The 72,089-nt window shown below is 48.4% G+C and overlaps 1 protein-coding gene and 1 pseudogene across 1 annotated transcript; one reads left to right on the top strand and one right to left on the bottom strand.

The window, feature by feature from the left end:
• Positions 1–55,268: 55,268 nt before the first annotated feature.
• Positions 55,269–68,268, top strand: LOC136546950 (putative 3'(2'),5'-bisphosphate nucleotidase, mitochondrial; annotated as a pseudogene).
• LOC136546952 (uncharacterized) lies at positions 58,112–59,284 on the bottom strand. Its single transcript, XM_066538905.1, has 4 exons — positions 59,158–59,284; positions 58,721–59,059; positions 58,370–58,562; positions 58,112–58,279 (listed from the first exon to the last, which is right to left on the bottom strand). The coding sequence occupies exons 2-4, from the start codon at positions 59,043–59,045 to the stop codon at positions 58,225–58,227; spliced, it is 573 nt and encodes a 190-aa protein (XP_066395002.1). The 5' UTR covers positions 59,046–59,059; positions 59,158–59,284; the 3' UTR covers positions 58,112–58,224.
• Positions 68,269–72,089: the final 3,821 nt, after the last annotated feature.

Raw genomic sequence — 72,089 nt, 5'->3', positions numbered from 1 at the left:
TCTAGTGGCTCTAGATATTGGTGTACTTAGAGCCGCCTCACAAGGCTTCCCAAAACCTCGGGATGCTACCAACCTACAAGGTGATGAGGTGAACTATGAGAAGTGGAATGCAAAGGCTTGAAATACTATCTTTAGAGGCCTTTGCAAAGATGTGTTCAATCGTGTGAGGAACCACAAAGATGCCCATGCACTATGGTTGGACGTTTGTGCACTCCATGAGGGAACTAAGAGTGAGCGTGAGAAATGCTATCATCTTATCATGAAAAAGCTCAACTCTTTTGAAATGCTTCCTAAAGAATGTGCTAATAAAATGTATTCACGCTTGAATGTTCTTGTAGAGGAAGTCAATGGGCTTGGACTCACTCAAATGCAACCATCCGATGTTGTAAGAAAGATCTTGAGTGTCCTCTCCATTGACAAATATGGGCATATTGTGACTGTGCTACATCAAGGTGATCTTTCCACTGCTACACCGACACAAATCTTGGGGAAGATCAATACTCATGAGACGTACATGCACATCACTCCACAAGATGGCTCATCCTCTACCAAGAAGAAAGACAAGGACTTAGCATTCAAAGCTAGCCAAGAGAAGGGCAAGGCAAGACTTGAGTATGAGAGCTTAAGTGATGATGAAGTTGATGATGAAAGTCTTGCTCTCATGGTGAAGAAGACTGCCAAGATGCTAAAGAAGCTCAACAAGAGTGGCATCAAGTTTGATGGCAAGAAGAAGAAGCTCTTCACAAGCTCTAGAAGGAAGCCAATCTCTGAGATGGATTGCTACAATTGTGGAGAACTTGGTCATCTAGCTCATCAATGCACAAAGCCCAAGAAAGACAAGTTCAAGAACAAGAACAAGGGCAAGAAAGATGACTCAAGCAATGAAGATGAAGATGAGAAGAAAAAGAACAAGCCATACAAGAAGAGAGATGGCAAGAAGAATGATTTCCACAAGAAGAAGAAGAGTGGAAAGGCTTACATCGTCGGTGATTAGCTCACGGACATTGATTCATCTAGTGGATCATCCGATGATGAAAGTGACAATGAGAAGGTGGCCGCCATTGCTATTGACTTATCATCTTCACCGCCACTACCGCCATCATCCTCTACACACCTATGCCTTATGGCCAAGGGTGAACGCAAGGTATCACATGATGATGATAGTAGTGGTGATGATCATGCTCATAATGATGATAGTGATAGTGATAGCGATGATGAATATGAGTCACCTACTTATGATGATCTTGCTAAATTACTAAAGAAATACACTAAGATCATTATAAAGACTAGAGCTAAAAATGAAAAGCTTGAGATTAAGAATGATTCGCTTTTAGCTAAATGCGAGATAGACGAAAAGGCTAATGTTGAGCTTAGAGAAGCAAATGATGCTATGTCATCCAAACTCAAGGAGCTCAAATCTTCTAAGAAAGAGCTTAAAGATAAACATGATAAACTTGAGTGGGTGCACAAAGAGCTCATCACTAGCCATAACAAGCTAAAAGATGAATACACTACTCTCAAGATTAATCATAACAATCTTGTTATTGCTCAAGAATTTTTACCCAATGAGCCACATGATGCTACTAACGATGTTGTTAAGATTGATATAGCTACATCATGTGATGATTTAATTGATGAGAGCATTGAGCAAGGATCTAGTGGCAAAGGCAAGCAAGTGGTTGAGTGCAATGACTATGATGAGTATGTCAAGCTCAAGTATGACAATGAAAAGCTAAAGAAAGAGTTTGAAGAGTTCAAAATCCACAACACCATTGTGCTAGAAAATCTTGATCATGATGGTGACTTGATTCTTGAGAATGAGAAGCTAAAAGAAGAAAACAAGAAACTCAAGGAAGAAAGAAACAAGGTTGCACTCAAGGAAGATAAAAGTAGTGATGCACTCAAGGAAGAGAATAAGAAGCTCAAGTTGGAAAAAGAGCATCTCAAGATTGGATTGAGCAAGTTCACTAGAGGCAAATATCTTCAAAGTAAGCTTTTAATGAACACCATCATGAAGATGGATAGAAGTGGCATTGGGTACATGGCAAACAAAGAGAAGAAGGCTCAAGCTCAACAACAACAATCAAAGCCAAAGCCAAAGCCAAAGAGATGCTTTGAGTGTGGACAAAAAGGCCATTTTTCTCATGAGTGCCAAACTCCACCACCACAACCCTTGCCCAAGCATGCTAGACCCTTTGCCTTTAATGCTCACTATATGCTTAGGAAGGATTCTAGTGGAAAGATGAAAGTGATGTTCTTAGGTCCTCCCAACAAGAATAGGCCTAAGAAAATATGGGTTGCAAAGTTACTTGTTGAGAAGGTGAAGGGCCCTCAATAAGTTTGGGTTCCTAAAGCTTGATCTCTTGTGTGTAGGTGAACTACAAGACCGGTGGAAGTCATTGGGTTATTGATAGTGGTTGCACACAACATATGACCGGTGATCCTCGTATGTTCACCTCACTAGATGAAGAAGTAGATGGACAAGAAAGAATCACATTTGGAGATAACTCAAAGGGCAAGGTCAAAGGATTGGGCAAAGTGGCAATATCAAATGATCATTCCATCTCCAATGTGCTATATGTTGCTTCATTGAGTTTCAACTTGCTATCCGTTGGATAATTGTGTGATCTTGGCTTCCAATGCTTGTTTACTGAGAAGGAGGTTGTTGTATCCAAGAAGGATGATGATCATGTGATATTCAAAGGATTTAGATACAACAACCTATATCTAGTGCACTTCACCTCTGAGGATGCAAACTTGAAGACATGCCTATTCATCAAAACAACACTTGGGTGGCTATGGCATAGAAGACTTGCTCATGTTGGGATGAGCTCACTCAAGAAGCTTATGAAGAATGATTTAGTGAGAGGATTGAAGGATGTGAAGTTTGAGAAGGACAAGCTTTGTAGTGCATGTTAAGCTGGCAAGCAAGTTACAAATACCCATCCAACAAAAGCTTTCATGTCAACCGCAAGAGTGCTAGAACTCCTTCACATGGATTTATTTGGACCAACAATATACAAGAGTTTGGGAGGAAATCTTTATTGTCTTGTGATTGTTGATGATTATTCAAGATATACATGGGTATTCTTCCTTCATGACAAATCCAAAGTTGCATCTTGCTTCAAGAAGTTTGCCAAGAGAGCACAAAATGAATTTGAAGTGAAGCTCAAGAAGATAAGAAGTGACAATAGGAAAGAGTTTGACAACACAAACATAGAAGCTTAGTGTGATGAAGCTAGAATCAAACATGAAGTCTCCGCAACATATACTCCTCAACAAAATGGTATAGTTGAGAGGAAGAACCGGACATTGATCACTCTTGCTAGAACAATGCTTGATGAGTACAACACCCCTAAAGTTCTATGGGCGGAAGCAATCAACACCGCATGCTATGCATCCAACCGCCTATTCCTTCAAAAGTTCCTTGGCAAGACACCTTATGAGTTGCTCAATGGGAAGAAGCCGGACGTCTCCTTCTTTAGGGTGTTTGGTTGCAAATGCTACATCTACAAGAAGCGGCAACACCTAGGGAAGTTTCAAAGACGTTGTGATATTGGTTTTCTTGTTGGTTACTCATCAAAGTCCAAAGCATATACAGTATTTAATCATGCCACCGGCTTGGTTGAAGAAACATATGATGTGGAATTTGATGAATCTAACGGCTCCCAAGGAGCACATGAGAATCTTGATGATGTAGGTGATGAACCATTGAGGGAGGCTATGAAGAACATTTTGGTTGGAGACATCAAGCCTAAAGATGATGAAGATGATGTACAAGTGATTGATCCACCTTCTTCATCAAGTGTGCCACAAGATGATGAAAAAGATGGGAGAGTAGAAAATGAAGATACTCATGTATCCTATGAACAAATGGTGGTACAAGCATAAGATGTTGATGCTCCACAACCTCCCCCTCAAGTGGTCAATACAAGAAATATGCCCCTACTTCAAGATCATCCACAAGATCTCATCATAGGGAGTCCATCAAAGGGTGTAATGACTCGATCTCAAAAACTTGCTTCATTTATTGCTCATCACTCTTTTGTCTCTTGCTTTGAGCCTACTAAGATAGAGGAAGCTCTTCAACATCTGGATTGGATCAATGCCATGCATGAAGAGTTGAACAACTTCACTTGCAATGAAGTTTGGACTCTTGAAGAGCGACCAAGAGGTGCAAGAGTCTTTGGAACAAAGTGGGTGTTCCAAAACAAGCAAGATGATCAAGGTGTTGTTGTGAGGAACAAGGCAAGACTAGTTGCAAAGGGGTTCTCTCAAGTTGAAGGTTTGGATTTTGGAGAGACCTTTGCACCGGTTGCAAGATTAGAAGTCATCCGTATCCTCCTTGCATAAGCATCACATCATGAAATAAAACTTTATCAAATGGATGTGAAAAGTGCATTCTTAAATGGCTTTATTAATGAACTAGTCTATGTTGATCAACCTCCCGGGTTTGAAGACCCTAGATATCCTAATCATGTTTATAGGTTGTCCAAGGCACTATATGGGCTTAAGCAAGCCCCAAGAGCTTGGTATGAGCGCCTTTGGGACTTCCTCATTCAGAAGGGCTTCACCATTAGGAAGGTCGACACCACACTATTCACTAAGAAGCTTGATGGACATATCTTCATTTGTCAAGTATATGTTGATGATATCATCTTTGGATCATCAAATGAAGATTCATGCAAAGAATTTGGTAAATTGATGTCGAAGGAGTTCGAGATGTCAATGATTGGAGAGCTTACATTTTTTCTTGGTTTTCAAGTCAAGCAAATAAGAGAAGGGATTTCCATCTCTCAAGAGAAATATACTAATGATCTTCTCAAGAGATTCAAGATGATGAATGTAAGCCAATCAAGACTCCAATGCCAACCAATGGACATCTCAACGTAGATGAGGGAGGTAACCCGGTTGATCAAACTCTCTACCACTCTATGATTGGTAGCTTGTTATATTTGACCGCATCTAGGCCCAACATCATGTTTAGTGTGTGTATGTGTGCTAGGTTTCAAGCTAATCCTAAGGAAACTCATTTAATTGCCATAAAAAGAATCCTTAAAAACAAGAAGCTAGATTTGAATTAATTGGCTATTCTGATTCAGATTATGCCGGATGCAAAGTTGATAGAAAAAGCACATCCAGAGGGTGCCATTTGCTTGGTAGATCACTTGTGTCTTGGTCCTCCAAGAAGCAAAATAGTGTGGCTTTGTCCACCGCTGAAGCGGAATACATTGCCGTGGGTGCTTGTTGTGCACAAATACTTTACATGAAACAAACTTTGTTTGACTATGGTGTAGTTCTAGATAAAGTACATCTTTTGTGTGACAATGAAAGTGCGGTAAAAGTTGCAAATAATCCGGTTCAACACTCTTGCACCAAGCACATAGATATCCGCCATCACTTTCTTAGAGATTATGTGGCTAAAAATGATATATCACTAGAAGGTGTAAGGACCGAGGATCAATTGGCGGATATCTTCACTAAACTGCTAGATGAGGCAACATTTTATAGATTGCGGAATGAACTAAATGTGCTTGATTTTAGTAACTTCACTAAAAATTGAGCTTGTGTTGTCCCTTGCATTGCATTGTAATATACAACATGTTTAATGTTTTATAATGCATATAGGGCTTGTCTAACATGGTTAAGATAACCGCCTAAAAGCGTGTGAAGAAGCTTAACCTTGGATCAAACTTGACAAGCAACTAGATTTACATTCAAGTATTGCATATGCATGAATGTTGTTTTGTCGTTTATCTTCAAATTGCCCTCTTATTGCCTATTTTCTTAAAAAGAATTATAGCCTAAGGCAAAATATTTTGAAAAATTTGAGGGTTTGAGATAGGTCGCTCACAACAGTCCCAATTGGTGTTTATTTGGATCTTATTGGAGTTGGGACTTGATTGGGAACAGGTAGAGCGAAGAACTTTGAAGATTTGCTGAAGGAGTGACCGAATGCTGCTGTTGGGTATCTTAGAATGGGGTACCCCAAGCAAAACATCAAAATGGGTTGCTAAATCCCCATTCAAAAAAGAAAAAGCTAGAAGGTAAGTCGTGGGCCCCTCACCCGCCACGGCCAAGCCCACCGGGTCCTCCCCCTCCTCGCCTCGAGCCTCGAGCAGGAGGTCTCGGCATCCTGACGCCAACTCTGCTTCGCATGAGGCTCCCCAGGGAAGGCCTCGGCAAAGGAACGCCGTCTCCACCCCGCCCGAGGCTCTCCATGGAAGGCCTCGGCAGGAAGCGCGTTCTCCGTATCGCGCAAGGCCTCTCACATGAGGCCTCAGCAAGGAGCCTGATCTCCGTCTCGCGCGAGGCCTCATTCTCCGTATCGCGCGAGGCCTCGGCAAGGAGCCTGATCTCCGTCTCGCGTGAGGCCTCAATCTCCGTGTCGCACAAGGCTGACTCGTCCATGGTCCGTCGCCCCCCGCCTCGGCCGACCCTCCCGACAGCGCGTCACGTCACATTAATACTTTCAACCACTCCCGCAATCTTAGCCGAACAGCGGCTCAACGTCACAGAATGGCCGATGCGACCCAAAGTCGCATCAGCGCCGTATCGGCTGGGACAGGGCACGGCGGGGGTTACCGGCCACTGTGTCCCAGCACTGTGTCCACGATCAGCGCCTGGGACAGGGTATGACGACTGGGACAAGGCATGGTGGGGGTTACCGGCAACTGTGTCCTAGCACTGTGTCCACGATCGGCGCCTGGGATAGGGTATGACGGCTGGGACAAGGCACGGCGGGGGTTACCGGCCACTGTGTCCTAGCACTATGTCCACGATCAGCGCCTGGGACAGGGTATGACGGGGGTTACCAGCCACTGTGTCCCAAGACTGTGTCCACAACCCGCCGCCCGCCCAAGGCCTTGGCACTGTACACTGGGGCCTCGGCAATCTCAGGGTTCGTGCCTGCCGAGACCCCCCCCACCGTAGTACAAGCCTCGGCACCGACCAGGCCTTAGCCTCACGCACAATCTGTCCACCGAGGCTTGCACATTCGCCGCCACGTCTGCTCTAAGACATTCCTGGGGTTCCCACGACGCACAGGACCTGATGGGACAACCACACCGCTCTAGTATTCCAAGGATGGATCGCTCCTACGACCACGCCGCCACCGGAACGGGCCACAGGGTTTGGATGTGCCACTCCTATTGGCACGACGTCGCATAGTGATACATGTACTGCCCTCGTCCTCCCTTCAACTATAAAAGGAGGGGACTTGGGCCTCTTAGAGGAGGAAGAAGAAAGACCGGATAACACAGACACACACGCACACATTCCAGCCGCTTGAGAGCAACGTCTCAGATGGCCCACTCATGCCCTGCCAAGACCTGGGACTAGTTCCCTCTCTCCCTTAGCTTGTAACCCCCTACTACGAGCACTTCGATGCAAGGAATACAAGTTCTATCCCTCAGACTGGACGTAGGGCTCCGATTGCCCGAACTAGTATAAACCTTGTGTCTCTTTGCATCACCATCCGAAATCGGGAGCACGCAGAACAAATTCACTAGTCGGTCGAGGACCCCCCGGTCTGAAACATCGACAGTTGGTGCGCCAGGTAGGGGCATCTGCATGTCAGTTTTGTCATCCCAGCAGGTTCCGGATGGCAGACCCGGTACGGCCATTGCGTCTCGGCACCGTAGTTTGGTTTGGGAGCCTAGAGTTCATGTCCCTAGGGCATGAGTATGACATGGTACTCCTCACTCCTCGAGCCCCACCGTCCGACGATGAAGTTATGCACCAGCAGCCCAGGCGCAGGCGGCGCCCGAGAGGCCGCTCTCGCCGCGCCCGCCAGGCACGACGTGAGCAGGGCCACCCCGACGCTACGCGAACCCGGGGCGGCATGCCACTCCCCGCCGATATCCTACGACCAGCTGTTGGTATGGGGTCCCTGGCCGGGGACCTGTCTGGCCTGAGCTTGGACAAAGGGAAATCGCCAGTGGCTTGCGATGGTGCCCAATCGTCAAGCTCCGCTCCACCACTCCCTGACGAACCGACCCCGGTGGAGCAGAATCTGGCAACGGCACCATCCTCATACCCCTTTGGGTTGAGAAATGCTGCTGCTTCTTACGCCTACGCATACACTGCCACTCACGAGGATCCCTCAGAGCGCTGCCAGCGCTTCGGTCTTGACCTAAGCACCCATGCCGACTCCCCGGATGAGGACGAGGCATGGCCCAGAGTGGATTTCTCCGGGTTCCACGACCCTCGGGTCTTCAGCAGGGCCATCTGTGCTGCTCCTTTCCCTGCCCGGTTCTGACAGCCGGCCAATCTCTCGAAGTACAGCGGTGAGACCAACCCAGAACTCTGGCTCGCCGATTACCGCCTGGCCTGCCAGCTAGGTGGCACGGATGATGACCTACTCATCATCTGCAATCTCCCTTTGCTCTTGTCGGACTCGGCATGAGCCTAGCTCGAGCATCTCCCCCCTCGCAAATCCACGACTGGCATGACTTGGTTAGGATCTTCGTCGGGAACTTCTAGGGCACATACGTGTGCCCTGGGAATTCCTGGGATCTTAAGAGCTATCGCCAGAAGCCAGACGAGTCTCTCTGAGACTTAATCGGTGCTTCTCCAAACAGTGCACCGAGCTACCCAGTGTCGGCGACCCAGAGATCGTCCAGGCTTTCCTCTCCGGCACCACTTGTCGGGACTTGGTCCAAGAGCTAGGTCGCAATGTCCCGCGCTCTACTGCCGCACTCCTCGACATCGCCACCAGCTTCACCTCAGGTGAAGAGGCTATCAGAGCCATCTTCCCCGACGCCGACACCAAGGGTAAGCGGAGGGAAGAGGCCCCCGAGGCCTTAGCCTCCCACCTCCCTAAGAAAAAGAAAAAGGGGTGCCTAGGGAAGCAGGAGGTCCTAGAGGCTGATCTGGTCACGGCCGCAGATCACAAGAATCCCCGGGGCTCCAAAGGCCCGAGACCCTTCGACGACATGCTCAAGAAACCCTGCCCTTACTACCAGAGCCCGGTCAGGCATGCTCTCGAGGATTGCACCATGCTACGGTGCTACTATGCTAGACTCGGGCTCCCCGACGACGACACCAAGCAGAAGGGTGCCGGCGGTCGGGACGAAGACAAGGACGACGGGTTCCCCGAGGTATGCAACGCTTTCATGATCTTCGGTGGGCCCTCGGCATGCCTTACGGCGCGGCAGCGCAAGAAGGAACGCCGAGAGGTCTTCTCGGTCAAGGTGGCCACCCCCCAGTACCTCGACTGGTCTCGAGAGGTGATCACCTTCGATCGAGATGACCACCCCGACCGTATTCCGAATCCCGGGCAGTACCCACTGGTCGTCGACCCGATCATCGGCAACACTCGACTCTCCAAGGTGTTGATGGACGGAGGCAGCAGCCTCAACACCCTTTACGCCAACACCCTGGAGCTCTTGGAGATCGACCGGTCGAGACTCCGAGGCGACGTCACACCCTTCCACGGCATCGTGCCCAGGAAGCGCACACGACCCCTCGGGCGTATCGACCTTCCTGTCTGCTTCGGCACCCCTTCCAACTACCGCAAGGAAGTCCTCACCTTCGAGGTAGTCAGGTTCGGGGGAGCCTACCACGCCATTCTGGGATGGCCGTGCTACGCCAAGTTCATGGCAGTGCCCAACTATACCAACCTCAAGCTCAAAATGCCAGGCCCTAATGGCGTCATCATGATCGAGTCCACGTACGAGCATGCATACGACTGCGACGTCGAGTGCATCGAGTACGCTGAGGCTCTTGCGGAGGCCGAGACCCTCATCGCCCACCTCGACCAACTCAGTGGCGAGGTGCCTGACTCCAAGCATCGCACGGGGGCGTTCGAGCCTGCTGAAACCATCAAACTCATCCCGGTCGACCCCGCCTGCCCCGACGACCGAGCGCTGAGGATTAGCGCCACCCTCGACATCAAATAGGAAGCCGTGCTCGTCGACTTTCTCCGTGCGAACGCCGACATATTCGCATGGAGTCCCTTGGACATGCCGGGCATACCAAGGGAGGTCGCTGAGCATGCCCTGGACATCCGGGCTAGATCTAGACCGGCGAGGCAACGCCTGCGCTGCTTCGATGAAGAAAAGCGTAGGGCCATCGGAGAGGAGGTGCAGAAACTCTTGGCGGCCGGGTTCATCAAGGAAGTGTCCCACCCAGAGTGGTTGGCTAACCCCATTTTAGTCAAGAAGAAAAATGGGAAATGGAGGATGTGTGTAGACTACACTGGTCTGAACAAAGCCTGTCCAAAGGTCCCCTTCCCATTACCTCGAATCGATCAAATCGTTGATTCCACCGTAGGGTGCGAGACCCTGTCTTTCCTTGACGTGTACTCTGGTTACCATTAGATCAAGATGAAAGAGTCCAACCAGCTCGTGACTTCTTTCATCACACTGTTCGGTATGTACTGCTACGTGACGATGCCCTTTGGCCTCAGAAACACGGGTGCCACATACCAGCGATGCATGACCCAGGTTTTTGGCGACAACATCGGGCAGACCGTCGAGGCCTACATAGACGACATCGTGGTCAAAACCAGAAAGGCTGAGAATCTCGTGAATGACTTGAGGGTAACCTTCAAATGCCTTAGAGAGAAGGGCATAAAGCTCAATCCTGAGAAGTGTGTGTTCGGGGTCCCTCGAGGCATGCTCTTGGGATTCATAGTCTCGGAACGCGGCATTAAGGCCAACCCAGAGAAGGTCTCGGCTATAACCAACATGGGACCAATCAGAGACCTCAAGGGAGTGTAGAGGGTCATGGGATGCCTTGCGGCCCTGAGCCGCTTCATCTCGCGCCTCGGCGAAAAAGGTTTGCCTCTGTACCGACTCTTGAGAAAATCCGAGCGTTTTTCTTGGACCCCCGAGGCCGAGGAAGCCCTTGACAGGCTCAAGAGGCTGCTCACCAATCCTCCCGTTCTGATACCCCCGGCCATGGATGAGGTCCTCTTACTCTACGTCGCCGCAACAACCCAAGTGGTCAGCGCCGCCGTAGTAGTAGAGAGGCAGGAAGAAGGACATACTCTGCCTACCCAGCGACCCATCTATTTCATCAGCGAGGTGCTCTCTGAGACCAAAGCGCGCTACCCCCACATCTAAAAGCTAGTCTACGCTGTGGTCCTATCCTGGCACAAACTGCGCCACTACTTCGAGTCGCACCCAGTGACTGTGGTATCATCCTTCCCCCTGGACGAGATAGTTCATAACCAGGAGGCCTCGGGCAGGATAGCCAAGTGGGCTGTTGAGCTCATGGGGGAAACCTTGACCTTTGCGCCTCGAAAAGCGATCAAGTCTCAGGTCTTGGCTTATTTCGTGGCTGAATGGACAGATACCCAACTGCCACCTGCTCAAATTCAGATGGAGTGCTGGACCCTATACTTCGACGAATCCCTGATGAAGACCGGGGTAGGCGCGGGTCTACTCTTCATTTCGCCCCTCGGAGTACACATGCGCTACATGGTGCGGCTCCACTTTGCCGCCTCCAATAACATGGCCAAATACGAGGCCCTCGTCAATGGCTTACAAGTCGCCATCGAGCTTGGGGCACGGCGCCTCGATGTCCGAGGAGACTCACGGCTCGTCATAGATCAGGTGATGAAGGAGTCAAACTGCCTCGACCCTAAAATGGAGGCTTACTGCAAAATGGTACGACGCCTAGAAGACAAGTTCGACGGTCTCGAACTAAATCACGTCGTGCGAAAGTATAACGAGGCCGCCGACGAGCTGGCAAAGATGGCCTCGGCATGGGCCCCGGTCCCCCCAAATGTCTTCGCCAGAGACCTTCACAAACCTTCCATCGGTTGCACCTCGACAGCAGAGGAAGGCCCACCTAGGGAACCCATGGCAAAGCCCAACGCCCCCTCCGCTGCCGAGACCCCCTCGGCCGAGCTCGAGGTCATGGAAGTCAACGCCGAGCCTCCACAGACTGATCAGGACGCGGATTGGCGAGTCCCGTTCCTCGATTGGCTTGATCGGGGGGAGCTTCTCGATGACCGAACTAAAGCACGACGGCTCGCGCACCGAGCCAAGACCTACGCCCTCTACAATGGCAAATTATACAGGCGAAGTCCCTCAGGTGTCCTTCAACGATGCATCAGTTCCGAGGAGGGCCAAGCTCTGCTTTGGGACTTACACGCAGGCGCCTGCGGGCACCATGCGGCGCCTCGGACGCTCGTAGGGAACGCTTTCCGCCAAGGGTTCTACTGGCCGACGGCGGTCGCCGATGCCACCCAACTAGTACGCTCCTATGAAGGATGCCAGTACTATGCTCGGCAGACACATCTCCCGGCCCTGGCCTTGCAAACCATCCCCATCACATGGCCGTTCACCGTGTGGGGGCTCGACATGGTCGGGCCTCTGCAAAAGGCCCCCGGGGGCTACACCCATCTACTGGTATCAATCGACAAGTTCTCCAAATGGATCGAGGCCCGCCCAATCAATCAAATCAAATCTGAGCAGGCAGTGCTGTTCTTCATTGACATTATCCACCGGTTTGGGGTCCCCAACACCATCATCACCAACAACGGGATGTAGTTCACCGGCAAAAAGTTCCTGACATTTTGCGACGACCACCACATCCGTGTGGCCTGGTCGGCCGTAGGACACCCAAGGACCAACGACCAAGTAGAGCGTGCCAACGGCATGATCCTACAAGGCCTCAAGCCAAGAATTCACAACCGGTTGAAAAAGTTTGACAAGAAATGGCTCGCCGAACTCCCGTCGGTCATCTGGAGCCTGAGAAACACTCCAAGCCGAGCCATGGGGTTCACGCCTTTCTTCCTAGTCTATGGGGCCAAAGCCATCCTCCCCACCGACCTAGAATATGGTTCCCCGAGGCTGCAAGCCTATAATGAACAAAGCAACCGCACAACCTGAGAGGACGCCCTCGATCAGCTGGAGGAAGCCCGAGACATCACGCTACTACACTCGGCCAAGTATCAGCAGAGCCTGTGGCGCTATCAGGCCCGACGCGTCCGAGGCCGAGACCTGAAGGTAGGCGACCTGGTGTTGAGGCTAGCACAGAGCAACAAGGGTCACCACAAGCTGACCCCGCCATGGGAAGGACCGTACATCATCGCCCAAGTCCTGAAGCCCGGGACCTACAAGCTGGCCAACGAAAAGGGCGAAATCTTCACCAACGCTTAGAACATAGAACAGCTATGTCGCTTTTATCCCTAAATTTCAAAGCATTGTATATGTCGTTTCTCGAAATACAATTAAAAAGCGCTCTTTAATTGGTCTTTACTTTTCGAGAAACCCCCCGAGGCCACCGTAGGTCTCGGCAGTACAATAAACACAACAAGGGAGACTCGGCTCTGCCTCAGCAGAACCAAGCCTCCCTCGGGGGCTAGATGGGGGACTCCCCCTAGGTCCCACGCACCATTTTTTAGTTGCTTTGATGGGGGACTCCCCCTAGGTCCCACGCACCATTTTTTAGTTGCTTTTCGAAAAAATTCCTACGCCAAGTCTCTAGCAGGTTCTGACGAATCATTTGTAAAGACTCGCCGGACCAAGGTCCGTTTCCTAAGCAAGAGGCCGGTAGAGTCACGAGACAGCCTACGCCCCCGGGCTACGGCACTCCCTCACTACCTCTCGCTCAAGGGATGGCTTAGGCCCCACAGGGGTGTTTTGCAAACAAAATCTGATCAGAAGCAACAGAGGGCAAAGGCTCGGAAACATGAGAAAAACAACTAAGAAACACAAATACGTCAGAAATAAAGGCCTCGATGGCCACAAACATTGTGATACAAAAATAACCCCTATTCTATCTTTACATAGCCCCCGGGGCCCAGATTAAGGCTCAGGGCCTCCAGCACCGGCAGATGGCAGGGGAGGAACCACCTCATCTTCAAAGAGCGTCGCCAGCGCCGTGCTAGGGCCTTCCGTCGCCTCCAGCAGCTTCGCGACCGCCGCGTGGGCCTCCTCGTCATCATCAGGCAGAACGTAGCCATCACTGATGGCCGGGAGGTCGACGCTAAGGTAGTGAGAGGAGATGACGGCCATCGCCCGCTTGACACCCGTGTGCAGTGCCCCTCGAAGCCGCTCGCGCATCTGGCTGCTCAGTGCAATCAAGCGGCTCCCAAGGGAGCTGCCCGACTGAACCCCCTCGACCTCTAGGGCCTTGCAGGTGGAAAGGGCAGCACGCTTTAGTGCCTCGTGCTCCCTGATCTCGGTCTCCAGCACCGTCTGCACCGCGCTCGAAGCCTCGGCAGCCCGAATGATCTCCGCCTCGGACTCTGCACCACGGAAAATGGAATAAGGTCGAGCCAGAGAAGAAACAACCTAAGTTAGGGACGGAAGCCCACGGAGCTCACCCTTGGCCTTCAGCTCCTAGCATCGGGTCTCGGCCTGATAGGCCTTGACTTTCTCCTTCAACCGCTGGGCCTCGACCCGAGAGGCCTCGGCCGCCCTGGAAGCTTCACTCCCCAGCTCTGTGTCATACAAGGAAGTTAGGGAGCGAACATAAGAGGAAGAAAACAAAACAAGGGGACTCAAACTCACCCTCGACCATCCCCCTCAAAACCACAGCCTCGATTTGCGAGGCCTCAACCGCAGCAAGGGCCTCGTTTAGAGCACCTTTGGTCAGCCGGTGCGCACTCTCCTCTGCCCCCAGCTGCCCCGCGAGGGCCTTGCCCGAGGCTGTCGCTTCTTCAGCCCGGGATCTGAAGGCATCCCGATCGCTGATGGCGCGGGTAAGCTCCTCCTCCAGCTCCTTGATCTGCGCCGCCAAGGGAGCGAACTACGTCTGGGCTATGGCCGCCTCGACTTTCGCATCGGCACAGCGAAGGCGGAGGTCCTCCACCTCCACGCTTCATGCCGACAGAAGCTCGTTAGCATCGGCAAGAAGGCCCCTCTACCTCTGAAGCTGGTCCCAGATTCCCCTCTCTCGCCGGAGGAAGACCGACTTCCCGAGGGACTGGGTCTCAAGCTCCTGAGGAGGCAGAGCAGAGGTCGTCGATTGCGACAAAACCAAGGAAAGAATAACGTCGCGCGAGAAAGGAAAACACAAACCTGGGTTGTAACAGAACCGACCAAATCATAAGAACGTAAGTACAAAAACAATCACCGAAGCGATCAAATTCCTGTACTTAAGCTCCCATAATCCCGGTAGTCCGGAAATCACGAAGGATTTCATCCAACTCTCGACATACAAACCAAGATCGTAATGATTCAACACAACACATCATCTGTTACAACATTTCATAGGTAGCATTCGGATTACATCCATCAGAGTTGAAATAGAATATTACAAACCAAGTTTGAGTGTGCGGAAGCAACATAGTTTAGTACAAAACATCATAGTTTCCAAATACATTGCCAAGATCAGAGTCATGTCCCACAAAAGCATTATCAGGTACGAGAACTAGTAGAAACCGCGCCCAACGGTCTAGTCTTCATCCCCAGCAGGGAGAAGGCAGTACTTGCAGCAACCAAAGTAGAACTGGTCATCTGCAACAGGTGGGAAATAAACCCTGAGTACGAGAAGGTACTCAGCTAGACTTACCCGACAAAACAGAAATAAAGGACACCAAGGATCATGCAAGGCTTTTCAGGTGGACTAGCTTGACACAGTTGCATAAAAGAGCTTAAGATTATAATAACCACTTTAAACTTAGTATAAAGCTTATCATTATTTACCTGTCCACTAGATTAGCACCTGTACTAGAGCACTCACTTATTAGGAGCAAACAGTAGTAACCATAGCAGGTATAATAAGGCTGTCATCATCATATCATCATTTCCGAACCATTAAGTTATTAAGTGTATCTACATTGGAGATAAGCCCGTCAAGTTCTCACTAACCGGGAGAGACGGCGATTCGAATCGAATTACAACTCAGCTGAGGGGGTATTCCTAACCCTCACCCTGGCATACTTTGCAAGAGTAGCCGTGGGTCACCTTTGGGACATCTCAGGAACCAAATTCGCGGGTTCGATCAGCGCCAGCACTCTCAGGGATTACCCTTCTGCCAGGACGACCAGGACTTTTAAATCACCTGCCCTTGGACTCACGCCTACGGCTCCCTTCCGAGGCGCACTTTATACTTATCGACTCCCGGCCTGAGGTGAGCTACTCGGCTTCGTGGTCGGTCTCCAGACCCGGCCAACTAAGAGAGAGGCATGCGTTCAACATGAACAGGAAAGGCTCCAAGATCCAGTCCTTAATCGACACAGACGGAGTCACTGCAAACCGGCAAGCCTCCGTCCGGTCTTCATTTCAAATTAAGACTGGTTCTTTTCCACGATAGCAAATATAGCCAACCGTACCACATGTATCATCCTATATCTCGCAGGTGACAGGAAATCACCTGACTTCTACCGAGTTTAAGCAGGGCTAAGCACTACTCGAGCCTGAGCTATATAGGATTCAGGGTAACAATATCTGGACAAGGAATGGTAACCAATGCAGCAAGTGTTTGCATCCAACACCTAAACTTAATGCAACAATATAAGTAATAATAATACTGTAACTGCAGTTCGGAAAATAGGAGGCTTAATATGCTCTGGGGCTTGCCTTTCACAAAGTTGCAAGGACGGTGGTCAGGGCACTCAACGGCGACCTCGTCTGGCACTTCTCCTGAAGGCTGCTCCTCCTGAATCTCCGGTGTCGGCTGCTGCTGCTCGTTCAGTTCCTCGAATTCCAGCAGGGTCACTCCTTCCGGTACACCTATTGCATGCCGATGCAAAAGATAAATACCATGGATGCATAAGGTATGACATGATGCTCATGATGAATGGATCGTAGTAAGTGTTTACGAAAGTATTACTGGACACTCGTTTACCGAGTACTTAGCTCTATTCAAATCACTTTAAGCATGTATCCAACTTAACTTAAATAACAAGAGCAACTTACCTAGCTTGCATAACCTAAGATAAAGATGCTCATCTTCAGTTAAAGGCCTAACACCTAGGAACAGTACCATGAACTTAGGATAGTAAAGACATACTTAAAATAACAGTTAAAGCTTCATATGCAACAAGTAGCAACTTAATTCTATCATAACCAGAGTTCTATAACTCCAAATGACGTACAAGAGGACATTCTGGAAAGCTTATGAAATTCTCTACAATTTATTTGTAAACATCAAAGCATGATTCTAAAGTTGACCAACTCCAATTTCAGTAGACCTAGAATCTGTCCCGCAATGACAGGGTTGCTAACTTATTTATTTAATGATGGTGCAAAAGCCTAATTTGACCAAACCAAGTTAACCAACTTGTTTTTCATACCTAAGCAACATCAGAAAGTACAGTGCTAACTTCTAAATAAATTCTTTAATATCCTTTTCTAATTTATCTAGTTAATTAGGTGATTAAAGCAATATATAGTAGACCTGTTCAGAAAAATCTACAAAAATTACAGTAGCTATCTCATGCTTCACATAGACTACCATAAAAATTTCAAAGCCATTGAGTAAGTATAACAGTCTACACAAAAATGATAAGGCATGCTAGCTTAAAATGGCATAATTAAGAAATCCTAATGAAAAGTGTCAAGCAACAGATTTCCCATTTTTCCTAGCATCCTTCTATCACAAGAATAGCACCCATAAAATTTCACCTTCACTGGATCTATAGAAAAATTATGAAAATTCACACAAGATCCACCTATTAATAAAAGGAAATTCTATATCTTAAAAACTACACATGCACTAGCTCTGAAATTTTTACCAGAGCTTCCAATAAACCTAAATAGAGGACCCACAAAATTTCATAATTTTTGGACCACAGAAACTCAAGATAAAATTCAAACAAATTTGCATGCATCTAAAAACACATTTCAAAGTTCTAATTAATTAATCAAAAATTTCTAAAACATGTGCTCATATATTATTTTTGTTAAATACTAGACATGACCAGGAACTTAACAAAATTTGAACCATAGCATTTGGATCTATATACTAGGAGCTACATATTTTTCAAGATGTACATCAATCTGTGAAATAAATAAATAAAACGAAATCGGAAAAACACTCAGCCACAGCTGGGCCAGCCCACGTAACGGCGGCCCGCGAGCACACAGGCGCGGCCCAAGATGCGCGCCAGCGGCCCAGGCTGGACTCCCGCCTGAGTCTCGGCGGCTGACCGCCGGGTCCCGCGTGACAGCGAGACAAGCAGGGGAGCGGAGGAAGGCGACGGCGTATCTCGCCGTCGGTGACTTCTCCGGCGAGACCAACGGTGCCTACGGGTTCACCTCAACCTAGCGGACCTAAGGAAACCCTTAGACACAGCTATTGACGCCTCTAGCGGGGGTGGCTATGGCCACGGCGGCGCTCGGCCACGGCACTGCCGGCTCCGGTGAGGCCAAGGCGTCTCGGCCCTTATAGCCGACTCAAAGAGCTTCAGTAGCTTTCACCGAACCTAACGCAAGGGGGAGAAAGGGATGGAAGGGGCTCGAGCAGCACGGCAAGGCGCGCGCCCGGCCGGCGGCGGTCATGGCGACCCGGTGGAGCCGCCTACGCGGTGATAGCTACCTGAGGCGAAAAACGGAGTGGCGGTGGGGTCGGGGACGTGGAGAGACTCACGAAGGAGCTGTGGTTCAGAGGAATCGAGCAATGGCGCTCGGGTTTGGGTGGAATTTGCTCGGCGGTGCTCGGTGCTCTGGTCGCCGTGCGCGCGGAGGAAGGAGAAGGAAAAAGGCAAATGGCGCGGCGAGTGCATTCGGGCAGGCGCGGGATGGCTTCAAGGCGCGGCTGCGACGCCAGGAGGCGCACGGCGCGTGGCCAGCGCGGTCAGCCGGCCGTCGACGCGCGGCGCACACGCGTCCGGCGCTTTCTGAACCCGGTCGGCCATGACGGTCACTGACCGTTTTCTGAAAACACGATTCAGTCCTCCGTTGTCCCGACTGACAGAGCATGTTCGACGATAATTATCTCCTAATCCGTGGTGATCTAGGCCATGCCGTAGTTAACAAAGTTGTTCATCTATCCATGAACTACAACTCTTTCCACTAACGCTCAAGCTGGTGTGGCCCAGTTAGGGAGATACACGGCTCCAAACATGGGTACACGAAACTGTACTGCACGTTAGGACTTAGAAAAATTTGCTGAGTATGAATCAGCATGTACTTCTGATTTGTGGGCCAAGTTTGAGCATGTTCTAAGCATTTTCATGAATTGGCTATAAAACAACTTTTGTTCCTTGATAAATTTGCTACAACTTTTGTAAAGAGTGCACAGCCATGCAAAGTCTCTAAGTTGCACTTTTTAAACAGTCAAACAATGAGACTCTTATGGTCAATTCTAGTCAAATCTTCACTCAAGGGTAATTTTGTCATTTTGACCTACATGAACATTGTTCCAACAAGTAAACTAAATGTAGTTAGGGTGTATTAGACCATGATCAACCAATTTACAAAATTGTTATACCACTTCTAAGGATCACATGTGATACAGAAAATAAAAACAAGTAATTCATACATATGTTTCATGGCTTGGTTGTTATTCTACACTTGTCATCTTTCTATCATGTTGCCATGTTTCCAAGTATAAGAATTTCATGTTGCATTCTCAAGTTGCACTACTATCATTCATAAGCACTCAAGTACGAAACACATACAATTTCAAATGTTGCATATGTATGTTTTAATGTTAATGACATGATGATATAGATAATGCACATGCTTATGAAATGACATGCAATTAGTGGAAGCCAAACACCTAGGGTGTTACAGCCCTCCCCCCTTAGAAAAATCTCGTCCCGAGATTTGGAAAGCGTACCATTTTGTATAGAAAGTTGGATGATTTTCCTTTAAATAATCTTCCCGCTCCCAAGTTGCATCCCGTTCACTATGGTTACTCCAAACTACCTTGTATAACTTAACCACTCGTGTACGAGTCACTCTTTCTTGTGTATCCAGAACTTGCACGGGCTTTTCCTCATAAGAAAGATCAGACTTCAAGTTGACTTTCCTTGTTGCTATTCTTTCCTCGGGAATACGAAGACACTTCTTCAGCTGGGACACATGGAATACCGGAAATATAGCTCCCATCTCACGTGGTAGATCGAGCTTATATGCTACTCTTCCACTTTTCTCGATAATGCGGTAGGGTCCAACATATCGAGGCTCAAGCTTCCTTTTAATTCCAAAACGCTTGACTCCTTTCATGGGGGATACCTTCAAATAAACATGATCACCTACTTCAAACTCAATAGGTTTCCTTCTCTTATCAGCGTAGCTCTTTTGTCTAGCCTGAGCGGCAGTCATATTCTTTTGTATAGTCCGGACTTGCTCTTCGGCTTCTTTTACAAAGTCAATACCATAGAATCTTCTTTCCCCGGGTTCCACCCAGTTCAAAGGAGTTCTACACTTGCGGCCATAAAGAGCTTCAAAAGGAGCCATTTTTATGCTCTCTTGATAACTGTTGTTATAAGAGAATTCAGCGAGAGGTAACCAGTCTTCCCAAGAGCCTTTGCAAGAGATAAGACAAGCTCTAAGCATGTCTTCAAGAATTTGATTAACACGCTCAGTCTGTCCTGATGTTTGCGGATGATAGGCAGAACTGCGGATTAGATGAGTGCCAAGATTCTGATGTAAGCACTCCCAAAAGCGAGCCGTGAACTGAGGTCCTCTATCAGAAACAATGGATTTGGGTACACCATGGAGACGTACCACTTGTTGAAAATAAATCTCAGCATAATTGTGAGGGTGATAGGTAGACTTGACCGGAATAAAGTGAGCAGATTTAGTTAGACGGTCTACGATAACCCAGATGGAATCACAACCCTTTTTGGTAGTGGGTAATCCAACAATAAAATCCATACTAATCTCTTCCCACTTCCAGCCAGGAATAGATAGTGGCTGCAATAGTCCGGGCCTTATGTGAATAGCCTTGACTCTGCAACAGTTATCACACCTTGCCACATAAGCTGCGATTTCTTTCTTCATCTTGGTCCACCAATAATATAGCTTGAGATCTTGATACATTTTACTGCTACCAGGATGGATGGACAATTTTGAAGAATGGGCTTCATTCATAATTTGATTTCTAAGTTCTTTATCTTTGGGTACCACAAGCCTATCATTAAACCAGAGAATTCCCTTGTCATCGACTTTAAAGTGCTTGGTCTCTTTCTCTTTCATTTTCCGCTTGATGTGAAACACACCCACATCCGTCTTCTGGAGTTCGATAATTCGACTTCTAAGAGAGCAATCCACAGTGATATTGTGGAGTACTACAGGATGAAGGAGGTGTGCCAGATGAAAGTCTTCACTAACTAAGGAATTGCAATGGGCCTTTCTGCTTAAGGCATCAGCAACCACATTTGCCTTACCAGGATGGTAATGCACTTGAAGGTTGTAGTCTTTGATCAATTCTAACCAGCGCCGTTGACGCATGTTCAACTCGGGTTGAGTAAAAATGTACTTGAGGCTTTTATGGTCAGTATAGATGTTGCACACATTACCCAGCAAGTAATGTCTCCAAATCTTCAGGGCATGAACAACTGCGGCCAGTTCTAAGTCATGGGTAGGATAGTTGACTTCATGCTTTCGGAGCTGGCGCGAAGCATAAGCAATTACTCGACCCTCCTGCATAAGGACACACCCCAAACCGGTGCCACATGCATCGCAGTAGACATCAAAAGGCTTCCCGATGTCAGGCTGTGCCAATACAGGAGCAGAGGTTAGTAAGGTCCGCAAAGTGTGGAAAGCCTCTTCACACTTCGGAGTCCACTCAAACTTCTCATCCTTTTGCAGTAGTCGAGTCATGGGCTTGGCGATCTTTGAGAAATTTGGGATAAAGCGACGATAATAGCCAGCCAGACCCAGAAAACTTCGGACTTCTGTGACCGTAGTAGGTGCCTTCCACTCAAGAACTTCTTGCACCTTAGTAGGGTCAATCGAAATTCCATCACCAGATAATACATGACCAAGAAAAGGTATCTTGTTCAACCAAAACTCGCACTTGCTGAACTTAGCATAAAGCTGGTTGTCACGTAGCCGAGTTAAAACAATTCTCAGATGTTCAGCATGCTCTTTTTCATTCTGAGAATATACCAGGATATCATCAATGAACACGACGACAAATTTGTCCAATTCCGGCATGAATACAGAATTCATCAGGTACATAAAGTGTGCCGGAGCATTGGTCAACCCAAATGACATGACGAGGTATTCGAACAAGCCATAACGAGTAGAGAAAGCCGTCTTAGGTATATCTTCAGGACGAATTTTGATCTGATGATAGCCAGACCGCAAATCGATCTTGGAGAATACCTTAGCTTTAGAAAGCTGATCAAACAGAATATCGATGCGAGGAAGAGGGTATTTGTTCTTGATAGTAACAGCATTAAGGGGGCGATAATCCACGCACATGCGTAGAGACTCGTCCTTCTTCTTCACAAATATAGCTGGACAACCCCAAGGAGAAGAACTAGGCCGGATCAACCCTTTCTTCAATAGCTCATTCAACTGACTCTTCAGCTCAGCCAACTCATTGGGCGGCATTCTATAGGGCCTTCGAGAAATAGGAGCCGTACCCGGAATGAGCTCTATCTTGAATTCTACATCACGGTCCGGAGGTAATCCAGGCAAGTCATCAGGAAAGACATCTGGAAACTCACAGACAACCGGTAGATCCTTAATGGCCTTGGCTAAGATAGCGTTGGCTGTACTGTGGATAGCAATATCACGAGGTAACTGCACTAGAAAACCTTTCTTATCCACAGGATCCCTTAACATAACCACACGGGTTGATGTATCGATCAACACTCCATTCCCGCTCATCCACTTCATTCCTAGGATTACATCGATTCCTACCCCCGGTAGAACTACAAGATCCACAAGGAATTCTCGATCCCCGATCTCAATCTTTACATCCTTAACTACTTGGTTAGTCATGATATTATTCCCAGCAGCACTAATACAAAACCCCCCCTTGACAATTGTAATCACATTCATCTGATGCTTAGATGCAAAAGTAGAACTCACAAAGGAATGCGAAGCACCAGAATCAAAGAGCACAACTGCAGGGTGATCATTAACAAGGAACTTACCAGCGGTGACCACTTCACCAGCAGGAATTTCCTCCACCGTAGTATAGTGAACACGCCCCTGACGGACGTTTCCTTGAGCATTCTTGGGAGGATGGGGACATCTATTGGCCCAATGACCAGGCTGGTTACAGTTCCAACACGGCCTGTTTGATGGTGGAACATTGGAGCTACTCTGCCCAGATGTATTCTTCGGCAAGGAAATGGTATACCCCTTGCGAAAGCCGGTTTTAGCTTGGTTCTTCTTCTGCGGTGGGCGGTACCGAACATTAGCAGTGGGTGGACGGTACGGGGCCTTAGATACCATTGGGGCCTTGGACTGGGAAGCACCAGCTTCAAAGTTCCTTTTCCGATTCTTGGAAGCAGCATAAATCTTGTCATTGTTCTCCTGAGTCAGAGTGTCACTGATAAACTCATTGAAGGTGACACACTTGCAGTTTCCCATTGACTTCATTAGTTTTGGGGAAAGTCCCCTCTTGAAGCTAGCTATTCTCTTGGCGTCAGTATCGACGAACTCAGGAGCATATCTTGCTAGGTTGTTGAATGCCTGGAGGTACTCATTGAGACTCTTATTGCCTTGGGTGAGCTTCATAAACTCAGTATGCTTGATGGCCATGAGACCAGGAGGGATAAAGTGTCCCCTGAAGGCTGCCTGGAACTGGTTCCAGACGATCTCAACGTTAGCAGGGAAGGTGGTCCTGTGATGGTTCCACCAAATGCCTGCAGGGCCTTGGAGCTGGTACCCCGCATACGAAGCTTTCATGCCTTCAGTTAAACGGAGCAATCCAAATCTTTGCTCTATCGTACTCAACCATTCATCTGCATGTAAGGGTTCTTCTGCCTCACGAAAGATAGGAGGCTTCGTGTCCATGAAGTCCTTGAAGCTGCTGTACTGGTTCGGCTCGGGTCCCTGGCGGGCATGCCGATCCTCACGGTTAGCCATCTGGCGCATAGCCTCAGCTAGCATGCGCTGGCTTTCCACAACAGTCTGCATTAGCTCAGCTGGTGTAGGCGGTGGTGGAGGAGGTGTTTGCTCCTCATCTCCAAGGTTACGACCACGACGAAGATTGTAAGCCATCTGCAAAATGTATAGCCAATGAGCACTGACGATGTGGAAATTTTGTAGATGAAATGTATAATTATGCCAAACTGACTCCAATGGAGAAAATGAATTCGTACTATCAACAGAGGCACAATCATCCATCACAATCACACAACTCATCAAGTGCATCAATTGACACATTAATGCGATGAACTTAACCAACAACGAGATCCATAGACCGCAAAGGCGAATTCCACAAAAGCTCACATACGTGAAGCATAATACGTTCGATAAGTTACATCCGAGCCATAGTGGTTCCAACTTACATCAAGGGTAACCTAGGGTTCGATATTACATCCCAGCGATTAACTTGCTACAAAGTTACTCGTTTACGCATGATGATCAACAAAAGACTAGATCTAGCGCATTAGCTTAGTAGTAAGCTAAACTACGCATCGTCCTCGGAGTCGGTGTCGAGGATCTCTCCTCCATCTTCATCACTAGGAGGCTCTAACTCCTCATCTTCCTCCTCATCAGGTGGAGCGTTCTCAGGTCCATTGACTTCCATGTCATCATCACCTTCAGCCATGATGACACCAGAACCCATCTCATTCTCATCATCTGGTGGCAGGATAGGGTGAAGTTGATTATGCAGTAGGTGAACCTCCTCATGGAGATTGTCATTGTATTCTTCTGCAGCTGCCAACTGCTGCTCTAGCTCAACCTGCCTCGCTCTCAACACATTCTCCTCGTGCCAGGCTTCATTCTGTTGGTTCAGCATGTGAACCAACATACGCTCACAGTTGCGGTGAGCAATTGTCAATCTCTGAACCTCAAGGGTCTCTTGGTCCCTTTCTTGCGTGACTTGCTCCAAACGCTGCTGAACTGCAGTCCTTTCAGCGGTCACCTGAGCCAGCTCTGCCCTCAGCCTTTCCGCCTCAGTAGGCTCAGGACGGGGCTCACGAGGAGCTAAACGGTGACGAGGCGCCCTACCTCCAGCGGACTTGCGAGCAGTGCGTTTCGTGCGCGCCATCTGTAGCAAAAAGTTACAACATAAGGGGAGAATCATTTAAGGGATGCGAAATTTAATTATTCGGGACCATCAATTTTAAAGGAGGGAGTAATGCAAGAATGCCATGTATGCTTGAACATGATGCATGCACGATCCGTACGTCCTCACAACCTAGAAAAATTTAAAGGCTAGCGAAATATACGGTGGCATACATACGTTCTCTCGTATACGGTAGCTAGTCGATCTACAACGATACGTTGTTAGTGTACCTGCAGAAAATTTCATTTCAGCCCAATAATTTCCCAAAAAGCATAGAAAACAATCAGTAAACTAAATACTTTCATACATACATCCCCTGATGTATATACTCTAGTATCACAGCTACCCGTCAGAGATACCCACAATTAAGTACTCTCATAAATACATGGTTAAACATGTAAGTATGCGAGCAACCACAACTACTCTCCCCTAGACCGACAGTTGGACGGTCATGCTCTCACAACTCACACTTACCAAAGCGTAGAGGTATTTTTGATCCATACATTACCACCCAAGCGGATGGCATCCATACTATAGCACGCCGTATGGACGACGAAATAGAAACAAGCAGGAACCCCCAAGTTAGTACTTTAATAAGCCACCTAAGAGTCCTTATTTGGGCATAAGGGATATGACCACTGGCAATGCTTAGTATTTAATTTAGGATTTTCACAATTACTTTTGTTTTAAATACACAAATGACGTGTTTAGTGTCAAATCTTGCTCTGATGCCAGCTGTAACAGAACCGACCAAATCATAAGAACGTAAGTACAAAAACAATCACCGAAGCGATCAAATTCCTGTACTTAAGCTCCCATAATCCCGGTAGTCCGGAAATCACGAAGGATTTCATCCAACTCTCGACATACAAACCAAGATCGTAATGATTCAACACAACACATCATCTGTTACAACATTTCATAGGTAGCATTCGGATTACATCCATCAGAGTTGAAATAGAATATTACAAACCAAGTTTGAGTGTGCGGAAGCAACATAGTTTAGTACAAAACATCATAGTTTCCAAATACATTGCCAAGATCAGAGTCATGTCCCACAAAAGCATTATCAGGTACGAGAACTAGTAGAAACCGCGCCCAACGGTCTAGTCTTCATCCCCAGCAGGGAGAAGGCAGTACTTGCAGCAACCAAAGTAGAACTGGTCATCTGCAACAGGTGGGAAATAAACCCTGAGTACGAGAAGGTACTCAGCTAGACTTACCCGACAAAACAGAAATAAAGGACACCAAGGATCATGCAAGGCTTTTCAGGTGGACTAGCTTGACACAGTTGCATAAAAGAGCTTAAGATTATAATAACCACTTTAAACTTAGTATAAAGCTTATCATTATTTACCTGTCCACTAGATTAGCACCTGTACTAGAGCACTCACTTATTAGGAGCAAACAGTAGTAACCATAGCAGGTATAATAAGGCTGTCATCATCATATCATCATTTCCGAACCATTAAGTTATTAAGTGTATCTACATTGGAGATAAGCCCGTCAAGTTCTCACTAACCGGGAGAGACGGCGATTCGAATCGAATTACAACTCAGCTGAGGGGGTATTCCTAACCCTCACCCTGGCATACTTTGCAAGAGTAGCCGTGGGTCACCTTTGGGACATCTCAGGAACCAAATTCGCGGGTTCGATCAGCGCCAGCACTCTCAGGGATTACCCTTCTGCCAGGACGACCAGGACTTTTAAATCACCTGCCCTTGGACTCACGCCTACGGCTCCCTTCCGAGGCGCACTTTATACTTATCGACTCCCGGCCTGAGGTGAGCTACTCGGCTTCGTGGTCGGTCTCCAGACCCGGCCAACTAAGAGAGAGGCATGCGTTCAACATGAACAGGAAAGGCTCCAAGATCCAGTCCTTAATCGACACAGACGGAGTCACTGCAAACCGGCAAGCCTCCGTCCGGTCTTCATTTCAAATTAAGACTGGTTCTTTTCCACGATAGCAAATATAGCCAACCGTACCACATGTATCATCCTATATCTCGCAGGTGACAGGAAATCACCTGACTTCTACCGAGTTTAAGCAGGGCTAAGCACTACTCGAGCCTGAGCTATATAGGATTCAGGGTAACAATATCTGGACAAGGAATGGTAACCAATGCAGCAAGTGTTTGCATCCAACACCTAAACTTAATGCAACAATATAAGTAATAATAATACTGTAACTGTAGTTCGGAAAATAGGAGGCTTAATATGCTCCGGGGCTTGCCTTTCACAAAGTTGCAAGGACGGTGGTCAGGGCACTCAACGGCGACCTCGTCTGGCACTTCTCCTGAAGGCTGCTCCTCCTGAATCTCCGGTGTCGGCTGCTGCTGCTCGTTCAGTTCCTCGAATTCCAGCAGGGTCACTCCTTCCGGTACACCTATTGCATGCCGATGCAAAAGATAAATACCATGGATGCATAAGGTATGACATGATGCTCATGATGAATGGATCGTAGTAAGTGTTTACGAAAGTATTACTGGACACTCGTTTACCGAGTACTTAGCTCTATTCAAATCACTTTAAGCATGTATCCAACTTAACTTAAATAACAAGAGCAACTTACCTAGCTTGCATAACCTAAGATAAAGATGCTCATCTTCAGTTAAAGGCCTAACACCTAGGAACAGTACCATGAACTTAGGATAGTAAAGACATACTTAAAATAACAGTTAAAGCTTCATATGCAACAAGTAGCAACTTAATTCTATCATAACCAGAGTTCTATAACTCCAAATGACGTACAAGAGGACATTCTGGAAAGCTTATGAAATTCTCTACAATTTATTTGTAAACATCAAAGCATGATTCTAAAGTTGACCAACTCCAATTTCAGTAGACCTAGAATCTGTCCCGCAATGACAGGGTTGCTAACTTATTTATTTAATGATGGTGCAAAAGCCTAATTTGACCAAACCAAGTTAACCAACTTGTTTTTCATACCTAAGCAACATCAGAAAGTACAGTGCTAACTTCTAAATAAATTCTTTAATATCCTTTTCTAATTTATCTAGTTAATTAGGTGATTAAAGCAATATATAGTAGACCTGTTCAGAAAAATCTACAAAAATTACAGTAGCTATCTCATGCTTCACATAGACTACCATAAAAATTTCAAAGCCATTGAGTAAGTATAACAGTCTACACAAAAATGATAAGGCATGCTAGCTTAAAATGGCATAATTAAGAAATCCTAATGAAAAGTGTCAAGCAACAGATTTCCCATTTTTCCTAGCATCCTTCTATCACAAGAATAGCACCCATAAAATTTCACCTTCACTGGATCTATAGAAAAATTATGAAAATTCACACAAGATCCACCTATTAATAAAAGGAAATTCTATATCTTAAAAACTACACATGCACTAGCTCTGAAATTTTTACCAGAGCTTCCAATAAACCTAAATAGAGGACCCACAAAATTTCATAATTTTTGGACCACAGAAACTCAAGATAAAATTCAAACAAATTTGCATGCATCTAAAAACACATTTCAAAGTTCTAATTAATTAATCAAAAATTTCTAAAACATGTGCTCATATATTATTTTTGTTAAATACTAGACATGACCAGGAACTTAACAAAATTTGAACCATAGCATTTGGATCTATATACTAGGAGCTACATATTTTTCAAGATGTACATCAATCTGTGAAATAAATAAATAAAACGAAATCGGAAAAACACTCAGCCACAGCTGGGCCAGCCCACGTAACGGCGGCCCGCGAGCACACAGGCGCGGCCCAAGATGCGCGCCAGCGGCCCAGGCTGGACTCCCGCCTGAGTCTCGGCGGCTGACCGCCGGGTCCCGCGTGACAGCGAGACAAGCAGGGGAGCGGAGGAAGGCGACGGCGTATCTCGCCGTCGGTGACTTCTCCGGCGAGACCAACGGTGCCTACGGGTTCACCTCAACCTAGCGGACCTAAGGAAACCCTTAGACACAGCTATTGACGCCTCTAGCGGGGGTGGCTATGGCCACGGCGGCGCTCGGCCACGGCACTGCCGGCTCCGGTGAGGCCAAGGCGTCTCGGCCCTTATAGCCGACTCAAAGAGCTTCAGTAGCTTTCACCGAACCTAACGCAAGGGGGAGAAAGGGATGGAAGGGGCTCGAGCAGCACGGCAAGGCGCGCGCCCGGCCGGCGGCGGTCATGGCGACCCGGTGGAGCCGCCTACGCGGTGATAGCTACCTGAGGTGAAAAACGGAGTGGCGGTGGGGTCGGGGACGTGGAGAGACTCACGAAGGAGCTGTGGTTCAGAGGAATCGAGCAATGGCGCTCGGGTTTGGGTGGAATTTGCTCGGCGGTGCTCGGTGCTCTGGTCGCCGTGCGCGCGGAGGAAGGAGAAGGAAAAAGGCAAATGGCGCGGCGAGTGCATTCGGGCAGGCGCGGGATGGCTTCAAGGCGCGGCTGCGACGCCAGGAGGCGCACGGCGCGTGGCCAGTGCGGTCAGCCGGCCGTCGACGCGCGGCGCACACGCGTCCGGCGCTTTCTGAACCCGGTCGGCCATGACGGTCACTGACCGTTTTCTGAAAACACGATTCAGTCCTCCGTTGTCCCGACTGACAGAGCATGTTCGACGATAATTATCTCCTAATCCGTGGTGATCTAGGCCATGCCGTAGTTAACAAAGTTGTTCATCTATCCATGAACTACAACTCTTTCCACTAACGCTCAAGCTGGTGTGGCCCAGTTAGGGAGATACACGGCTCCAAACATGGGTACACGAAACTGTACTGCACGTTAGGACTTAGAAAAATTTGCTGAGTATGAATCAGCATGTACTTCTGATTTGTGGGCCAAGTTTGAGCATGTTCTAAGCATTTTCATGAATTGGCTATAAAACAACTTTTGTTCCTTGATAAATTTGCTACAACTTTTGTAAAGAGTGCACAGCCATGCAAAGTCTCTAAGTTGCACTTTTTAAACAGTCAAACAATGAGACTCTTATGGTCAATTCTAGTCAAATCTTCACTCAAGGGTAATTTTGTCATTTTGACCTACATGAACATTGTTCCAACAAGTAAACTAAATGTAGTTAGGGTGTATTAGACCATGATCAACCAATTTACAAAATTGTTATACCACTTCTAAGGATCACATGTGATACAGAAAATAAAAACAAGTAATTCATACATATGTTTCATGGCTTGGTTGTTATTCTACACTTGTCATCTTTCTATCATGTTGCCATGTTTCCAAGTATAAGAATTTCATGTTGCATTCTCAAGTTGCACTACTATCATTCATAAGCACTCAAGTACGAAACACATACAATTTCAAATGTTGCATATGTATGTTTCAATGTTAATGACATGATGATATAGATAATGCACATGCTTATGAAATGACATGCAATTAGTGGAAGCCAAACACCTAGGGTGTTACATGGGTGACTCTGGGCAGTTCATCGGCCACCACAGACAGCGCCGTCCGTAGCGATCGCTCTGCCAGCTCGTGGTACTGCTCAAAGGTACTCCAGCACCCGCCCTTGGCCGTGTCCTCGAGGGCAAACAGAGGCTCCCCTTAGGGTCGTCCTGGCTCCACCACAGTACCCGTGGGTGATCCCACCTGCAGGGCTCGGGTCGCACCCGCATGAGGGCCGAGCTTCCCTCATCTAGGAGCGGTGCCGGCTGCTCCACGGCGTCGGTCTCCTCGGCGCCGACCACCTCCCATGCCTAGGAAGTGTCGTCGGAGGAGATCGGATAGACCTCCGCCTCCCGGGCACTCTCCCGCAACAACAGCAGGCCCTGTGCCAAGGGCACGGCCGAGGCCTCCGCCGCCTGCATCTCTGCCTCCTGCACAGACGGCCTCGCGGCCATCACGACAGCCGCGGTGACCTCGGGGGCTTCGGCCTCTACAATCACGGCCTCGGCGGTCTCGGGGGCTCCGGCCTCCGTCATTGTGGCCTCGGCAGACGCAGAAACGTCGACCGCGGACACTGCGGTCTCGGCAGTCATGGGCATAGGGGCCTCCTTCACCTCAGCCCCAGAGGCCCTGGGAGCCTCGGCAACAAAGGGCACGATGGCCCCATCCGACCGTGCAGGGGCCGCCTCGGCAAACCCTCCTTGGGCGACCGGTTCCTTTGGGTCGACCCTCGCCGACGCCGCGCCGTGTTGGATGGCGGCTTGCGCCTCTGCCACCCAGTGGGTAGAGGAGCCGGGGCTCGCCTTAAGCGCCTTAAGGGGCGCCAAGGGGAGGTCGTCCGCAGGCCGTTTTTGACTAAAGAAAATTAACCTACAGGGTCAGCGCGAGACCAAAAAAGCAAACGGAAGACACCATAACCCATCCAAAAGTACACTTACCTTGAATGGGGCAGCCCCAGCTTCACCACAGCAAACCTCATCCGCGACGGTGGAGGCGGCGGCGGTGACGTTGCATCCGTATCCATCGGCGCCGGTCGGTCCTCAGCGGACCCCGACGCCCCTTCGGTCCTCTGCGGGGCCGGTGGCGTCGCCTCCACCGCAACCAGCTCCGCCACGACCGCCGAGCTTACCAGGCTGACGGTGCGTTTGCCTAATGCCTGCGCCTCGGGCGTGTCAGCCTTGGCCCCGGAGGGGGGCATCGCCGGCCCCGGGTCCGCTTCTCCTCCCCTTCCCGGGGGTGCCGGGCTGCTCGCCGACGCCTCGGGTGCCACCTCCACGATGTCAGGAAGGTGGTCTAGGGGGCCTCGCCCTATCTCGCCCTTGTCGTTCCCGTCTGAGGCCTCCGTCGACAACGACATCGATGGGGATTCCTCCAATGGGAGACCATCCTTCCGTTGCTGACGGCGGCGCTTATCCAGCGCCTCGCGCGCAAGGATGTGCTTCGTGCGCTTCGCCACCTTAGCATCCTTTCGCTTCTTCTGTGCATCGGCATGAGCGCGGTTGATCGCTCGCTGCCCCGCGTCCTCGGGAATGGGCGGTGGGGAGGAGCGCACGTCCCTCATCCCCTAAAGAAACGACAAACGCTCATAAGGAAACAAGGGATAAAGGGAGATTGAGGAGGTTCAGAGGCTACAGCGGCACTCGACTTACCAGCGAAAGGAACCCCCACGATGGTCGCATCGCGAAGGGGGTGAGGTTGCCGCCCCTCAACTTCGCGTCTACCGTCTCCCCCACCCGACGATGAATTTCCTCATCGGAGAGGGCGGAGGAAGACATCCGGGTGCCCTCGATGGGCTCACCCGGCCTCATCTCGAACAGCCGCCGCCGCCGAGCCATCAGCGGCAGCACCCTCTGGTGGTGGAAGGCGGCCACGACCACAGCGACGGTGAGGCCATGGTCCCGCAGCCTCACCAGCCCCTCCAGGAGCGGCTCCAGCTTGGGCTGGTCGACCTTCGGGACACCCCACTTCCATTTCTCTGGGCAACTACCCACAATCCGCCCAGTATAAGGGGGAAGCCCTCCATCATCGTTGCGGAGGTAGAACCAACTCGTGTACCATCGGCGGTTGGAGGACGTGAGTTGGGCCGGGATGTAGAGGTGTAGGCGGTCCTGACGCACTTGGAGGGTGTAGCCTCCGGCCCTTGATGCCTTCCTCTTGCCCGATGTGCCCATCGGCTTGGTAGTATGCCCCGCCCAGAATAGGTGGAGCCACAAATCCCAATGGGGAGCGATCCCCAAATACCCCTCGTAGACGGCAATGAAGATAGCCGCCTGAGCGATGGAGTTGGGATTAAAATTGTGAAGCTCCACGCCATAGTAGTGCGTGAGCGCCCGCATGAATCGGTCTGCCGGAACACCGAGGCCACGCTCATGGAAGGAGATGAAGCTCACGATGTAGCCATCACGGGGCCTCGGCTCCAGCTCGCCGTACGGAGCAATCCACTCCAGCCTACTAGGGTCGGTCACCGAGCGGAGGAGTCCACCGTCGACAAGCAACTGGAGCATCTCCTCGGTGACGTCTGATGGATCCCAAGGGTCCGCCTCGACAACGACAACGTTGCCGGCCATGAGTGTGACGGAGGAATCGGGCGCGGCGGTGAATTTTTCTCTCTCCCCACGCTCTCGCTTTTTTCTCGCTTTCTCCCTAGGCTCGCTCTTCTCTCCTCTTCTTCCCGGCACCCGCTGCTCTGGCGACGGCTCGACGGAGGTGGTAGGCAAGGTAAGACAAGGAGGGGCAAGACTCTTTGGGTATTTATGCAGGGAGGAGGCGAAACGAACGAGCGACAAAATCGGGGAGGTTTTCCCCGTCCGGCGCGGTTAACCACGAGCCGATTTCGGCGGCCCACGCGCCCACGTCTTCCGCATTAAATGCGAGGACAGTTACGTCCTGTCCATCGCGTCGTGCTCAGCTACTATGGCAGCAGGCGTTGTTTCGCCGCCCCATGAAACCGCCTCAAAAGACGTGCCACCCGCAGCCGAGCCGATAGGGAAGATATTTCCCACGGCCTGTTCCTTTCATAGGAAGGAACCGGGCTCTGAGCCTATTACGATCTAGGGGTTCGAAGGCTGGACCCCAAAGGGTTTCGACAGCCGCCCCAGGATAACAGAGTCAGGGGCAACTGCGGGCGAGCCTATACGGGGCCGAGACCCAAGTGAGCAAAATGCTTGGGATGCCCAAAGTCATGTCCGAGACCGGCAGGAAAGTATCCGAATGGGATCCCACCGTAGGGAGGCACCGAGCCACCGAGGCCCAACGAATGGCCTCGGCACCCACTAGAGAAATCCTCTGGTACTCTTGGAATGTGTCTCTGGACCGCTAGCTGTCCCCTAACGAATGGGGTTCAGACCTCCACTCGGACTACCCGATAACAGCTCACTGGAAGTGCCACCGCTCGTGCCCATCGAGGGTAGCGAGGCACATTCCACCCCTCCTTCCGAGCGAAAAGGAAGCACGAGGGTTGCATAAAAAGTCAGGGGAACCCCTGACGGCCTTCTCGCCCTATGCAGAGGCTAGGGGGCTCCTCCTGCAAATATGCTGAGACCCCACGTTCCGGGCTCGCACCCAAAGGGGCCTCGGCAAACAAACCCTCACGCGCGAGGGGCGTATAAAAGTCAGGAGAATTCCCGACGGCCCTCTCACACAGAGGCTAGGGGTTCTTCCTACAACCTCGCTGAGACCAGAATGGGCTCGGCAAACTAACCCTCTGTTCAAACGAAAAGGACATGTGAAGATCAGATGAAAGGGCTAGAACACCCAAGACAAAGACAAACAGCCCAAAACCACGCTAGAGGTTTCGCTACAAACACGATAAAAGGGCGCCGAGCCCGTTACGGTCTAGGGGTTCGAAGGTTGGGCCTCCAAAAGGCTTCAACAGCCGCCCCAGGGCAACAGAGTCAGGGACGACATCGGGATGAGCCTACGAATGGCCCAGGCCCGAGCGAACGGTCGCTCGAGGTGTCCTAAGTCGTGTCCGAGACCGGCGGGGAAGTATCCGAATGGGATCCCACCATAGGGAGGCACCGAGCCACCGAGGCCCGCGAACGGCCTTGGCACCCACTAGAGAAACCCCCTGGTACTCTTGGAGTGCGTCTCTAGACCACTAGCCGTCCCCCAGCGAACGGGGCTCGGGCCTCCACTCGGACTACCCGCTAATAGCTCACCGGAAGTGTCCACGCTCATGCCCATCGAGGGTAGCCTGGCACATTCCACCCCTCCTCCCGAGCGAAAGGAAGCATGAGGGTCATACCCAAAGTCAGGGGCCCCCTGACGAACCTCTCGCCCTGCACGGAGGCTAGAGGGCTTTTCTTCTACAGCCTCGCCGAGACCCCCGCAACCTGAACTTGCGCTTGGGGGCTCGGCAAATGCAATAAGAACTACTCATTCAGACGTGGAAATGAAGAAAGCCCCTAGAGGAGTAACTCCACTCCCCCAGGGGCTCGGGGGCTACACCCGGCGGGTGCGCTCGCGCGCACCCACCAGAACCTCGAAAAAAGTAACCCCAATTCTTACGGGGCAGGTATGAACCAAGCCTCGGCAAACCCTCAGGGGGAGTGCACGCGCTCCCCCTGAGGCTCAGGGGCTACTGTCGGGTATCTTAGAATGGGGTACCCCAAGCAAAACATCAAAATGGGTTGCTAAATCCCCATTCAAAAAGAAAAAGCTAGAAGGTAAGTCATGGGCCCCTCACCCGCCACGGCCAAGCCCACCGAGTCCTCCCCCTCCTCGCCTCGAGCCTCGAGCAGGAGGTCTCGGCATCCTGACGCCAACTCCGCTTCGCGCGAGGCTCCCCAGGGAAGGCCTCGGCAAAGGAACGCCGTCTCCGCCCCGCCCGAGGCTCTCCACGGAAGGCCTCGGCAGGAAGCGCGTTCTCCGTATCGCGCGAGGCCTTGGCAAGGAGCCTGATCTCCATCTCGCGCGAGGCCTCATTCTCCATATCGCGCGAGGCCTCAGCAAGGAGCCTGATCTCCGTCTCGCGTGAGGCCTCAATCTCTGTGTCGCACGAGGCTGACTCATCCGTGGTTTGTCACCCCCCGCCTCGGCCGACCCTCCCGACAGCGCGTCACGTCTCATTAATAGTTTCAACCACTCCCGTAATCTCAGCTAGACAGCGGCTCAACGTCATAGAATGGCCGACGTGACCCGAAGTCGCATCAGCGCCGTACCGACTGGGACAGGGCACGGCGGGGGTTACCGGCCACTGTGTCCCAGCACTGTGTCCACGATCAGTGCCTAGGACAGGGTATGACAGCTGGGACAAGGCACGGTGGGGGTTACCGGCAACTGTGTCCTAGCACTGTGTCCACGATCGGCGCCTGGGACAGGGTATGACGGCTGGGACAAGGCACGACGGGGGTTACCGGCCACTGTGTCCCAGCACTATGTCCACAATCAGCGCCTAGGACAGGGTATGATGGGGGTTACCGGCCACTGTGTCCATGACCCGCCGCCCGCCCAAGGCCTCGGCACTGTACACCGGGGCCTCAGCAATCTCGGGGTTCGTGCCTGCCGAGACCCCCCCACCGCAGTACAAGCCTCGGCACCGACCAGGCCTCAGCCTCGCGCACAATCTGTCCACCGAGGCTTGCACGTTCGCCACCACATCCACTCCAAGACATTCCCGGGGTTCCCACGACGCACAGGACCTGATGGGACAACCACGCCGCTCCAGTATTCCAAGGACGGATCGCTCCTACAACCACGCCGCCACCGGAATGGGCCATAGGGTTTGGACGTGCCACTCCTATTGGCACGACGTTGCATAGTGATACATGTACTGCCCTCGTCCTCCCTTCAACTATAAAAGGAGGGGACTTGGGCCTCTTAGAGGAGGAAGAAGAAAGACCGGATAACACAGACACACACGCACACATTCCAGCCGCTTGAGAGCAACATCTCAGACGGCCCACTCACGCCCTGCCAAGACCTAGGACTAGTTCCCTCTCTCCCTTAGCTTGTAACCCCTTACTACGAGCACTTCAGTGCAAGGAATACAAGTTCTATCCCTCAGACTGGACGTAGGGTTCTGATTGCCTGAACCAGTATAAACCTTGTGTCTCTTTGCATCACCATCCGAAATCGGGAGCACGCAGAACAAATTCACTAGTCGGTCGAGGACCCCCCGGTCCAAAACACCAACAGCTGCACCAGACTCTGATGTCCAGCATCCGGTTAGTTCATAGGAGGTGAACCTACTGCCGAAGGAGTGACCGGATGCTAAAACCATGTTTTCCCAGCGTTCGGTCAAAAGGTGCTTCAGCGTCTGGTCGATCATGAAGACGTCAGGGCTAGGTGATTGAACTCTGGCTGTGTCCGGTTAGTGTCCACCGAACGCGTCCGGTCATGATTCCAGAGGACTTAGACCTCTCTAGAATCGACCGGACGCTGGGTGGTAGCATCCAGTCGCTACCACCGGAGCGTCCGATCAATAGGAAATGTGCGCGATTCTATTTCTTTCCTATTTCCTTTTCTATTACGATGGGGGGGCACCTTATATGCTGATCACCGCCGCAAGTTAACCTAATCTTCATTAGCCACTCACCCATCATTCCCAATCCGCCAAGCTCGTCTCTAGCACCGACATTGCCGCCTCCGAAGCCGTGCCCTAGCCACCATGCCAGCACAGCCTTGCCGCTCACCCACGCACCGCTGCAGCCTATGCGCCACCGCGCGCTAGCCCTATGCGCTATCCTCTGTCAACCATGCAGCATCGTAGTCACACCATCCCGAGCACACGTGCCATCGAGCCACTTCACCCGCACCCACGCCGGAATCCTCCCTTGCTGTGGCCTGCGTCGCCATGCTCTAGAGCTGCCGCTCAGCTACCCTAGCTCTGGCTGCATCGACTACACCGCCACCAGTGCCTCCACAGTAGTTGAGCCCTACTCCAGCGCCGGTAAGACCCTACCATTGTGCCCTAGCATCCATATCGCGACTTCGCCATGGCCTTGCTATTCATCAAGCCAGTTGTTTCACTGCTCACCGCGATTTCAATCTCATTCAGGGCCATCGATTCACTGTTCACCACAACCCTAACCCTAGATTCGGTGGTTCCCCACGTATTGCTTATCTTTTCATCAAATCACCGATTGGTCAGGTAGCAATGCCCCACGTTTCAATTTTGTTTCTAATTTGCTTGCTTCCTAGGGTTTCGCATCTATTAGGTATATTGTATTTACATGTATATCCTATATATTCCATCGTGCAGCGAGTCGGTGTCATTGAGATCGTGTGGAAATTCTCAGTTAACTCAGGGTCAAGCTTGCGAGTACGGATCGAGGCCAAGCCTCAAAAGTGTCAGCGTCAGTTGATCTTCGATAGATTGGCAGTTGTTCTTTGTTAGCGACAGTTTTTCTTCAGATTATCAGATGGCTCACATGAAGAATGTCGGTGGTGGTCCCGGTGATGAGGATCGGAGGCCCCCACCTCGCCAGCCTATAGATCCTAAAGGCAAAGCAACAAAGAAGCTAGCAACCTAGAAGCAAAAATATCCAGATGCAGAGACAGCGAGAGCAGCAGTAGTTGCAGAGGCCACAAAGTGTGCCAAGAGAGGAGGTGCACGCAGTGGAGTTGTTATTGCAGATCCACTTTCACCAGAGGCAATGGCTACACTTTAGCGTGTTGAGCGTCTTCATGGTGGTCCAACTAGGACCCTCATGATTGGAGGACGGTGAGTTGCCATTGATGAGGTTCAGCCTTAGGGGGAGCCACAGCAGCAGCCTCAACCAGCTCAGCAGACACAGGAGGCATAGTAGACATAGCCGTCTCAGGAGGGTGAGCAGGTCCAGTAGGCCGAGGAGACAGAGCAGGCACCACAGCCACAGTTATGCCGCTCTGGTCGCACTCATGTCCTAGTTTCACCGAGGCCAGTCACTCAGCGGAGGGGTTCTTGTCCACCACCTCGACCATAGGGTCCGCCTCCAGTGACCCATCTTGACCTAAGGGCCACCATGGCCAAGTAGGTGCAGCAGTTGAGGTTTGTTGACTTTGAGGTATGGTTTCCACCCAGGAGGGATGAGAGAACATCAGAGGGATTCTATATACCCCTGTAGGAGGACTTCTACAATGTCTATCTGAACAGTGGAGCAGTCTTCAGACCACAGAGAGTATGTAGCATTGAGTCTATTATTGCAGCAGCTGGAGAGCACATTCGCCCCTACCTTGCATATCTACCGAGGCTAACATATCTGATTGGATAGACCGGATTATATGTTCCATCTTGGGTTCGGTAGTTCTATGCTTCTCTCTTTATTGACCCGCACCATCACTTTATTCACTTTGCATTCGGTGGGAGAGACTATTGATTAATGAGCACTAGGGCTAGGGAGATTCTTAGGCTTTAGGAGCAGACAGTTAGGCTCCATGAGGTGTGTTATGGACAGACTGCACCCCCAAATGTCCTCATGGTGGCTTGGTACCCCCTACAGACTTGGTGCGTCACTGCTTCACTGAGCCTTTTGACGAGGGTTCGAGGAGGAACCCCAGTGATCTCACGCCCACTGCTCACGTGCTTGAGGCAGTTATGAGGAGGACTTTATTCCCGAGGATGGGATATAGAGAGGGATTGACTTGGATTTAGCTTTGGCTTATCAACTCTTTGATGCAGCAGACAGTCTTCAACATCTAGGATCTCCTTCTGTTAGAGATGGAGGACACTATTGCTGAGGGCTTCAGAGGTCACAGGTAGCTACCCTATGCTCACTGGGTCACTTTTCTTATCCATAGAGTTGTGTCAGTGAAGTCACCTAAGATGATTGCTGAGTACAGTGGTGCCACGACAGAGTTCCCTACTTATAACCTATCACAAATGATTTGGCATAGTACACCACAGGCACCAAGTCAGCCGCACCATCGTCTAGAGGTGCCCGAGACTATAGCCTAGCAGGATGATATCATTAGGGGTATTGCAGCTATAGAGGAGGAGGAGCTTGCTCAACAGGAGCGGTTGGTCACTAGCGAGCCTAGTGATAGTTCTGATGATGATTACCAGCCCATTCCATAGATGCCTCCATGACAACATGATGCTGAGGTCGGCAGCTCCAGTTCAACGCCACCTGCCCCGCAGACTAACCCTACTCTTCTTGTGATACTTGAGCGAATAAGGCAGGACCAGGCCAGACAGGCTCAGGAGATAGCTGCTACACTTGCATAGTTCTAGACTTGGTAGGATGAGTTCCAGCGCTAGCAGCTTGTTATTCAGTAGTAGACCCAGGCACTACAGCAGCAGTAGTAGGCTATGCATCAGCAGTAGATACTCATGCAGCAGTAGCTTCTCAGGTTCATGTAGCATGTAGTGTAGGCTATTGGGGCCCCACAGCCACAGACTACGCCCTAGCTTGGTCAGCCTGCCACCACTTCCACAACTCTAGCGTTACAGCCGAGTGGGCTTCAGAGTCAAGGATAGCCACCAGCATAGTATGCTTCACCGATAGAGTAGGTGTCATAGTGGTTTGCTACGTCAGTGCCAGCCCCATAGTTCACACCATTTCATACGGGCTTCACACCAACTGAGACATCATTGCTGCTAGAGCCAGAGACCATAGTGTCCAAGAGCCTTGGTGCTTCCTTCAGTGAGTTGACAGGGTAGCCCACTCCTCCATACCTGCATGTTCTAGGACCTTCTACGGCTACACCTATCACAGCGATGATAGAGACGCTCCCCTCCTCCGTGGCATCATCAGAGCCCGCTGCTTCAGTCATACCAGCTCAGCCTATAGTAGCACCAGTTCCTGATCTGACCTAGACTGCTTCAGCATCAGTACCAGCTATAGAGGGTCAGACAGCTCAGAGCTCCGGATCAGACAATGATGGCACCTAGTTCCACCTTGCTCCTCGTACCTCAACGCCCGGCTCATTCGCTGTAGCCCCACCGACAGACCTGTAGGTTTTGGTGTTTGACGTCAAAGGGGGAGAGGGTTCAAGTATGTTAGGCTTAGGGGGAGCTACTTATCTAGGGGGAGCTTAGTTATTATATTAACTTATCTATTTAGATTTGGAGTTTCTATTTGTGAGAAACACTATTATGCTTTTGTGTGTGTGATACATTATGCATTCATGTTTACTACTATATCTATGTGATAGTGATATCTACGTGATCATGATATTTGACATGTGTGCTCTCTACTTTGAATTCTTTATATGTCATATCACTTGTGTTTTGCTCATTTGCCTTTGCTTTCGCGCTTTACTCCAATGCAAATGAGCTTTACTACTTGTACTCATGCATATTTCATATCTTTTGAGTACATCATGATGGCTTGGGTCATATAAGCTTGTCTAACACCTTTGTTCATATTGCCTAAAGCCTATATGATCCAAGCATGTTAAAAATCTCATCTCTTTAGCATACTTGAGGTAGTATTATCATCAATCACCAAAAAGGGGGAGATTGAAAGCATCTAGGCCCCTAGTTGGGTTTCGGTGATTAATGACAATACGTGATTACTGTGACTAACGTGTGTTTTATAGAAACAATTGAGTTATGTCATGGTAATGGAGATTTATTGGGCAATCATGGTTGTCATGCCCCTACGATGGAAATCATTTCGGTTTTCAAAGGATAGACTAGTTCTAAGTGTCGATTGGAGTTGGAGAGACACTTAGAGTAGTTTAGGACTTTGTTTTTCCTTTGGTCATACTATTAAGGGGGGTATGAACGGGTAGCTTGACCTAGGTGAGTCTAGTGAGTTAGGTGTGGTGCACACTTGTTAAAACTAGCACTAGGTAGCTCCACAACAGCCCTTTGATCCAATGGAGCAAACTTCATTCGCATATGTTCGAGAGTTGGAAGTGAATGGAGGGTCAAATACTGACCGGACACTGACTTAGGGTCTAGTCAGTTCATTTGACCATGGTGATTGTGTCTGGTTTGACCGGACACTGTGAGGTCATGTCACCAGACGCTGAGGGCCAGCGTCCGGTCGACTCTAGTAAGGTTCCAGAGAGGGAAAATCATGACCGGACGCGTCCGGTCAGTGCTGACCGGACACTGCCAACGTCCAATCACACTGTAAACACTGGAGTTCAGGGTATACTGACTGGAGCATCCGGTCAACATGATCGGAGCATCCGGTCACCCCGCAGAGGCACATAGCAGTTTGTTTTTCAGCCGGTGTTATAAATACCACCTCCACTCGTGTGTGGAGGTATTTTTGCTCATTTCAACAGCTGAAAAACACCTTAGAGAGTGCCAAGAAGAGCAAGGTCCTAGTGAGGTGATTGACATTTGAGAATCCCAAAGAGAGCCCTCATTAGTGAAGATCAAGAGTAGCAAATTGTGCATCCACCTTCTCATTAGGCTTGTAGTGGTCAAGTGAGAGTTCATGCCTATTACTCTTGGTGATCGCCATCACCTAGATGGCTTGGTGGTGATTGGGAGTTTGGTGATCACCCGGCGAAGCTTGTGGGTGACCCAACTCACGTTGTGAGCGGTTGTAGGTGATTCACCGCGATGGAGTGTTGAAGAATCAACCCATAGAGAGCACTTGATCCTTGCATGGATCAAGGGGGAGCTACACCCTGGCGCGGGTGCTCCAACGAGGACTAGTGGGGAGTGGCGACTCTCCGATACCTCGGCAAAACGTCACCGTGTTCCTTTCGCTCTATTTACTTTGAGCACTTACTTTGAACATTTACTTTGAGCAATTCAATTCATGTCTTTACACTCTTAGAATTGTCATGCTAGAGTAGGATTGGAATTTAGGTTGCAAGTTTTTTGTGTGGTAGAACAATTAGGAACACTTTCTAGGCACAAGGGGTTAATTGGGCTAACCATAGGATTTAATTATTGCGAAGAAATTTAGAATTAGCCCAATTCACCCCCCCCCTCTTGGGCATCTTGATCCTTTCACAAGTGATGATGAAGTTAATGATGCAAGTCTTGCTCTCATGGTGAGAAGAACCGCCAAGATGCTAAAGAAGCTCAACAAGAGTGACATCAAGTTCAATGGCAAGAAAAAGAAGTTCTTCACAAGCTCTAGAAGGAAGCCAATCTCCGAGATGGATTGCTACAATTATGGAGAACTTGGTCATCTAGCACATCAATGCACAAAGCCCAAGAAAGACAAGTACAAGAATAAGAACAAGGGCAAGAAAGATGACTCAAGTGATGAAGATGAAAAGAAGAAGAATAAGCCATACAAGAAGAAAGATGGCAAGAAGAAGGACTTCCATAAGAAGAAAAAAATAGGAAGACATACATTGTCGGTGATTGGCTCACGGACATTGATTCATCAAGTTGCTCATCCGATGATGATAGTAATAATGAGAAGGTGGCTACAATTGTGATTGACTCTTCATCATCTTCACCAACACCACCGCCATCATCCTCTACACACCTATGCCTTATGGCCAAGGGTGAACAAAAGGTATCAAATGATGATGATAGTAGTGGTGATGATCATGCTAACAATGATGATTGTGATAGTGATAGTGATGATGATGAATATGAATCACCTTCATATGATGATCTTGTTAAATTGCTAAATCAATACACTAAGATCATTAGAAAGACTAGAGCTAAGAATGATAAGCTAGAAGCTAAGAATGATTCTCTTTTAGCCAAATGTGATATAGCCGAAAAGGCTAGTGTTGAGCTTAGAGAAGCAAATGAAGCTATGTCATCCAAACTCAAGGAGCTCAAATCTTCTAAGAAAGAGCTTAGAGATAAACATGGTAAACTTGAGGGGATGCATAAAGAGCTCATCACTAGCCACAATATGCTAAAAGAAGAATATACAACTCAAAATAAATCATGATAATCTCGTTATTGCTCAAGAATTTTTATCCAATGAGCCACATGATGCTACTAACGATGTTTTTAAGATTGATATAGTTACATCATGTGATGATTTAATTGTTGAGAGCATTGAGCAAGGATCTAGTAGCAAAGGCAAGCAAGTGGTTGAAACCGACAACTATGACGAGTATGTCAAGCTCAAGCATGATAATGAAAAGCTCAAGAAAGATCTTGAAGAGCTCAAAACCACTAACACTATAGAGCTAGAAACTCTTAATCATGATGGTGATTTGATTCTTGAGAATGAGAAGCTCAAAGAAGAGAACAAGAAACTCAAGGAAGAGAAGAATAATGATGCACTCAAGGAAGAAAACAAGAAGCTCAAGTTGGAGAAAGAGCATCTCAAGATTGGATTGAGCAAGTTCACAAGAGGCAAGCATCTTCAAAGTGAGCTACTATTGAACACCATCATGAAGATGGATAGAAGTGGCATTGGGTATTTGGCAAACCAAGAGAAGAAGGCTCAAGATCAATAACAACAACACAAGTCAAAGTCAAAAACAAAGAGGTGTTTTGAGTGTGGACAAGAAGGCCACTTTGCCCATGAGTGTCAAACTCCACCACCACAACCCTTGCCCAAGCATGCTAGAGCCTTTGCTTTCAATGCTCATTACATGCTTAGAAAGGACTCTAGTGGAAAGATGAAAGTTATGTTCTTAGGACCTCCCAAAAAGAATAGGCAGGCCTAAGAAAATTTGGGTTGCAAAGTTACTTGTTGAGAAAGTCAAGGGCCCTCAACAAGTTTGGGTTTGTAAATCTTGATCTCTTGTGTGTAGGTGAACTACAAGACCAGTGGAAGTTATTGGGTAATTGATAGTGGTTGCACACAATATATGACCGGTGATCCTCGTATGTTCACCTCACTAGATGAAGAAGTAGATGGACAAGAAAGAATCACATTTGGAGATAATTCAAAGGGCAAAGTTAAATGATTGGGCAAAGTGGCAATATCAAATGATCATTCAATCTTAAATGTGCTATATGTTGCTTCATTGAGCTTCAACTTGCTATCCATTGGATAATTGTGTGATCTTGACTTTCAATGCCTATTTACCGAGAAGGAAGTGGTTATATCCAAGAAAGATGATAATTAAGTGATATTCAAGGGATTTAGATACAACAACCTATATCTAGTGGACTTCACATCTAAAGATGCTAATTTGAAGACTTGCCTATTCATCAAAACAACACTTGGGTGGCTATGGCATAGAAGACTTGCTCATGTTGGGATGAGCTCACTCAAGAAGCTAATGAAGAATTATTTGGTGAGAGGGTTGAAGGATGTGAAGTTTGAAAAGGATAAACTTTGTAGTGTATGTTAAGCCGGCAAACAAGTTGCAAACACTCATCCTACAAAAGCTTTCATGTCAACCACAAGAGTGCTAGAGCTCCTTCACATGGACTTATTTGGACCAACAACATACAAGAGTTTGAGAGAAAATTTTTATTGTCTTGTGATTGTTGATGACTACTCAAGATACACATGAGTGTTCTTTCTTCATGACAAATCCAAAGTTGCATTATGCTTTAAGAAGTTTGCCAAGAGAGCACAAAATGAGTTTGAAGTGAAGCTCAAGAAGATTAGAAGTGATAATAGCAAAGAGTTTGACAACACAAACATTGAAGCCTATTGTGATGAAGTTGGAATCAAGCTAGCATGAGGTCTCCACAACATATACTCCTCAACAAAATGGTGTAGTTGAGAGAAAGAACCAGATATTGATCACACTAGCAAGAATAATGCTTGATGAGTACAATACTCCTGAAGCTCTATGGGTGAAAGCTATCAACACCGCATGATATGCATCCAACCACCTATTCCTTCAAAAGTTCCTTGGCAAAACACCTTATGAGTTGCTCAATGGGAAGAAGCTAGACATCTCCTTCTTTAGGGTGTTTGGCTGCAAATGCTACATCTACAAGAAGCGGCAACACCTAGAGAAGTTTCAAAGACGTTGTGATATTGGTTTTCTTGTTGGTTACTCATCAAAGTCCAAAGCATATAGAGTATTTTATCATGCCATCGGCTTGGTTGAAGAAACATATGATGTGGAATTTGATGAATCTAACAGCTCCTAAGGAGCACATGAGAATCTTAATGATGTAGGTGATGAACCATTGAGGGAAGCCATGAAGAATATTTCGGTCCACCTTCTTCATCAAATGTGCCACAAGATGGTGATAAAGATGGGAGAGTAGAAAATAAAGACACTCATGTCTCCCATGAGCAAATAGTGGTACAAGCATAAGATGTTGATGCTCTACAACCTCCCCCTCAAGTGCTTGATAGAAGAAATTCACCTCTACTACAAGCTCATCCATAAGATCTCATCATAGGGAGTCCATCAAAGGGAGTAATGACTTGCTCTAAAAAACTTGCTTTGTTTATTGAACATCACTCTTTTGTCTCTTGCTTTGAGCCTACTAAGGTAGAAGAAACTCTTCAAGATCTAGATTTGATAAATGCCATGCATGAAGAGTTGAACAACTTCACCCGCAATGATGTTTGGACTCTTGAAGAGCGACCACAAGGAGTAAGAGTCATTGGAACAAAGTGGGTGTTCTGTAATAAGCAAGATGATCAAGGCATTGTTGTGAGGAACAAGGCAAGACTAGTTGCAAAGGGTTCTCTCAAGTTGAAGGGTTGGATTTTGGAGAGACCTTTGCACCGGTTGTAAGACTAGAAGTCATTCATATCCTCCTTGCATATGCATCACATCATGAAATGAAACTATATCAAATGGATGTGAAAAGTGCATTTTTAAATGGCTTTATAAATGAACGACTCTATGTTGATCAACCTCCCAGGTTTGAAGACCCTAGATATCCTAATCATGTTTATAGGTTGTCCAAGGCGCTATATGTGCTTAAGCAAGCCCCAAGAGCTTGGTATGAGTGTCCTCAGGACTTCCTCGTTGAGAAGGGCTTCACCATTGGGAAGGTCGACACCACACTATTCACCAAGAAGCTTGATGGACATATCATTATTTGTCAAGTGTATGTTGATGATATCATCTTTGGATCATAAAATAAAGATTCTTGCAAAGAGTTTGGTGAATTGATGTCGAAGAAGTTTGAGATGTCAATAATTCGGGAGCTTACATTCTTTTTTGGTTTTCAAGTCAAGCAAATGAGAGAAGGGATTTTTATCTCTCAAGAGAAATATACTAATGATCTTCTCAAGAGATTCAAAATGGATGAATGTAAGCCAATCAAGACACCAATGCCAACTAATGGACATCTCGACCTAGATGAGGGAGGTAACATAGTTGATCAAACTCTCTACCGCTCTATGATTGGTAGCTTGTTATATTTAACCGTATCTAGGCCCGACATCATGTTTAGTGTGTGTATATGTTCTAGATTTCAAGCTAATCCTAAGGAAACTCATTTGATTTCTGTTAAAAGAATCCTTAGGTATCTTAAGCGCACACCAAGCATTGGCCTTTGGTATCCTAAAGGTGCTATATTTGAATTAGTTGGCTATTCCAATTCAGATTATGCCGGTTGCAAAGTGGATAGAAAAAACACATCCGGCGGGTGCCATTTGCTTGGTAGATCACTTGTGTCTTGGTCCTTCAAGAAGCAAAATAGTGTGGCTTTGTCCAGCGCTGAAGCGGAATACATTGCCATGGGTGCTTGTTGTGCACAAATACTTTACATAAAGCAAACTTTGTTAGACTATGGTGTAGTTCTAGAAAAGGTACCATTTTTGTATGACAATGAGAGTATGGTAAAACTTGCTAATAATCTAGTTCAACACTCTCGCACCAAGCACATAGATATCCACCATCACTTTCTTAGAGATCATGTTGCTAAGAATGATATTTCACTAGAAGGTGTAAGGACCAAGGATCAATTGGCGGATATCTTCACTAAACCGCTAGATGAGGCAACATTTTGTAGATTGAGAAATGAGCTCAATGTGCTTGATTTTAGCAATTTCACTAGAAAATGAGCTTGTGTTGTCCCTTGCATTGCATTGTAATATACAACATGTTTAATATTTGTTAATGCATATAGGGCTTGTCTAACATGGTTAAGATAACCACCGAAAAGCGTGTGAAGAAGCTTAACCTTGGATCAAACTTGACAAGCAACTAGAATTACTTTTAAGTATTGCATTGCATATGCATGAATGTTGTTTTATCGTTTCTCTTCAGTCACCCTTTTTATTGCCTATTTTCTTAAAAAGAATTATAGCCTAAGGCAAAATATTTTGAAAATTTTGAGAGTTTAAGAGAGGTCACTCACATCAGTCCCAATTGGTGTTTATTTGGATCTTATTGAAGTTGGGACTCGATTGAGAACAGACAGCTTGAAGGACTTTGAAGAATTGCTGAAAAGGAGTGACTAGACACTAGAACAGTGTTCTCCCTGTGTCCGGTCAGAAGGTGATCCTGCATCCGGTCAAGCAAAGAAGACGAAGACAGGATTGACCAGACTCTAGCTATGTCTGATCAGTGGTGATCGGACGTGTTTGGTCGCGACTCCAGGGGATTTGGACCTCTCTGGAGTCGACCGGACTCTAGGTGGCAGCGTCCGGTCGTTGCCACCGAAACGTCTGGTCAGTAGTAATCGTGCGGGATCCGGATTCTTCTCTATTTTCTTCTCTATTCTGTCCGAGGGGCCACCATATAAGCCAACCGTCGTATGCGTCGCCTGACCTAACCCACACCCGTGCTGACATTGCCGCCACACCACCACCACGCCACGCTCCTATGCCCTAGCTACACCGCTGTGCCATCTTCTCTCGCGCTGCTCCCACGCCGCCACACCACCGCGCCCGTGTTGTGCCCTACACCAGCGCTATCATGCCTCACCTCACCAGCAAGCGCCTATGCCCTAGTGCCATTGCCTTGTCATGCCATCACTGTGCCACCATCAGCTGCATCTCCACACCCAATCCACTATCGTGCTAGCAACCAGCCCAAATCGATGCGCCGCATTGTCTCACCGGAACCCTAACCCTAGGCGTTTATCCGGTGGTTCCCCGATTCGTTCCTCTTCTCGTCGATTCACCGGTTTGTCAGGTTGCAAGCCCTCGATTCAATTTTGTACCTAATGCTTGCTTCTTAGGGTTTTGTATCTTTAGATGTATACTTAAATTATTCATATATATCATATCTATTCCATCATGCAGCGAGTCGGTGTTGTTGAGGTCTCATTGGTAGTTGTCAGTCAACTCGGGGCCAAGCTCGCGAGTACGGATCGAGGCCAAGCCTCGGAAGTGTCAGTGATAGTTGTTTCTTGTCCAAGGTGGTAGATCATTCTAGATGGCATGTGTCAAGAATGCTGGAGGTGGTCTAGGTGATGAGGATCCAAGGCCTCCGCCTCGCTTGCCTACTGATGTGAAAGGCAAGGCAACGAAGAAGTTGGCGACAAAGAAGAGGAAGTATGTAGATGCTAACACAGAGAGCAGCAGCAGTTGCAGCCACCGCAGACCATGCAGAGAGAGGAGGTGCTAGGTGTGGAGTATAGATTGTAGATCAGCTTTCACTAGCACAGAGGGCAGCTATTAGAAGGTTGAGTGTCGACATGGTAGTCTAGCTAGGACTGTCATGCTTGAGGGACGCTGTGGTGCTTTGGAGGAGCCTCAGATTTAGAGGGAGCCACAGCCAACAAAGCAGACTTAGGAGGGAGAGCAGGCAGAGGAGACAAAGTAGGCACCACAACTTCGCCACTCTAGTCGTACTGTACCCAGGTGACACCAAGGCTAGAGACACAACGGAGGGGTTCTCATTCGCCTCCTAGACCATAGGGTCCGCCTCCAGTGACTCATCTAGATTTGAGGGCCGCCACGGCCAAGCAGGTGCAGCAGCTTAGGTTTGTATAGTTTGAGGAGTGGTTCCTGCCTAGGAGGGATGAGCGTGCATCAGAGGGCTTCTACACACCACTACAAGAGGATTTTATAATGCATATCTTAATAGTGGGGCAACATTCAGGTCTCAGAGGGTTTGTTCAATTGAGGCCATTATAGCAGCAGCTGGAGAGCAGATTTGCCCTTACCTATCTTACTTGCCAGGGCTGACAGACTTACTCGGACGAACAGGCAGATATGTTCCATCCTGGGTCCGAGAGTTCTATGCTACACTTTGGATTGACCTACATCACAGATTCATTCACTTTGCTTCTAGAGGCAGAGATTATAGGCTGATGAGCTTTAGGGTTAGGGAGATTCTTAGGCTTCAGGAGTAACCTATTCGGCTACATGAGGTGTGCTATGGTCAGACAGCGCCTCCCAGACATCCACATGGTGGTCTTGTGCCTCCTACTGATTTGGTCTGCCATTGCTTCACAGAGCCATTTGGCAAGGGGTCGAGCAGGACACCCAGTGACCTCACTCCTATAGCTAGAGTGCTTGATGCTATCATGAGGAGGACCCTACTTCTAAGGATAGGATATCACTAGGGGTTGACTTGCATTCAGTTATGGCTACTGAACTCTCTAATGCAATAGACTGTATTTGATATTATTGCAGAGGGGTTCAGAGATCATAGGCAGCTACCATATGCTCACCAGATTACATTCTTGAATCACAGGGTAGTTACAGTGAGGCCTCCTAATATGCTGGCAGAATATTCTAGTGCTACTATAGAGTTTCTAGCTTATAACATGACCTAGATGCTCCATCATAGTAGGCTGAGTGCAGCTAGCCAGTCACGCCATCGCCTAGAGATTCCTAAGACTATAGCCCAGTAGGATGACACCATCAGGGGTATAGCAGCTACAAAGGAGGAGGAGCTTGATGCTCAGTTGGAGGGGATGGTCGAGAACGACCCCAGTGACAGTTCAGATAACAACTACTAGGATATCCCTCAAATGCCTCCTCGACGTCATGACCGTGAGGCCGGTAGCTCTAGTTTAGCTCCACCTACACCATAGACGGACCCCACTCTACTTGCTATACTTGAGCGAATGAGGTAGGATCAGGCTCAGGAGACCGCTACTACATTTGCACAGTTCCAGGCCAGACAGGATGAGTTTCAACGATAGCAGCAGGCGATCTAGAAGCAGCAGCAGGCCATGCATCAGCAGCAGCTCCTCATGCAGCAGCAGTTACTCGAATTTATGCAGCATGTAGTTACCGCTATTAGGGCTCCACTGCCACAGTCTTTACCCTAGATTGGCTAGCCTACCACCACTTCTATGACTCTAGCTTTATAGCCTAGTGGGCTTTAGAGTCAGGGACAGCCAACAATATAGTTTCCTTCACCTATAGAGCAAGTGTCCCGGTGGTTTACCTCGCTAGTGCCAGCCCCACAGTTCACACCTCTTTAGACAGGCTTCACATCGGCTCATACTTTCTCGCTGCTTGTGTCATATACCTTAGTCTCTAGGAGCCTTGGTGCGACCTTCAGTGAGTTGATAGGGCAGTCTACTCTGCTATATCTATATGTCCCTAGTCCTTCCATAGTTGCACCTATTACTAGAACTACAGAGATGCTCCCTTCTTTAGTTGCATCATTAGAGCCGCCTGCTACAGTTATACCTGTAGAGTCACAGGCTGCACCAGTCCCTAATCCGACCAAGACCGCTTCAACATCGCTTCCAGCTATAGATGGTCATACAGCTTAGAGCTCAAGATAAGATGATGATGATGACACACAGTTCTAGCTCGCTCCTCGCACCTTAGTGCCTGACTCATCCACTGCAGCCCTACTGACCGACCCTTAGGTTTTGGTGTTTGACGCCAAAGGGGGAGAGGGATCAAGTATGTTAGACTTAGGGGGAGCGACACATTTAGGGGAGTCTATCTATTATATTTGGTTTTTTATGTGTGATACACTATTATGCATTCATGTGTTTACTTTCATGCATCGAACTATATTTATGTGATAATGATATTTATGTGATCATGATATTCATGTGATATGTGACATGTGTGCTCTCTACTTTGAATTATTTATATATCATATCACTTGTGTTATGCTCATTTGCTTTGCTTCTGTGTTTAACTCTGATGCAAATGAGCTTTATTACTTGTACTCATGCTTATTTCATATCTATTGAGTACATCATGTTGGCTTGGGTCATATAAGCTTGCTTATCTCTTTTGTTCTTATTGTCAAAAGCTTATATGAACTAAGCATGTTGAAAACCTCATCTCTTTTACATACTCGAGGTGGTATTGTCATCAATCACCAAAAAGAGGGAGATTGAAAGCATCTAAGCCCCTAGTTGGGTTTCGATGATTAATGACAATACGTGATTACTGTGACTAATGTGTGTTTTGCAGATACAATTAAGTTAGGTCATGGTAATGGCAATTGATTGGGCAATCATGGTTGTCATGCCCCTATGATGGAAATCATTTTGGTTTTCAAAGGATGGAAGACAAGGTTAAGGATGAAGTAGTTCTAAGTGTCGTTTGGTGTTGAAGAGACACTTAGAGTAGTTTAGAACTTTGTTTTTCCTTTGGCCATACTATTAAGGGGGTATGGATGGGTAGCTTGACCTAGGCGAGTCTAGTGGGTTAGGTGTGGTGCACACTTGTCAAATCTAGCACTAGGTAGCTACTAAAAAGCCCTTAGATCAATTAGAGCAAACATCATTCACATATGATTGCAAGTTGGAAGTAAATGGAGGGTCAAATGTTGACCGGACGCTGGTTCCAGTGTGACTGGACGCTGGCACAGAGTCCGGTCAGTACATTTGATCAAGGTGAAGTCGTCTAGATACGACCGGACGCTGAGAGGTGAGTGATCGGACACTGGGTGCCAGAGTTCGGTCAACTCCAGTAAGGTTCCAGAGAGGGAGAATCCTAATCGGACGCATCCGGTCAGTGCTGACCGGACGCTGGTTAAGTTCTGGCTACTGACCAGACGCTGAGCAGCAAAGTGACTGGACGTTGGGTTCTAGAGTCCAGTCAACATTAGTAAGGTTCTAGAGGGCAGTTTTTATGACCAGACGCTGGCCAGTGTCCGGTCACAACTTAAACTGCATATAGGTAGGTGAACTGACCGGAGCATCCAGTCACCTTGACTGGAGCGTTCGGTCACCCCACAGAGGCACATAACAGTTCATTTTGAATGAGGGGTTATAAATACTTCCTCTATTCACTCAAGAGATCACTTTTGCTCATTCCAACAGCTGAGAAACACCTTTGAGAGTGCCAAGAAGAGCAAGGTCCTAGTGAGGTGATTGAGATTTGAGAATCCAAGAGAGAGGCCTCATTAGTAAAAGCAAGAGTAGCAAAGTGTGCATCTACCCTTCTCATTAGGCTTGTCGTGGTCAAGTGAGAGTTCATGCTTGTTACTCTTGGTGATCGCCATCACCTAGATGGCTTGGTGGTGATTGGGAGCTGGGTGATCATCCGGCGGAGCTTGTGGATGATCCAACTTAAGTTGTGAGCGGTTGTGGGTGGTTCACCACGATGGAGTGTCGAAGAATCAACCCATAGAGAGCACTTGATCCTTGAACGGATCAAGGGGAGCTACACCCTTGCGTGGGTGCTCCAACAAGGATTAGTGAGGAGTGGCAACTCTCATACCTTGACAAAACATCACCGCGTTTCTCCTTCTCTCTTTACTTTAAACATTTACTTTGATCAATTCAATTCTTGTCTTTACATTCATAGACTTGTCATGCTAGAGTAGGATTAGAGCATACGTTGCTAAACTTTTGTGCGTTAGAACAATAGAAACACTTTATAGGCACAAGGGATGAAGTGGGCTAACCGTAGGGTTTAATTATTGAAAGAATTTTAGAATTAGCCCAATTCACCCTCCCCCTCTTGGGCATCTTGATCATTTCACCTTCAATCAAACAGTGACTATGGCTCTGATACCACTTGAAAGGTCCTAATATGACCTAGAAGGAGGTGAATAGCCTATTTAAAAATCTACAAACCAACTAGAGCAATTTGATTAGTATGACAAATAGCTAAAAATATACTTGCTCTAGCTCTACAAGGGTTGTAAGCCACCTATCCAACAATTCTAGTTACCATGATCACTAGACACACAATTTACTAAGTCACTACTCACTAAGAGCTCTCACACTTGCTACGCTAAAGAGCTCGACAAGATGAACTTAAGCTACAAAGCAAGTTCTCAATTCTAGCTACACTAAAGAGCTTGCTACAACTAGTTTGCGGGAATATAAATGAGTAAGTAAGGTGATTATACCACCGCGTAGAGAAGTGAACCAATCACAAGATGAATACTAATTTAATCACCGGGAGAATACCAATGGGCAAGAGACAACCAATGTTTTCTCCCGTGGTTCGCGTGCTTGCCGGCACGCTAGTCCCTGTTGTGTCGACCAACACTTGGTGATTCGACGGCTAAGAGGTGTTGCACGAACCTCGTCCACATAATTAGACACCGCAAGAACCTACCCACAAGTGAGATAACTTAATGACATGAGCAATCCACTAGAGTTACGTTTTGATGCTCCACCGAGGAAGGCATAAGACCCCTCACAATCACCGAGATCGGAGCCGGAGACAATCACCAACCTCGCTGCTCCAAGCTGTCTAGGTGGCGGCAACCACCAAGAGCAACAAGTGAATCCTGTAGTGAAACACGAACACCAAGTGCCTCTAGATGCAATAACTCAAGCAATACACTTGAATTCTCTCCCAATATCACAAAAATGATGAATCAATGATGAAGATGAGTGAGAGGGCTTTCGCTAAGCTCACAAGATTGCTATGTTAATGCAAATAGCCAAGAGAGTGAGTTAGAGCCGGCCACATACCTTTATATAGAGCCCACAATGAAATATAGCCGTTAGGCTATCACTGCAGCCCAACTCGGGGCGACCGGACGCGTCGGCCAGGTTGACCGGACGCTGGACCCCTGCATCCGGTCACCTGATGATCGCCACGTGTCATCAGCTTCAAATGCTGAGCGTCCAATCTTAATGGCTAGTCTGCTTCACGCCACGTGTTAAGTTACGACCGGACGCGCTGCTCAAAGTGATAGGACGCTCCATCGCTGGAGTCCGGTTGTTTCCAGTAAGATTCCAGAGATGATTTTTTTTTCGACCGGACGTGTCCGGTCATGCCCGACCGGACTCGCCCAGTGTCCGGTCACTCACCCTCTTCTCTGTGCACCACCACATTAGTAGGACCGGACGCTGAACATTGTTCAGTCAGAGTCTGGTCACCTGTGTCCTGTCTCAGGCCGAGAGAACCACCTTTTTTATAATTGACTGGACGCTGGAACCCCGAGTCCGATCACATCGAACGCAACGTCGAGTCATTGTTTGATAGTGAAAATGCCTCCTTCGATTCACCAACTTCTCCACCCTTGCTCAAATGTGCTAACCAGGAAGTGTATCACCTTGTGCACATGTTAGCATTTTTTCACAAACATTTTCAAGGGTGTTAGCTTTCCACTAGATCATAAATGTATATGCAATGAGTTAAAGCATCTAGTGGCACTTTGATAACCATATTTCGATATGAGTTTCACCCATCTTAATAGTATAGCTATCGATCTTAAATATGATCACACTCGCTAAGTGTCTTGATCACTAAACTGAAAAGCTCCTATAATTTTCACCTTTGCCTTAAACTTTTTATTTTTCTATTTCTTTTTTTTCAAGTCCAAGCACTTGATCATTACCATGGCATCACCATCATCATGTCATGATCTTCATTTGCTTCACCACTTGAAATGTGTCACCTATCTCATAATCACTTTGATAAATTAGGTTAGCACTTAGGGTTTCATCAATTCACCAAAATCAAACTAGAGCTTTCAGGGTGTCGCCCTCTCTCTCTTCTCAATGCTGGTGACGTTCGGGTAGCGCGGGCCCTCGCGTGAGGCGCGTGAAACGAAGTGTAGGCGCGGACGTCCAGACGTCGGGACACGAACGTCCGTCCGGATGCTAGCACTTCCGTTAAATATATTAGAGTTAATTTTAACTAATTTTTAGGTAACTAGTAATTAGGTCTGGTATCAAACATGCCACAGGACAGACAAGCTCAAATTCAAACGTGAATATACCTCTGAAATACATATACGTATTTCTACGTACTTTCGCGGAGGCATCGCAGGCGGCGCCGCTCGTTTTGGTCCCGCCACACACACACACCCATGGCGCTCCTCCACCTCTCCCTCCCGTTGCACCGCCTCCTCATCGGCTGCCGAGGCCGACTGTTCTTCCCGCCGTCTCCCCCTCGTACCTGCCTCTCCGTCAGGTGAACCAACTCATGAGTCACGACTCTCCATAGTCCGACGAAGCCAGAAAAAAATTTAGGAGGGGCTGAACAAAAGAATAGAGGTTTTTTTATCTTCTCTTAACCTTAGCCCCTGCTACCTAATACATGTATGCATAAAATTTTAAGGGAGGACTTAGGAAAACTCCACGTCCTCAGGATGAGTAGGGGGGGGCTGAAGCCCCCCTAGCCCCACCGCTGGCTACGTCCGGACCCTAACCCTACCCAACACCATGTGCGCGAGTTCTTTTACTCCCGCCGCCGCCGCCTCTTTTCTCACTAGTGATTGTTCGTGGATAGGGCGGCTGGGGATGCGGTGGTGTCAGTTGCGGTGGGGGATTACGGACTCCCTTTCCAGCTGGAGTGCGCCACCCACCACCGCGAGCTCGCCGCAGCCGTGGCCGCCGTCGAGCTCGCCTGTCGCCTCTACGTTGACGTGAGTTGACCTCATCTCCTCTCCTACTGATTTGATTGTCTGCTGAAATTTGAGTATTTAAGACAACTACACAGGATTAATTTCGGTTTGGTGACTTAGTGGGATCACTTGGTTTTGGCAGTCATGCCTCATGCGTAAAATTTATCCTCGTTAGGAAAAAGAAAATTTGTTCCAAATCGCAAACCTCACTACTGGATTCAGGCGCTTTGCCGGGTGCCGAATGCACCCGGCAAAGGCTACTTTGCACTCGGCAAAGCCTTTGCCGGGTGCAGCACTCGGCAAAGAGCCTCCGGCAAAAAATTAGTCGGCAAAGATTTCTTTGCCGGGTGCTTTTTATCGGGCACTCGGCAAAGACTTTACCGAGTGCAAACCCGGCACCGGCAAAGAAAAGTGGTCGTTACGGCGCCGGCTCCGTCATCCCTTGCTTTGCCGGGTGCCATGTCAGAGGCACCCGGCAAAGATTTTTTTAATTTTTTTTTCAAATTTTCTTTGCCGGGTGTCGTGCCGGGAGGCACCCGGCAAACCATTTTTTATTTTTTTTTAATAATTTGTTTGCCGGGTGTCGCACCGCGTGGGCACCCGGCAAAGAGTTTTTTATTTTTTTCATAATTTCTTTGCCGGGTGCCAGATCATGGGGCACCCGGCAAAGAATTTTTTTTTTGAAAAAACTTTGCCGGGTGCCCTGGCCCTGGCACTCGGCAAAGCTGGGAATTCCTTTCAGAGAATTCCCAGCTTTGCCGAGTGCCAGGGCCAGGGCACCCGGCAAAGCCTCAAAAATTAATTTTTTTTATTTTGTTTTTTGATTCTATAATCACAAACACAGCATATAAAAGATATATATCACATCTGAAGCATCACAAAGACAATATAGCATATATATATCACATCCATCTCATCACAAACTCAATACCACACATATATATCACATCACGAATACAATACCTCACATGCACGACATCACAAACATAATAGGTCCAATTACCATCGAAACAAGTCGATAGTGGATCACAGTGCATCACATGTCCATCAAGCGGTGAAAAAGAGATACAAACTAAAGGTGGGGAGGAAACTGAGTGCCTGGTGAAGGAAACTCGGCACCGCCTGCTTGCGCCTGAGATGGGTCATTCGAACCTGCCGACGGAGGCTGCATAAAGGACAAGATATTCAGGCGCTTAGAGTGGGTCATCTAATGAAAGCACTAGTCGAAGCAATATGGATTCATACTCACTGGACTAGCTACAACTGGCGGCGGCGCTGGAGCGAACATCGGCACAGGTACACCGTTCACTTGCCCAAAGTTCTATAGGAACATCGTAATCTCCGCCAGCTGCTTGGCCTGTCTCTCCCGCTCGGCCCGCTCGGCTTGTCTTTCCCGCTCGGCCACCTCGGTCCTCGCCGCCAGGTCCCGCAGCTCCTGAGCCATCCTTTCGTTATCGGCCTGCAACATTTCAATCGAATGTTTTAGTAATGTAAAGGTAACTAAGTTATGTAAAGATTAATGTACGAAGAGTTAAACTGGACTAACCTGGAGTGCGTCGACCCGCTGCTGTGAAGGGGACGGCCGTTGGCGTATGGCCGGGCCTCCGCTCGGGGTACTTGCTCGGATCTGGGAGAGGGAGGGAACAGAGCCGGACTCGAGGGTGCCATCGCCAAGCCAGTACCGCCCATGCTTCTTGCCCTGTCCGATCCTCATGACTGTCGTGCCATCAATGTCGTCGGTGCTCGGATCCCAGTCTGGCCCCTGGACCGACCTTGCGTCCGACGCGTAGGAGCTGATGCGGGTGTGGGCGCTCGGGTTGCTGTACGACTCGGGTGGGTCATCTGGGCTGAAGGTGACAGCGGAAGTCGCCTTTCCCTTGCGGGCCAGTCCATACGCCATGAACGTGGACAAAGGCTGGCCACCATGCGACGCCGACTGCGAGAAAGACAACAAGATGATTAGAAGTAACATGCAGAATGGAGCGTCAGAATACTAAAAATGAATTCACGTACCCAAGCTTGCTTGTACGCGCCGAGGCTGCGGCTGCCTTGGTGGTGTGTGGGGCCTATCGCCTGCAAAGCCCGCTCCCGGTGGGCTTCGTGTTCCTGGATATAACCCTCTGTGAACCACCTGTCCACGATCATCTCCCAGCAGTCGGCAAAGGACTCGCACCACCATGGAATCATCTACATGTCATAAAGAATTTGAGATGTAAGACGACCAAATGAAAGCTACTTAATCTCAAAACGAATTAGTATTATTCTTCTTCATTTACCTCAATGTACTGTTCCCGAGTCAGAGGCATCTGTCTTGCATGTGTCTTGCTGACTTTCTGACCAAGTCGCGTGGCGTAGTACTTGATGATGCAAGTGAGGCGCTCCTCGTAGTGCATGTCGCTGATGCGTTTCCTGGCACTTTTCACCAAGTTCTTCTCCGCCCTCTCCTCCTGTCCCTCTTCACACCTGAAAAAAGTCTGCAGACAGACACAATGTATCAATTCATTATGTCAAAAAGTGCCAAATGAATGCGATGTATTGATCAAAGTTGTGCGAACGAGACTTACCCAGAACTCTCTCCTGACCCGCTCCTGCTTGTCTTCATAATCTGCGTCGGGGGCAGATTTGTAGTGGTCCCACGATTTGGCCGGCCCCACAGTCCCCTTGTATGTGACAATGCCGGGGTAATAGTGCCTGCACAGAAGCCCCAAGATGTGGTTGGGGTTGCGTGAGTCACCAGGCGACACAACCTCCCAGTGCCTGCACAAGTCATTAACAAACATTATTAGTTTCTCTGACAATTTTCAACAGGTTATATGAAGTAGCTGTGATTAAATCTAAAGTTAGTTACCTGTCCCCCTGGGGGCAGATCACTGGGCGTAGGGGAGGAAGCGGAGGCCCAGGGAGTTTTGAGGGACCTCGCAAGTAGGGGCTAGCCGCAGCAGAGGCAGTGGAACTACTTCCGGCCTCGCCGCCCTCCTGTGCCTCTCCCTCGCTGTCCGTCGCCCGAACCTCGTCCGTCGCCAGAACCTGCTCGTCCTCCGAGGAGTCCGTGGTACGGCGCTCCTCCGACACGTCACGCGGCCTGACTAGAGGAGGCCGGCCCCTCCTGCTGCCGCTCCCGCTGCCGCTGCTCCTGGCCCTCTGCCTCCTCCTGTCCGATGCGTTCTCTCCGGCATCTGCGTCCTGACGTGCTCTCTGGTACCTCGAGTTCACGTTCCTTGGCCCACTGCCGCCCGCCATCTTTGTTCAATCACCTGCAATTAAAAAGAAACAAACAAGACATCATTACATGTATTAGAAATAGATGCTAAGTAAATAAACAAAACACGATTACAAAATAACATAGTATTACATGTATTAGAAGTAATCATCATTATTGGGATTATCTGGATCATATGTCTCGTCATCACTATCAAAATTGTCCAAATAAACAAGACTGTCCGAAGGTTCAATGTTGCCTTCATCGTCATCATCTAAATGTAATCGCTCAAGCATGTGATCACATGTGGAGATGTCTGGGTTTTAGGCAGCCGACGTCGCAACTTACTCGAAACTTTCTCAATTTTTAACCAAGGCCTCCACATGTGATAACAAGACACATCGACAAGTTTCGTGATTTTCGGACATCGTTTTGATTTTATATAATTTAAATAAACTTCCCCCGCGAGTACATCGTCATGTTACGACAACATGATGCGCGACATTTCATGCCACTTCCTGCATACGGCCTCAACATAGCCTAAATATCATGAATACTATTTTTTGAATGACGAAATTCCATTATTTCATGTACCTGCAGTTCAAATTTGGAATAGTCGGAAAAATTCAATGCAACGGAAAAAATTAAGGAAATATTGTTAAAGAACTCATAATTGTCCCAAATTTTGAAACAGGGAAATATTTACTGTATCAAGTCCCCACAAAAAAAATGGGGTCAAAAAAACAAAAACAAAAAATTTGCCGGGTGCCACGCAGGGCATCCGGCAAAGAATCCTTTGCCGGGTGCCAGGTCATGGGGCACCCGGCAAAGAAATTTAAAAAAAATTAAAAAAATTCTTTGCCGGGTGCCTAACGGCGTGGCACCCGTCAAAGGCTGACGGCCGCTGGCCGCCGTCAAGCCGGCCACCTTTGCCGGCGGTCATATTTTGCCGAGTGGCCGGCATCCGGCAAAGACTAATTTTTGCCGACGGCTGGAATTTGCCGAGTGCCCGGCTCCCGGCAAAGGCTGATTTGCCGGAGGCCTTTCTTTGCCGGGTGTCTCCAGGCCTGGCACCCGGCAAAGAATTCCTTTGCCGGGTGCCCGATAAAAAGCACCCGGCAAATTTTTTTGCTCCCGGCAAATCAGCCGTTTCCTGTAGTGCCTCAAAGGCTCACAGTTTATTGGCAATACAAGATAATTGCGTCTGGGACAGAAATTATATAGACGATCAACTAGTTTGCATAAGGCTATCTTTTTTAGGCCAACATTGTCTTTATTTTTTCTTTATTAGGAAAAAAATGGTCTAGTAATTTGTGGAGCACCAGGTTATCAATCCTATGCAGTGCTTTCAGCCACCACTAAACTGGTTAGTTGCAACTTGCAAAACTTTCACTTTTCAGGGAAACATGACTGTGCAAAGTTTTTGACTCCCAGAATGTATAATAAAGACCAACCACATATGGTCGGGTCTACTTAAACTAAAAAATGCTACCAAGGATTGTTATCCTGGTAGCATTGATTTTCTACACCCGCGACCTTTAGCAAAACCATCTGATATACTTAATCTTGTCTAAAATACAATCTTAGTTTGTGTTTGCCATGTAAGTAGCCTGCATTGTACCTTAATTGCATGAACTGTTATTTAATCAGCGTTGAACAAAAGAGTTCAAAATGACTCTCCACTTAGTAGTTCATGGAGTTACTAAATATGTTGAAAAGCAATTGACCTTTCTATAGCTAGAGGCACTCCATTTTTCTATTAGACTAGATTGATAAATAATCCTAGCAGAATAAATGTATGCCTGGGACAGTAAACCCAAACCTTTACTAGGGGCAAGTATACAGAATAGGGATTACTTATGGAAAAACATAAGTAAGAAAATTATTCAGGTGTCATGTTTTGTTTATGTTCAAAATGGCAGAAAAAGGGACTTGATTTGATCTAGCATGGATTCAAGATATTACTGACGAATGATGAGCAAAGTAGGGTTCAAAGCTCAACTGGATTTATTTTTTTATGTTGACTAGCAGATCTGTGCTGTGTCAACATATGTAAACTTTTTTTAAGTTATCATCTGGATATGGTGGAACAAATTTGATTGTTTGGCATCTCACAAGAAAATGTCTGAGCTCCATTTTGCCGGTTTGGTTGTATGTCTCAACAGGTGAAGAGATCACTGTTTTCAGGTGGCAGCAATATTCTTGAAAAGAATGGCCAAACTCCTGTTACAATTGTAGATTTCGGAGTGCAGGCCCTTATTAGTTTGGGTAATCCATAGCAAAATTTCAAAGTTCAGAGTTGTAACCGGAAGGTCCCGGGTTTGAGTCGCGGTCTCCTCGCATTGCACAGGCGAGGGTAAGGTTTGCCACTGACATCCTTCTCCAGGCCCCGCACAGAGCTGGTACGTCCTTTTTTTTCAGAGGTGTGACTTTGTCTAATGCCATCTTTTGTCATGTTGCTATTGAAAGAGCTCCAGAGATTGTTCCCATCGATACCTCTGGTGGCCGAAGAGGATTCAGCTTCTCTAAGGTCATCCAAAGCTGATCATAATAGCAGTGATATACTTGTTGAGTCAATTTTTAACACAGTTGCAGACAAAGTGAGCAACAATGGTTCACCTTTAACTCAAGGTGATGTCTTGAGAGCAATTGATAGAGGTGGCAAGGATGTTGTCTCATTTGATTCAAACCCTGCTACTTATTGGGTAAGAAGTAAGATGCTGTGCTTTGTTTATCATAAATCGAGATCTGTGAAGTTGATTCATAATTTCATATATTGGGTATCTGCCAAATTCATACCATAAAGTTTATCCTTTGGTTTGAAGTTACTTGATCCAATTGATGGCACCAAAGGTTTCTTGAGAGGGAATGATGTGTAAAGTAATCTGCTGCTCACCCATGGTCTGAACGCGTGGTAGGGGCAGGCGTCGGAAGGGCTCCCTGCTCTTGCACTGTAGCCACGGCAGGAGAGGCGCCGAAAGGTTCCCCTGCCGCACTGTAGCCACAGCAGGGGCAGGCGCCAAAGTCAGACCTGCTGTCACATCTAGTCACTGTAGCAGCATGGCAGCCTGGCATGTCTGTGTACTAGGATTAGATAGGCAGAGTTGTATTTATAGCTTCCCACTACAACTCAGTAAAGAGAGCGAGTTCAGTTTTACCATCTCCTCAGCAGAGCTCCGACCAATGCTGGTGCTTGTGCTGTGGGTGTATGTTCTGTTCTCCCTCCCTTCTTCTACATCTAGCCATAGTGTGTGGTCGGCAACGTCGGTGAGCGGTCGGCTCACCTGTGCGGAAGATCTAGGGGTCAACAACTGGTATCAGGGCCGTACAAGCGTCGTCGCCGGACTAACCGCTAGCGATGACAGACGGTTTGGAGATGGGCGACAGCAGCAGCGCTGCTGTGGCTACCCAGCCACGGCAGGAGGTCGTCGTGCGCACGGTGCGGGAGGTCAGCGGCACTAGTTGGCCGACGCTGACTCGCACCAACTATGGCGAGTGGGCGGTGACCATGAAGATCAAGCTTAGAGCCCGACGGCTCTAGAATGCCATAGACAAGGGCACCGACAACGAAGAAGACGACATGTCAGCATTGGAGGCTATCATCGCTGCTATGCCAACGGAGTACAGGGAGCCATTGCGGACAAAGAACTCTATTAAGGAGGCGTGGGAGGCCATTGCAGCGATGTGTGTCGGCTCCGACCACGCAAAGAAGGCGACGGCCCAGTTGCTGAAGCAGGAGTATGCCACCCTCAAGTTCAAGGATGGTGAGTCGGTGGAGGACTTCTCCTTTCGCCTGCAGTCGCTCATCAACAAGTTGAGCCACGGCGTCACCATCGACGAAGAAGAGACGGTCTCCAAGTACCTCTACTCCGTGCCGGTGAAGTACATCCAGATCGCTCTCTCCATAGAGACGATGCTGGACTTGTCCACTCTCACCATTAAGGATATGATAGGCCATCTGCGGGTGGTGCACGAGCGCATGGAGCAGGCCACAGTAATGACGGACAACGGCAAGCTGCTGCTGATAGTGGAGGAGTGGGCTATCCGGAAGAAGAAGTCTGGGGAAGCCTTCTCCAGCCATGGTGGCGATGGCAAGCGCCGCGGCAAGGCTTCTTTAGAGAAGAAGAAGAAGGTCGACCCCAACGCCTGCCGGCGCTACGGGAAGAAGGGCCATTAGGCGAAGAAGTGCCCAAATCGTAAGCAGGAGAAGGCTGAGGCTCATTTAGCGCAGGCTGATGAGGATGATGAGGCCACTCTCCTAATGGCGACGTCGCACGCAGGTGAGCTGTGTGACAGCTGCCTGGCAAGGAAGTAGAGGAGGCTGTCATTCCCAAAGGCGGCCAAGTATCGCGCGGCGGATGCTCTCGAGCTCATCCACGGCGATCTCTGCGGGCCAATCACGTCAGCCACAAACGGTGGTCGGCAGTACTTCCTCCTGCTCGTGGATGATTGCAGTCACTATATGTGGCTGCAACTCCTGACGAGCAAGGACGAGGCGGCGGAGGCAATCAAGAAGTTCAAGGCGCGCGCAGAGGCAGAGAGCGGCAAGAAGTTGCGCATGCTGAGGACTGATCGTGGCGGTGAATTCACTTCAGTGGAGTTCGCTGCGTACTACGTGGATCAGGTTGTGGTGCGACATCACACCGTGCCGTACTCGCCACAGCAGAATGGTGTGGTGGAGCGGCGGAACCAGACGGTGGTCGGCATGGCTCGATTCTTGATGAAGGCCAAGAGCATGCCGGCAAGGTTCTGGGGTGAGTCTCTACGACCCATGCGGAGGCAAGGTGGTTGCCTCACGCGACGTCGTGTTCGACGAGAAGGCGGCCTGGGACTAGGACAGTCTGGGCACGGGGGAAGCTAGCAGCTTCACCAGCACCTTTGTCGTCGAGCACTTAGTCATCTACGGTGGTGGAGACGCTGGAGAGGAGGTGCCGACCACTCCAACAATAGAGCCAAGCACTCCTAGGGTAGTGTCGAGCACTTCGGAAGGGGTGCCGAGCGGTCCTGCAGTGGTGTCGACCACTCCAGGACGGGTGCTGAACGTTCCCGTAGCGGAGCCGAGAGGTCTTGCAGTGGTGCCGACCACTCCAAGACTGGTGCCGAGCACTCCTGTAGTGGTGCTAACCACTCTAGGAGTAGTGCCGAGTACTGCAGTCAGGGTGCCGAGCACTCCAGGTGTTGTGCCGACCATTCCGGCGGAACAGGGGACTCCATCGACGCCGATCGAGTTCGCCTCACCTCCAAGCGACATCATAGAGTTCGTGGATGCTTTCCACGATAGTGAGGAGGTGCGGTTCCTCAGGCTGGATGACATCGTCAGCGGCACAGGGTCCTTAGGCCTGGCAGGTCGGCTGCTCAATGACCCAGAGCTGTTTCTCGTCAGTGTAGAGGAACCACCAACGTTCGCGCTGGCCGAGCGCGATGCAAATTGGCGACGGGCGATGCTGGAGGAGATGAAGGTGATCGAAGGAAATGAGACTTGGGAGCTCATTGATCCATCTCTAGGATGCCGTCCGATCGGCCTGAAGTGAGTGTACAAGGTCAAGCGGGACGAGCGCGGCGCCATTGTCAAGCACAAGGCACACCTCGTCGCCCGAGGCTTTGTCCAGTGCGATGGCATTGACTTCGAGGAAGTCTTTGCGCCGGTAGCTCGCATAGAGTCTATCCGACTGCTGCTGGCTTTGGCAGCAGTGAAGGACTATCGTGTCTAGCGTGTCCATTACCTTGACATAAAATCGGCCTTCCTCAACGATGAGCTGGTAGAGACGGTCTTCGTTAGGCAACCTTCGGGTTTTGCCATTAAGGGTGCGGAGCACAGGGTGCTCTGACTACGTAAGACGATCTACGGGCTGCGGCATGCCCTGCGAGCGTGGAACGCCAAGCTTGACGCCACACTGGGCAAGCTTGGGTTCACGCGTTGCGCAACCGTGCACGCGCTCTACATACGGCGACGGGGGAAGAAGGAGCTCATCGTCTGTGTGTATGTGGACGACTTGATCGTCACCGGTGCGCGTGCGGAGGACATCGACAGCTTCAAGTGCGAGATGGCGGCTCATTTTCAAATGAGCGATCTCGGCGCGCTCTCCTACTACCTCGGCATCGAGGTGAGATAGGGGAAGGGGGTGCTCACGCTCGGTCAGAGTGCGTACACCTCAAAGCCGTTGGAGCGGAGCGGCATGGCTGAGTGCAAGCCCTGCGTGACTCCAAAGGAGGAGCGGCTGAAGCTAACAAAGGCCTGTACGGCAGCAAAGGTTGATGCAACACTCTACCGGAGCATCGTCGGCGGTCTGCGCTACCTAGTCCATACGAGGCCAGGTATTACGTCCGCCGTGGGCTACGTCAGCCGTTTCATGGAGGATTCCCTAGAGGATCACTGGCCGCGGTGAAGCGGCTGCTGCGCTACGTCAAGGGGACGGTGGATCAGGAGATCGTCTTCCCTAAGACCGGTGGAAGTGGGCTGCAGCTGACTGTGTTCAGCGATGCAGACATGGCGGGGGACATCGACGGACGACGGAGCACCTCTGGCGTGCTCATCTTCCTCGGGTCGGCTCCAATCTCATGGCCGTCGCTAAAACAGAAGGTGGTCGCGCTGTCCACATGCGAGGCAGACTACGAGGCGGCGGCCACAGCGGCGTGCCAAGCTGTGTGGCTGCGCCGGCTGCTGGGCGAGCTGACCGGTGTGGAAGCTCACCCACCAGCACTGATGGTGGACAACCAGCCTACCATCGCCCTCGCGAAGAATTCGGTTCTCCACGACCGGAGCAAGCATATCGACATCAAGTTCCACTTTCTCAGGGACTGTGTCGATGGAGAACAGATCGTCATCGAGTTCGTCGAAACTGGTCAGCAACTCGCGGACATCATTACCAAGCTGCTCGGCCGTCTTTGGTTCATGGAGCTGAACAAGATGATCGACATGGTGAAGGTTCAAGTGTTAGCAGCAGGATTAGGGGAAGAATTGTAAAGTAATCTGCTGCTCTCCCATGGTCTAAACGCGCGGCAGCGGCAGGCGCCGAAAGGGCTCCTTGCTGCTGCTGACTGTAGCCGCGGCAAGGGCAGACGCCGAAGGGCTCCTCTGCCACACTGTAGCCTCAGCAGGGGCAGGCGTCAAAGTCAGCCCTGCTGTCACTTCTAGTCACTGCAGCAGCATGGCAGCCTGGCATGTCTGTGTACTAGGATTAGATACGTAGAGTTGTATTTATAGCGTCCCACTGCAACTCAGTAAAGAGAGCGAGTTCAGTTTTGCCATCTGCTCTACAGAGCTTCGGCCAACGCTGGTGATTTTGCTGTGTGTGTGCGCTCTGTTCTCCATCCCTTCTTCTACCTCTAGCCATAGGGTGTGGTCGGCTCACCCGTGCGGAAGATCCAGGGGCCAACATGATGCTCTGTATGTGGTATGATTCCCTGTTCTGCTACTTGTCTTTACATACTGTATTACTGTTGATCAAGGACTGATATGCTTTATTCAGCCATTGTTACAAGATGTTCTTTAATTGCACGAGTATTTATTCGCTCCGCATTTTGACACTTTGAAAATGGTCATTCTACAAGCATGGAGTGTCTTGTACTTCTTAGTGCCTTATTTATGCCAGGCATGTCCACTGTCTTGGGGATTTTTTATATTGATATCATCAACATTCTTTGTTCTCTGCTATTAATTTATCACAAGATTGTAAAATGCCAATGTATGTGATTTGAGGATTTCTGGAAAGACCCTCGTTGCTACAAAACATTCATAATGATACCACATCATCAGCGATTAACTGAGGCTAAGAATGTTCATACATATTTTTTATGAGGCACCTTTTATCCTTTTGAGTTTTTGTATGGTAATCTGCAACACTTTGTTCTTTGGTAGCAAATTTCATACATCTGAATACCAAGCATGTTTGCCCCTATATGGTTGCCATTCAGCATGGACTGGTTAATCCAGGATCAGCAAATTACATATTATTGACCAGCAAGTTCTAATAACATACATTTTTGTCCATTCTTAAGGTGGGTAACAGTAGGAGTGATGGGATGCCCAAATTGGACCAACGATGACATAGCCAACAAGGAAGATGATAGTGCTGCTGCATGTAATGGCCGTGGTATTCTTATGGTGTCTCATATAGGCTGTGGTACATGGTCTAGGCGTCTGTCTGCTGATATTGGCCAGTTCACTATGGCGCAGGATATTTGGAAAAGATGCTTTGTGGACACATGCTCGATTGCACACATGGCACGCTATTGCATTCCAGATAGCCAAACATGGGATATGATACCATTATCTGCTACCTTCAATTCAACAATGGATGCATCTGATCCTAGAAATGAGAATGAAATTCTTCTCCTATCCGTTTTTTGTGGCAGGTTTGTTGCACTTTCCATTAATGGTTTGATACTTGCGCATTAGTTCGTGCCACTAGTCAGTTGATATATGATGCTAGCTAGCAAGCCAAGGCATTTTGCGCAATGATTGATTTTCTCCAACATATGGTGTTCACGATGAGCAAAAGGCATTTAAAGCACTGATTGATATATTCTCCCCATCCTCAAGTTAGCTCTGGATACTATACTTGTTTGTTTGCTGTAAGATTTTTTACAGCATAATCTGAAATGTTAAATGTCTTTATCTATTCTTGTGCTGTCTTGCTATCATACTACTTTTGGATTTCCTAAAAAAATATCTGGTTAAGGTTGATAATGACTATATTAGATCGATTAGTGATTCTGGATTGATCGGCTGCACATGCGTTCATGATGATGTGCTCTACTTGTTGCTATTCTATAGCTTGTGCAAGTATCTCACAGTAGCTTCTGGGAGAGCCTCGGTTTTTGTCCTTCAAGCATGGCCGACAACTCAGATCAAGGTGCCATGTTGCTCGCAATTTCTGTTGTCCTGCATAACAAGTTAAACAACTTGTTGACTTAGTTAACCAGTGCACTGATCACCCTTTTTTTTCATACTGTTTATATAGTCCTGGGATCATGCTGTTGGGGTAATCTGTGTACAGGAAGCCGGTGGTCAGGTATGTACCTTGCTTGCTAAGACAGACAAATTTCAACTCTGTTCCATCAGTTGATATCTCTTAGCACTATAGCCACGGTGATTGTGTAACTTTCTGAAACTGACAGACCAGTGATTGGAGTGGAAAACCATTGGATCTTGCAGCTGACCTAACATCGCGCAGAATCATCTATCTGTCAGGCGGTGTTCTGGTGACAAATGGTGTGCTGCATGACAAGCTTGTCGAAATGATATCAGCAAATTACAAGTAGCTGCATAGCTTCACACGCCAACACAATGTATTTTTTTAAATTGAATCATTTTACCTTATTTACCCCCATGAAATTGTATTCGGTCTTCACATTCAGCGGAGAAACCACAAGCATGTTCGGATGCCTTCCATTGCCACAAGAGTTACATGAATGAAATTTTTACACACTGTTTCCTTGTAGTAACGTGCTGAACTATTGCTTAAGCAACTTCATTGAGAAGCAATACATGCAAGCGAAGGTAATCTTGTGTGTTTTCCAATTTTTCACAAAATTCCAGAACCTTTTGGCTTCACATGTCATATGTGTGAATCTGTTGTGCAGCCCTGATGCTCCACTCGCATGGTCATAGGCCCACGCACGCACACCTGAATCCTGAAAAAAAAAATAATAACAGGGAGAAAGGTTGGACTAATCTGCAGCAGCGCACCATGCAAAGGCATGATGTTTGGCCACCAATTTAAACCGAAGAAAAAGACACGGAAAGGACTGCATCCCCCGGCTGCTTCATCGCAGGATAACGACCTCCTGATGCATTGTCGATTGGCAGCTTCTAAAGCATGATTAGCCCACCAAAAAAAACCGCATGGTCATTGGTCAGATTGGCAGCTTCTAAAGCATGATTAGCCCACCAAAAAAAACCGCATGGTCATTGGTCAGCACGAAACTCGCTGCAGAAGACACTGCCCAAATCTGCCGAATCAGCACTGCTTTTTCTCCAAGGACGGCACGTCAGTCAGGCATCTACGAATGAAGGTTTCAGTTTCAGTTGATGGCTTGCGGTTGGCTTGTTGTTGCAATCCATGCTGACTTTTGCCCCCCGGCATAAGAACGGCCACTGAGCTTTCGGACGCTCTTCCTCTTCCTCCTGTAGAAAAAGTCGCGCTGGCATGCGCGTTAACGTTTCGTAGAATCGTTCAGGATAATTCTTGTATGTAATGTAACTGTAGTGTAGGCACGCACGGTGAAAAATTCCCTGAGACTGGGGAGTTTATCTTGATATGAAACTCTGCCTGGCGCTGCCGGGTACCTGTCGCTTGTTATCTCAGACATCGACCATGCTTGCTCCGAGTAGTCAACCATTCCGGCAAATCGTGCCTGCCGACTGACGAACGGAGATCACATGTTCTTCATGTACGAGTGGACCAACAATGGACCGGATTCAGTGTTCCAGACAACTGGGAAGCAGTGAAGAGAGATGTAGCTTGCATTCCTCCCCAAGACAGTGCAAAAAATCTGATATATATTCATGCATGGAGATGATAAACTGCAGTAATTAATAAACCATTTATTAGCTGTCAAATTAAAGCGAGTTCTTATGATCTCCTTCAAATTAATTGAGAACCGAAAGAAACCCGCGAACATGGACTCATTGGAGTGTAATCTTAGCTAAGCACACCGTGTAAGTTCCTCGTGGTTTCAGCGCACGACGGCTAACCAACTGGAGTATGAACATCTGAAAAACATATGTCAAATGGCTGAATATACAATTCAGTGATCACGGCATTATTGCATTGCCTTCTTGGCGCCTCCGACCATTTCTGCATGCTGCCGCTTCTGTTGTTTTCCTTTTCTTTTTCTCCATATTGAGCTCATCACTATCGTGAAGCTTCTTTTGGCGCCGCGGGACCGAGCACGATTGCACAACGAGCATGGGAGAGAAGGACCAAGCAAACAAGTGTGCTGTCCGCGACACCAACTATTCCTGATCGTCTGATCCAGATGTCAATAATGCCACATAAGATACGCACCCATGGATCGAATAATGGAATCCTTCTTGCCATTTCGAGCCATGAACATAAACAAATGGGCGGGAGCAAGTACGCGCCCTGGGCTGGCGTGTGCATGGACCATGCACTCGCGCTACGGGGTGACAAGGCGAGGCCATAATGCATGCATGCTAATATAACTACGGGCATGGCAGTTGCCAGGAGGATCATCTCTCAAATCCAGGTCACAGGTGAACACACAGCCACAGGTGGCTCCATATATCTGGGCATTGTTTTTTAGGGTTCGTGATGCCAGCGACGACGCGATCGACGACGATGGGACGAATGATCGAAGGCAAGCAGAGGGAACAGGTGAGTTGTGTGCGGTTTCAAAGGTTGTTGCTGCTAACGGGACACCTCATCGGCGTACACGTACACCTCCATCCAACGTTCTAGCCCACATGATCGTATGAACGGTGCGGTGGGGATCGAAAAAAAAAAAGTTGAGACAAAATATATGAACTGAACGTACGGTTGCAATTTATTTGCAAGCACCTAAACATATGCATAAAAGAATGCGGATTAGAGATCGCCAAAAAGGCTATTACATTTAGGCCGTCGTCATGCAGCATGCCTAATCAGCATGCAGATGATTGCTCTAGCAAGTTCCGAGAGAGGTGCAGGTTATTGGACCGGATAAACTACGCCATACATGCATAGTAGAGAAGGTAAATTAAAGACAGATGGCTACCTCGTGCGCGTACTACTCATTTAAACTAAGCTAGTTTTTACCTAGATGGCTAGATCCATGGCATGTGACTACTTCACTCATTCCCGGCCCATTTGGCGTGTGGCAGTCCTTATCCATGGCACATGATCGATCATCGATAGATCACAGGTGTTACCCACAAAAGGAACACCATCCATCCAAGTGTCAAACTAATTACAGCAAAAGTCAGATAGGGCTACGTACGTCGTTGCCGTTTTCCCATTATCTTACACTTTCTTCCATTACTCTATAGTATCCACAGGACGATTTTTGCTCGAGGGGACAGGACACAGCAGCTAATTAATACAGCTTAGCAGCACTAGACTCGCCAAGTCACTCAAAACGATGTCTACGCCCGAATCTTCAAACCATTCCCGGTGCTTTTTCGCTCTCAGTTAATTAAAAACTAAACAAAACAGCCCCCGATTAATAAACTAATGCACGGCCAAAAGAAGGACGAAGCCAAGAGCCGTAATTTATCGTCCGATCCGGGCGTACGTGTGTATAATAGCATTAACGTCAACGTTTGGATGAAGCAGGCGCGACCATGAGTGACCTCACTGCAGATCTGATCTCCCGAATAATCGATCGCCAGTGACCTCACTGCAGATCTGATCTCCCGAATAATCGATCGCCCAACTAATCTAATGCATGCGCAGCGCAGGTCATCAGGGAGGCATATGCTCGCTCGCTGCTGGAGGAGTAGCAGTAGATTATTGGGAGCGCGAGGACACGTAGGGCTGGCCAGTGCGTGTGTATGTCGCGTGATTCGTAACAACTCTCGTGTCTCGCTCTCGCTACTCGCGTACGCATATCTTGCATTGCATTGGCAGCTAGTAGCTGAGGGAGCTACCAGAAGGGGTACGGTCGTCTTCAACCTGCCGATGCAAGCATAAATAAATAAATAAATAAATAAATATATATATATATAAGTAAGTACTGGGATATACCTGGTTTGGGCAAGGCATACGCCAGGGATTGCTATAGAACCGCCACGTAGAGGCCTTAATCGGGTTTAACAATTGTTGATGTCTTGACGAAACCATAGTTTAATTTGGGGTGTGTGATTAGATTGGTATTACTATAATTTGGACATACGTATGTAGTCCATGGAAGATGGCGGGTGTCTCCAAGGCGAGAGACATGGGGTCACTATTTAAAAGTTACTTCCAAAATCTGGGCCGGTTTATCTTGTGGGGGTGTTGAAACGCACTGTATCATATATAATGTACCTACGATACCTAGTACATAGCTAGGGTATTTAACTAACTACACTGTACTACTAGTATATACGTACGTATGTATCAATACGCATACATATGTAGTATATATTGATGTGTATGTCT

The sequence above is a fragment of the Miscanthus floridulus genome, chromosome 3 (genome assembly GCF_019320115.1).
Source record: "Miscanthus floridulus cultivar M001 chromosome 3, ASM1932011v1, whole genome shotgun sequence".
Taxonomy (NCBI): Eukaryota; Viridiplantae; Streptophyta; class Magnoliopsida; order Poales; family Poaceae; genus Miscanthus; species Miscanthus floridulus.
Note: the sequence above shows the minus strand (reverse complement) of the source record. Positions and strands in the feature narration are given on the sequence as shown.

Bases quoted from the DNA above. Each gene is read 5' to 3' on its own strand.
- LOC136546952 (XM_066538905.1), bottom strand. From the start codon at position 59,045: ATGGCGGGCGGCAGTGGGCCAAGGAACGTGAACTCGAGGTACCAGAGA. The intron at 58,563-58,720 runs GTCCCTCAAAAC...TGACTTGTGCAG, and splicing joins GGCTAGCCCCTACTTGCGAG to GCACTGGGAGGTTGTGTCGC. The intron at 58,280-58,369 runs GTAAGTCTCGTT...GTCTGTCTGCAG, and splicing joins GGGTCAGGAGAGAGTTCTGG to ACTTTTTTCAGGTGTGAAGA.